Genomic DNA, 71,475 nt, shown 5'->3' with positions numbered 1-71,475 from the left:
TGTATGTAAACATTCAACTAAAATATAGCTAGTTTCTCTCAAACTTTATCTTCCTCACAACTGTTTTGTAGTGATTGACAATGAAACCCATCCTGACGTCGACCCTGGGAAAGCTTCATTTGAAGATCAAAGAGTTTTTGTAAGTGGTCAAAAATCTTTCTCGTTATCACAAATATATGTATTTTGCATCAAATACCATGTGTGTCGTCCTGTTTGCTTTAGCTGAAACACCTGATCGAAGTAATGCTTAGAATGGTTCCTAGTAGCCTGAGCAACTGACTTGATGTTGTGTCATTTGTCTCGTCTAGTTTCTATCATTTGTCAACGTAATATTGCTTGACTATACACACGAACAAATAAGCCTTCATTTAATAATGATTCATTTCTAAATATGTGTCATATTACCCATAAAGATAGCGAAATAGAATGTTATAACTTTCCAATATTTGCATACATGTATGTGTCTGCATTGCAATGACAAGTTAACGTAAAATGGCGTCCCCATTCAAGCAACCCATTGACTTCAACCAATGTAAATAATTTGAAACGCTATCAAACAACATATATACTCTTCAAAAAAGGAAACTTGACACTGACTTTCAAAATGTAATATAATGCGATTGTTTCAAAATAGGACACAGAAACCATAATGGAAACACTGTTTGAAGATCAATGTACACAAAGTAAAAACATTAATCGTGTCACCTAGACAGACACACGTACACGAGACAGTTAATGTCACAGGGGTACAGAAAATGTCAGTATGGGTTGTGCCCACCACGTGCATCAATCACTGCTTGACACCGACGACCCATAGATGCAATCAAGTTGTCAATAAGACGCTGTTGGATGTGCTGCCATTCATGCTGAAGTGCATCAAGAAGCGCCGGAAGTGTTTAGGGCGGTGGATTCCTTCTGCGATCGCGTTGATCCAACTCGTCCCACAGATGCTCAATCGGGGACAAATCTGGTGACTGGGCTGGCCAAGGTAATGTCTGGATGTTGTTGTGCTGTAAGAAGTCCTGACAAACACGTGCAATATGCGGTCGAGCGTTGTCCTGCTGGAACTGTCCGCCATGAACGTTGACAAGAGGAAGAACGTTAGGCTGTAGGATCAAGTCTCTGTAACGCACACCTGTCAATGCACCTGCCACATGCACGAGAGGCGTCCTACCACCGTGATGAATCCCGGCCCATACCATGGCACTCCCGCCGCCAAATGGGACAACCTGCTGCACACAGTTGGGGGCGTAACGTTCACCCCGACGTCTGTAGACAGGTGCGCGCCCATCAGCACGTGTGAGTAGTAACGGGACTCGTCAATAAAACAGTACATTTCTCCACCTTGCACGTGCCCATCTAACCCTCTGTTGGCACCAAAGCAGACGGTCCGCCAGATGACGTGGGGTCAATACATGACGTCGAACAGGTCTTCGTGCAAAAAGTCCAGCCTCCCTCAGTCTGTTGCGTACCGTTTGATCTGATATTCTGCGTACCCCAGGGATCTGTGTTGTTGTAGACGTGGCTGTTGTGGTGCGGTCTCGGAGGTGTTGCAGCTGGATGTATCGATCTTGTGCTTAGGTTGTCACCCTTGGCCTTCCTGACCTTGGTCTGTCGTCAACTCTGTTGGTGTTGTTGTACCGGGTCCACAGTGCGGAGATTGTCTGTCTGGTAACGGCAAAGTGCCTGGCCACTTCTTGCTTAGTTGCTCCAGCTTGTAATCTCCCAATGGCGTTGTTCCGTTGAGCTGCATTCAGTCTTGGCATTCTGTCACCGCCTCTACTGCCGTTATAAGGACTGTATGAACAGCCGTTGATGTGGATTTTTATACCCATTCAGCAGGGGGGCCTGCATGCCTAACGTTTTTTACAGGCGGTTGCGTTTGGATTGACCTGTAAAATTGATACCCAAAAGCTACGTTTATGTGCTTTGCATGACATTGTGTTTTCGCGAATTTTAGACACATCATCTTTCTGTTTGACTTATTTGGTTCTCATTTAATGTAATTATTTTAGATATTTGGCAAAAGGTGGTTTTACATCTATGTCAAGTTTCTTTTTTTGAAGAGTATATATCAACACAGGTCGAATGAAAGACCCCCGTCTAGTATCCAGAATGACATATATCTAGCTATGTTCAATAACAGTTTATTGGATGACTGACTTCTTGTTCAATTATATCAACTGCATCATCACCGATATGATTGTGTGTGATCGACCAGTCTGTCGTGCGTTAGTTGGTTGACTTGGCTTACACAAAAACGTTATTAATAAACCAGTTTTCAATCAGTTAAATGTAATTACCAACGCCACAAACCACTAGCTTTTTCAAGACAGCCAACTAGGTATTATTAAGCATGAGGCACAAAACATGATTCAGTATTTACTATGCCATCAAGTGCCAATAACTACTTTAAAAATATTGTCTAACTTGCCCTTGCATGGGTTTGTGACGGGAACCGCTTAAAACACCTTTAACATCATCATCGTCATTTCGTTTTCTCTACCTTCCATAGCAGTGACTTCAGCAATGTCACTTGCTAGTCATATGAAACATAACCACGGAGATTGGAAGATTGGTGGTACAAAAGACGCCAGTTTTAACCCTGCCTGGCGCTTGCCATTAAGGGAAAAAGGACTGGTTGAATTGGGGTCCGCATAATGCGTCTGAGTGGGGTATCCATGTTAAACTGTGACCAATCCTGACTAGTAGAATGAGCCATTGTAGTACACAGTACTCAGAGAAGTACACACTCACACCACACACAAACATACACAAGCAGAGACACGGATACACTCACGTGCATGCAAGACTCCAAACATGCAAAAATAGTCGTGATGTGACGTTAAACCCAAATTCAGCCCACCTTAGCCTGGGTTTCGGTTTACAACCATACATGTCCACGTGGTCAGAGACAACGAATTGTACCATCCTTGATTACCCAGTGTGCAAAATGCTCATTCCATTATGATAAATACGCTGGACTAAAAAACATTAGCAATGCATGCAGATATTCATTGGTGTGAAGTAACATGATCTCATTTTGGCTCTGGTGAAAGTTGGACTAATCAATAGATTTTGAAACTGTACCTTGTTACAGTTTTACAGTTTTACTGTTATTGTAGTGTTTAATCAGTAAATACGATTGTTAGTGGGTTTATGTAATGTACAATAATTGCCATCTGAGAGGGAATTACGACCACACCAGTCCAAGTAAACGTATTCCTAACATTGTTTTTATCGTAGCATATGTGTTCTCTGAATTTTCGTCCTAACTAGTTGTGTTGCTGTCCGTTGTCGACAGGTTTTATATAGTTTAAATATATTTTTGTTAATGTAAAACTTGCTCTTGGCAGGACATGGCTGAAACACTGTCTTTAGTTCTTGACTGTTATATGAACATGTTCCATAGGATTACAGGTGGCAAGTCACTGTGCTCATAATACTGTTTTAGATGTGACAAATTAGTGCAGCGCCAATTTGGACAAATCCAGTCTCTCATGACACAAGTTTAATGCACAACAAACTACAAGGAAGGGTTTTTACACACACAACCCCCCCCCAAAAAAAAACAAACAAAACAAAACAAAAAAAACACCAAAAAACAACCCCAGAAACAAATGATGGTAACATTGAATTGCTCTGTAGCTTCATGTTCAACAAGTTGTAGTTCATTATCATGAGGGGGCACGGGTGGCCCAGTCGTCTAAGGCGCCGCGATTCGCTGTTCAGAGTTGCGTCCCTTGGGCACGCCAGAAACCTATGATTGTGGGTTCGAATCCCGGTTCGCCCCGATTATGTTTCTAGGTTTGTCAGCACCATACCCGTGTTCGTGGGTTTCATCGAAGTGGTAAACGTCTGAGACCTGCATCACTTCGGGCTTTCCTCCCACATTAAGCTGACACGCCGTGATATAACTGGAATACTGTTAAAAGCGGCGTTAAACCCAACTCACTCACTCACTCATTATGATGAAGCATAGTTTCATGTCCATCATTTTTGTAATTGCTGGTCATTGTCAACTGAGTTAATATCGGGTTCTAGCATGCATTCCCCTGTCAGGCTAGGCAATGCCTGAATAACTTATTCACTGGGATATTTTCTATCAAAACCTCTAATTACTAAACTGCAGTAACCATATACTTGTCCCTTACTTTCTTTTAAGAAATACGAGATCACCGACTTGAAACTTAGTTTCAGCTATGGTAGTGCTACCATGAGCTTTAGATTTCCTGCTATGGGAATGGTTAAATGTTCTGATAATGTTTTGTTCAAAAATGAGTTGCCTGTCTGTGAGTTGCCTGTAGTTGTTCTCCAGTCAATTGATCACGTTGGGTAAATACTTCACAGGCAGACAGACCACCTCTACATAGTCTTGAACTCATTTTGGCTGTGGCTATTGACAGGTTAACCGGATACAACAGGCAACCCCCAAGGCATACCGGGAAGCATTCTGTGCCAAATTCTTCAATGGTTCCTTCTGCAACTGTTTTTTTGTTAACATTCTTTAGCGAGCCAATCTCAAGTTCAATACCATACGTCTTCAGTAGTGAATCCTTGTAGAGAGAAATAAACCCTGGTGCGGGTACCACCCTGATCGTGGTGCCACTATCACCAAGATGGCAAGAGGATGGCACTGCGTAGATCCTCACGTTTCTCACCAATAGACACAGGCGGAGGACTGCTTGACTGTGGATGGAATTGATCAGGCATGGATCTCTAAGACACACAATGATGACATTATGAATCCACAGCTGGGAGGGATTTGTCTAAATCCAAGGCAAAAAAGTACCTGTTGAACGGTTGTTTAGTCTGTTAAATGGTAGGTTGTTTGAACGTGATGTGTTACAGCCCTTGGAACAACAATACGTTCACGAACAGGATGAAATGGTTGACTGACATGAACAATGAGCAAACTATCCTACGCAATAAAGACTTCCTTAAGATATCTCTTGACATATGGGATATGTGTGTGTTTCTTAGATGTGCCGGTTCCTTGAAAGAGGTGAGAATGAGTCCTAAGATCTGAATAATCATGCTGTGTAGCCTGCCAAGCTGCACGGCTTGTGAAAGGCATACAACCACCACCATCCACAACATCTTTGACACACAAGTTTTGGACATCAAATTTACAAACCTGTCAAATGTGGTAGAAGCACTGACTTGTGTGTCGACTGCAATAGTCAGCTGAACATGTGCTACACCTAATGTGTGGCTCACAGTAACATCTTAGCGACTTACGGTCAATAAGAAAATAGTGACTCTTGAACTTGCAGAAAATTCTGCTCGATTGAGCTCATTGTAAGCTAGAATGTACTCCAACTCACGAGGAAGCCAGGTAATCTGGCATTAAAAAAGCAAACCAATGATGATTTTTCTTTGCGGCATGTATACATTGTACCAGCAAAGCTATGAGTTTTTGAAGATGCATCAGTGACAATACCGAACTGTCGCTAAATCTTGGAAATGTGATTGTCTTGTTATCTGATAAGGCACACTTGGCCTTATTGAATGCATTTGTTAGGTCATCAGTCCAGGAAATATTTTCTTTAGATTGTCTTCGTGTAATCAGCATGACTGTTGTCCAAAATAGGTTACATTTCTACCACTGATCAAAATCTGCTCCTCCGCAGGGCGAGTTGCTACATCATTGCAAACCAGGAAAGGGTTTCCTGCTAGCATATAAACATCAAGTTGTCGGACAGCTTAGGCATCTAATTGGAATGTGTCATTATCTCTGGTCAACTGACAATGCAGTTCCCCAATCGCATCCAAGGGGGTTATCCCATCAGCTTGTCCTCCAATCTGAGAGGCAGGGGTTATCGGTAGCATTCTTGCCCGAGCAAAGAATGACCTGACCATGTTTGTCGTGGCACCAGTGTCTAAAGTTAATCTACCTGGGTGTTGCTGGTATAAAAGTGATCAGGAACGGTGACTGAATGACATCACCACTGGCTGGTCAAGGAGTGGGTTAGGATCCTGATCAACGTCACAAACTGGCTCTTCTACATACGGATCATCTTCTCGTACAATATCATCAACTCCACCAACAAGACGAGAGCCATACATCGGTCGCCTATCAGATTCAGGAATATATCTAGAGTCTTTCAGATAGTGAGCATTGCACGCAGGTCTTCATGCTGATTTACACAGAACACACTTTTGATTTTTCTAGCCGGTTTGATGCAATTTTGTCTGTTGAAAAGGAAGCTGTTCATAAAACCTTGGTGTCTTCAATAATGAGTAATTCATCAGTCAGTGAGGAGAGGTCTTGTGAGATATCTGGTTTCAAGGATGCTAATGTCTGATTTCTCAACTCGGCTCCGTATTTCTGTCTAACAAGCCGAGGAAGCTCAGGCTGAATAATATAAAGCCACAATACCACGATAATGTTCTCAAGTGTTGATGTGAGCTCTTCATCTTGATTATATCAGTACCATGATGTATGGTGCCAGTAGGAGTTATAAGCAAATTATCTTGTATGAACGCCTCATAACGCCCATCAGGCTGCACCTGTAGATGGGAATCCATAATTGAGCCAGATCATTTGCAAAATATCTTTAACAGGAGTAGAATTACGTATAATTGAATTCCTGCTGATGACTACAGAAGTGTCCACCTGGCCCAACATCTTTGTTTGTTTGTTGTTTAACGCCGCACTCAGCAATATTCCAGCTATAAGACGGCGGTCTGTAAACAATCGAGTCTGAACCAGACAATCCAGTGATTGACAACATGAGCATCGATCCAACAATTGGGATCCTGTTAGTCGCCTCTTACGACAAGCATAGTCGCCTTTCACGGCAAGCCTGGGTTGCTGAAGACCTATTCTACCCCCGGATCTTCACAACATGAGTTGACCCAAAATGAGTTCAAGATGTATGTTTGTTTTTTCTGCTAAGCTGTTTTCCGCTGATTTGTACGAACATCCTCACTATCATTGGGTAAGCCTCTTAAGCGGATTAACAGCAGTCTTCTTTAACCAGGTGCTACACTCTGCAAGGAACGGGGCGATATCATTGTCAAGACAAAGAATGCACACTAAATTCTGCCTCCAGTTTTTGAAACAAGAGTCATAAGAAAGATAACATATGCCCCCCGCAGCTGTCTGTAAAGTAACCACAAGTAAATGTGCAATTCTGTATGTAATGTTCCTTAAGAAGCATACATTGTTTACCAACAAAAGATCCACCATGGTCGCATCCATATGAAATGGAAAGAAAAACGTGTGTTTCTGTGTGTTTTTTTATGCAAACAAATGACAAATTACAAGAAACAAGCGTATAGTCAACGAAGTCATCTATATCCCCCACCCATTTTAACACGTTATGGTCCCAAACCAGATAACTGACCCAACATTTCCCTTAGCCCATGTCAAAATAGCTGCAATGCAAATTCTAAAATAAACATTTCTAAAACTCCTTAATATCAAAGGGCACCTGTTCAGTATGTACTTTATATATGGACATGCAATGTTTGGCAAGGAAATATTTAACAGTTTATTTGTTATACTCCATAAGTAAAACCCAACCCTATATGAAAACTTAAATCCAACTTGTTGCCATGGAAACGTAAAAAATAAAAAAATAAAAATTCCTAGGTAGCAAAAGGCACCAGTTCAGTATGTGCCTGGTAGAAATGCAAAGTTTTGTAAGAAAGTATTTAACGGTTTTTGAGTTACGCTCCGGAAACGCACACCACCCTTATAGAACCTAAGTCCAACTTGTTGCCATGTAAGCGTTAAAAATAAAAATTTCTAAAATTGCTAAATAGCAAAAGGCACCAGTTTAGCATGAGTCTGATAGACATGCAAAGTTTTGTAAGAAAGTTTTGAATGGGTTTTGAGTTTTGCACCGGAAACGAACTCTACCCTATAGAACCTAAGTCCAACTGGTTGCCATGGAAACGTAAAAACTAAATAAAAATTAAATTCCTAACTGGCAAAAGGAACTAGTTCAGTATGTGCCTGGTAGACATGCAAAGTTTTGTAAGAAAGTATTTAACGGTTTTTGAGTTACGCTCCGGAAACGCACACCACCCTTATAGAACCTAAGTCCAACTTGTTGCCATGTAAGCGTTAAAAATAAAAATTTCTAAAATTGCTAAATAGCAAAAGGCACCAGTTTAGCATGAGTCTGATAGACATGCAAAGTTTTGTAAGAAAGTTTTGAATGGGTTTTGAGTTTTGCACCGGAAACGAACTCTACCCTATAGAACCTAAGTCCAACTGGTTGCCATGGAAACGTAAAAACTAAATAAAAATTAAATTCCTAACTGGCAAAAGGAACTAGTTCAGTATGTGCCTGGTAGACATGCAAAGTTTTGTAAGAAAGTATTTAACGGTTTTTGAGTTACGCTCCGGAAACGAACACCACCCTTATAGAACCTAAGTCCAACTTGTTACCATGGAAACGTAAAAAAATTTTTTTTCTTAAATTGCTAAATAGCAAAAGGCACAACTTCAGTATGTGACTGATAGATATGCCAAGTTTCGATCAAATACACTGAATTATGTTCGAGTTCTGCCCCGGAAAACGATATGATTACGGACGGACGGACAGACGGACAGACGGACGGACGGACGGACGGACGGACAGACAGACTGGCTGATGGCTATATCCCCACGCATTATATGCCGGGGGGGGGGGGGGGGGGGGGGATAAAAACTGATTGTCTCATTGTTCGTAAACTGCCACTGCTTCGGAGCTCTAGTGTTGGTCATATTTTGCGCCCGCTTCCAACTTACACAACCCCGTGCAAATGTCCGGCGAGCGTTTCGGAAGTTCCAGCTCGGAGTTTACACACTTATGTTAAACGTATGAGGGTAACTGGATTCGTAATACGGTTTCTGTGTCCTGAAATCGGTATTAACGTAGATTCAAAGCGCCGCCACCACACCAATGTGGACAAATCCAGTCTCTCGTGGCACAAGTTTTATGCACATCAAACCACAATGCTCAAACCGGAAGGAAGGGGTTTTATTTTGTAAGTACTGTTGACGGATGTATACCATTTGAGGAATTGGATATTGAAGGTACACTTGAACACTTTTGCAAGGACATACACATGCAAATAATAGGAATATTGCTATTAATGGTGTGGATTAGACCAAAGTCTTGTTAAATGACTGAGACATACCAAAGGCAACAAGAGAACACTGTTGACTTGTTTCGTATTCCGACAATACACCAAGGACTTCAACCTTCTTGATTTTCAATATTGATATGTTTACATCAAACGGTACATACCAAAAGAGAATTACTTAAAATATCTTCTTCAAGATTTGCTAGGAGCAATTATCTCTCAATTACCTCGCCAAGCCGTGCGAGGCCGGTGATGTGTACTGGCACCATGAGACTGGTATGCTACCAGAGGCTTATTATTAGTGCTGGGCTCACTAGGTCAGATGGAACGACCTTACTACTTGTGAGTGGAATTGAAAATAAAGCCGACCCACGTCTACACTGTTGAACGACAGCTGTACCGTTATTGTTTGCGTCTGGTGTTCTTTTACAATATGTATTCAATACAATGCATCAAAATATTGCTTAGCTAACCAGGTCCGGTCCAATGGAACTTGGCACCACACAAAATGTTAAAATGTCACAATTGTTAGTTCTGTCCATCACTTCCTGGCACGTCACTCCACCACTGGGTCCAGGTGTAACCGTCCGCTCGTTTCTCCAAAAGCCCCTCCATAGTAAGCCCGGAGTGGATGTGCAACCGCCTGAACTGTTTTGGATGTGCAAATGTCTGCACCGTTCCGGATGTGCAAACGTCTGCACCGTTCCTCCCAACGACTGTAATCTCCCTCACAGTGGACATTCTCGTGCAACTGCTGCACAGTCAACTCTCACTAGTTTGCTCTGACTTGGCCCGGCGTATTCACCATGTCGGCACTGACCATGTACCATCTAGGAGGGATTCTGTGCAACCGCTTCACACCGTCACTTCGCTTGTACAACCGTTGCACAACGTCACTTCGCTTGTGCAACCGTTGCACAACGTCACTTCACTTGTGCAACCACTGCACGCCGTCACCTGACAATGCTTTTTGGCAGTCTTCAGGGAAGATCGTACCCCGCATCAGTCCACCATGTGTCCAAGGTAATTTTAACAACTTATTGACTGGCGGTAATTGATGTTAATTACTAGGGTATAGCCAGTTGCGTACCTCTTCTTCTGAACTACGGTAATCACCTCGTTCTTGGTGCTGACAGTCTGGGATGTGCGAGAGGTACCATGTCAGTACCCGAGGGCCTTGGACCTTTTACCGTAGTTCCTCTAACAAGCACAAAGAGTGATCTTCGTTTAACAGCTTTTATTCCCACTTTGTATTGCCAGTCAACCCACGCTATTTGTCACTTAAGTACGAGACTTCGGCCGCAAAGCTTCAGTCTCAGTCGAAATGCTGAAGTTTAAGTTTGGTTTCTGTTTCGAAAGATCGTGACAACAAGCCGAGAACGGAGCACCAGTCCAGATGTCGTCTCCCCAGCCGCTCTCCCGATCTGGAGGCTTTTTTGCCGAGAGCGAGCACCAGTCCAGATGTAGTCTCCCCAGCCGCTCTCTAGCCCTACCTAGCCGCTCTCTAGCCGTCCCTCGATTTGGGGCTTTTGGCCCTTTTTAAACCGGTACCTACGTCACAGCTCTAGTCATTTTTCCATCTATCATTGGCCAACCACCTTTCCCCCCTACATTAGATCATTCTAACCCATTCTTATCTAATAACCAGCACCTTATTCGGACTTGTTATGATGTAGCTTCTCACCCTTTTGGAATTCGAACTATACCATATATGTCTCAGGTCCCTAACATCGCAGTCCCTCTCATCTCCGTTCCACTTTTTGTCTACTTCCCATCTGGTTAATCGTTTTTCATTAATGTATAACCCTCGACCTACTACCCTCACCCCTGGTTATTCGGGGCCAAGTATGTTCCCTGTAGTCTTCAACTATCGGAGTTGCCCGTCTGATATATCATAATATATATATATATATATATATATATATATATATATATATATATATGTTGTGTTCATATCTTACTGGTTTCAACTCCTCTTCTTGACCTTTTTATACAATCACGTTGGTGTCCTAATGAATTGTTAATTACTTTAATTAGTTGTTAATTACTGTACTTTCATGCCTATAATATATAATCGAGCGTGTTTATTAGCGTAAGAAAGCCTGAGTGAAGAAAATAAGAATGAATTTTGAAAAAAAAGGGCCTGAAAGATTGGAGTTGGTTATGACAGACTGCAATATTTTCCGATGGAGGTGCGACTCCCAGATGGCAAATTGACTGCGGATAAAGGGGCAATGTTGCACACCTGGGAGGAGAATTACAGTAGTCAACTGAACGGGGCCGACATGACCACACCGACGCCCACCCATGTGTTGAATGTGCGGAGGAGAGTCACGAGATACTTATGTGCTCCAGTGGAACAGTCCGTTCACTAACGATGAAGTGGTGCTATACCCTCAGCAAGTAAAGGAAAATACCTGGGATGCGAGAATCTACCCACTGAAATGCTGAAGAATACAATGTGCATGGATACACCTTTTTACACAGCATGTTAAATATTTGTTTTGTAAATTGAAAAATGTCGAGTGAACGAATGAAAGTCATTATCAACCCTATCTCGAAATCCTGTTGACAAATATAACCCTAAATCCTACATTTAGTAGTATATCACTTACTAACGCGAGCCATTAACTGCACTGTTCTGTTTTATATAAGAGACTGTACAAGTACGCAGAGAACAGTAATTGTTTATCTGACGAACAAAACAGTTTCAGGAACAGAAGGTCGACAGTGAAATACATTTCATCGTTAACATCTGTGGAATCGTTGATATCACTCAAGAAATCAACTTTCTAACCCTTAATTGACTGAAAACAATCTAACGATTATACTGACAGGGCTATTTGGTGGAGAAAGTTTAGTTGACCTTGGTACATGTAGACAAATGCAGGACGCTATTGTATCTTTATATACGAGTGTCAGTTGTTGTGTGAGGCTTAATGAGAATTTAACTCTGTGGTTCAATGTTAGATGTGGTTTGAAGCAAGGGTGCTTACTTTCCCCTTTGTTGTTCGATATATACATTACAGAACTCATTGCTACTTTAAATTAATTGGATAAGTGTGTGAGGATCGACGACGAGAAGCTGTGTGTATTAGGCTGTCCAGACGACATCGTACTTCTAGCGGAGGGGCGGTTTGGTAGCCTAGTGGTTAAAGCGTTCGCTCGTCATGCCGAAGACCCGGGTTCGATTCCCGACATGGGTAAAATGTGTGAAGCCCTTTTCTGGTGTCCCCCGCCGTGATATTGCTGGAATATTGCTAAAAGCGGCGTAAAACCATACTCACTCACTCACTCACTTCTAGCGGAATATGAAGCGGACCTAAACCTCTCTAAGAATGTCTTCAAAACTTGTTCGATGTTAACAAAATGACTGTGAACCAGAAGACATCTAACATTCTCCACTACAGAAGTTTGTCAACACAAAGGACAAACTGTAATTTTAAATGTTGAATATACCTCTTGAGATTGCTGACAGTTACTGTTAACTGGGATAATTAATAACACTGCATTGAGATAACACACGCATGACTAAAGCAGTGGCAAGCTCGGCCATTAGGGCGCTGGGATTACTAATGTCCAAATCCATATTCCTCGGTAGTATGCATTTGAACACCTACACAAAGATGTACGACTCAATGGTATGGTAAAAGATTGAACATGATCAGCGACTTGGGTAGTAGTAATTTATCATCAGTGAATGCTGTGCAAAATAAAGCAATGACGTTTTTTTATGGGTCTACGACAATATGCCCCGAATGCTACTATTGAGGGTGATATGGGCTGGACCCCTACTACAGTTTAGTTCTGTGGGAATGTTTCATATATACACAAGACTGAATAGCCTAGTCAAGAATGGACTCACTTACAAGGTGTTCCAATGGGCTAGACGGCAAGCTTTAAATAATAAGAACAACTAGATCAAGCGTATACGGGTCAAATTGAATGCTATAAACCTCCCTGAATTTCAAAGTGTTTGGCGTTTCAAACGGACCCAAGATTAAACATATTGCATCTTCTGTACAGAACTTCATTTTCAAGAAATATAAAGAATATTGGAACGGGACAATAATGTGTCATGATAGTAGAAATGACGGGAAGAAATAATCTCCGAGTGTACCGCACCTACATTACAGACGGTACTCCACCCACCCACAGGAGACAGACACAGGCCGGCATGCAATTAGCCAATTAGCACGACTGTTACAGAGGATGAGATGCAAGTACCTTTACGTGCATGGAAACGTGCTGGCTATTTTCAACAAATCATATCTTGTCAAGATTAGCAAAATGTCATCTAAGGGACTTTGGACGTTTGGGTCAACGCAAAAAAAGGTTTTACGCAACAGAAGTGCGGTCATCTTCAGCACCTTTCGATCGTAAACATATGAAACAAAGATCTCATCATTGCGTATAACAACCAAACTGAATATGCCTTCAACTATCAAATTTAGAACGGAAATTTCTGCCAATTATGAAACGAACTCTTACATTGAAACTTCTATCTTCCAAATTAAGTAATGCTTGTGCGACATTTTTAATATATATATATATATATATATATATATATATATATATATATATATATATATATATCGCTTGTGGTAATTTCATTATATCCTCTATATACGCGTTTGAACTTTGTGCATGGGTTTGGAAAATTACTAATTTTTAAAAATGGATTCCAATTATTGAATGGATTGGCAAGTCATGCAGCAAATTGACATGATACTTTCAGACAGACGGTATGCAATACAAAATGTTTCAGCTTGCTTTGACAACCCGATTGCATCAGTCAGGTACACGACTGAAGCGCACGCAAACACTTTCCAAGGGAGTTAACTCCCTGATCTTTTCAGTATAAATAGCCACAGCTTTAACAATATAAACGCGGAAAATAAATGCTTTCTTCAGATTGCTTGCTCTTTTACAGAAAGTTCTTAAATTTTGTTTTACCAGAAGGTTCGTAGCATTTTACTAGGGGAAATTATGTTTTGGTTTTAATTGGTTCAACAAAACTAAACTATAAATATTCTGGTTCGTAAAACTAGTATCTCATTAGGAAAAGTATGTCTACTCAAAATATTTATGATCTCTATGTTCACAACATGTCTGTACGACTGCAAAACTTTTAACTAACTGTGATACCTGGTTTATCTACCTTAGCAAACCTTTATATCTTCACAGATGTGTAGAGATGAAATTACAATTTTATCAACAAGTAAAGAATTTTTATTATCTTTGATATATCTTTTTAGAAACGATACCCGCACTATGGTGTAGAGTTAACATTTTGGGGAGTAATGTACAATGTAGCGTAGCGCAACTGAGACCGGGAACCAGGTTTGTGTGTAGGAAATTAATAGACCTATCAGCGTTCGCGTCTCACGGCGGAGAAGGGAGTTTTCCAGGCGTGTATATTGCACGGCATTGGTCCACCATTTGCACGATATCGTGTATATAGACGGTCCGCCTTTACATTGCCCCTCATATCAAAACCATTCAAGTTCTTTATTTGCCACATGTTCAGCTTCAAATAACAATTTCTTAAGTTTTACAAATGCTGACAAACCAGCGTTTATATTGCCAAACGCAAATATTATGAGAATTAGTTCCAAAACCTGCACGTAAATATTCCTGGAACGAATTTTTTATTTGTGTGACAATTAAACGTTTTGTTTATATCCTACCCGTTATATCGTATACATTCACACACACACACACACACACACACACACACACACATATCCGTACATGTCGAATAACCATCTACAATAACAACGACGGCGAGTATTATTTGTCAGTGTCCAAATTGAAAAGAAAAAACACATGCTGCTTTGGACTTGGCGCTGTTCTTAGCAACAACCTTGAAACACAGCTTATCTTATCAGTTCCACGCGGTGGGGGCAGGCTAATCAGTCGGGGGTCCGAGCCAAGGGTCAGACTATATCCAGCAGGGTTAACGTATCGACTCCCACAGCTTGTGTAAATGTACGCGCACCTTTCAGCGATTGCATCCGCTCCCGTCCCCGATCGGTATGGATTTCTTGAGGGAACCATATACAGCTAAATCACGTGACTAATAGCAATCGTTAATGCGCAGTTAGGTTATCACTGAAGCACTCTGAATAGGAGATGTTTCCCACATGAACACAAGACACCACGCCACGGCAGTCGTACACAGGGTCCAGCAAGGCGTTCATGTTTCGGAAGCGACGCGTGTTACTGGGTCACGATTTCCTGCAGTTTGAAGGGAATCGTGTTGGCTGGGATTCTACCGTCAGCATCAATATTGTGAGTATAAACCATGTGTTTTCAATACGGTGAAACCTCCTCAATTGCGATATAATCTAGATAATCTCCCACGTACGCCCATGCAATTGTTGCACTGATGTTTAAAGTGGGGCGGAGGTAAGATCTATTACAGTGCATATATTTCATTATACTTTTTATATTTTTCACAAATTAAACTTAAACTAGGAAATTATAAAATTCGAAAGACGCTAGACCAGTATTTCTCGTTTTTTTCGCCACTGGTCGACCATGACGGCTGCTCCTTGGCAAGCTCATTCACGCGAACAGTAAATTACGTAATCATAGATACAGATACAGATATAGTCCGCGCGTTCGTCCGCCCCGGCCCTTGTTCTCTTGATAAATGTTTAGGTACCAGCTGGCGCAGAACCGTGTGCGACATACGCTTGCAGTCGGAAAGCGCACGTTAAATCTCCAATATAAGTAAGTAAGTGGCGCAGGTTTTGACCATCATCTAACCCTGTAATTAAAATAAACTTTTGTTAGGCAATACTGATACTATTCTATCCTGCTTTTGTGTAGTCAACTTTGACAGGCTAGTGCAGATAACAGAGACCGAAATTACAACTTCCAAGTAATTGTTAATGTGATACGGGTAGAGCTGTGGGGGTATATAACTCCTTGGGTGTTGGTCCTCAGCACACTTGCTTGAATAAACCCTAAGGACCTCCCAGCTCTCTTCTCTTGTTTAAGGGTAAGAAACATTTAAATATTCCTTTTTTATGACTAAACTTCTTATTTCATTGTTATTATTGTCTAGAAAATGTTACAGTTAAGTTGAATCAGTACTGCCATATTGTAACTCTCAATCTACTGTGTACAAGTTCTAAATAACTGCTCATTGTATATAATTTACCGTTTAATACTCAGGCGTTTTGTCATTAATATGCGGCACCAATAGCTCTCTCCTATATTTCGACATCCATGATTATATTCCCCTACTATGTCTAACATCATCTGTTCAAAATGCCAGATGCATATACAGTTTATATATTCCGTGCAGTAGCGTAGCGTACATGTAGCCTAGTCACAAAACGGTTCCTAGAGTTAACACAACTGTTTCAAGCAAGATTTATTTTATACGTAGGTCGGTTATTCCTTAATTTCCGACAGTCCACCGATCAAAGGTTATATGAGCAGCTTTACCTTCCGTGTGCGCTTACAGAATAGCCTATAACAACGCATTCCATATTTCTTAGGTTTTATCCTCATTAAGTAAGTATTTGAATATTTTGTAAAGAGTCCCATCCCTCATATAGTTGCATACGCTGCATCACAGCCTATACCACAATTTCATTACCGTAGTCATTTAAATACTGTTATAGTCATCCTTTATACTTCATAACAACGTACATTCAAACGCGCATCGTATAAGTATACAATTACCGTATTTACTCCATTAGCTGTTATCGTCTAGCTCCGTATATATTTAGGAAATGCGCGTAGTCAATAGCAACACAGCCGCCGTGATTCATTACCGTAGTCACCAAATTAATCACTACTAAAACTAATAATTACACTAACTAAAACCGAGCTATATCTTCTACCGCGTACATTCGTATCTTTATTTGGATCAAGTATTTACTTTCCGAATTTGCCGAAATTATTATGTTGTGATATTTTTTACTGAAACTACAAATATTAATGTTTACCGTCTTTTCATAAGTAAATGTCATGTTTTTTCATCTAAGCAGTTTGCGCAGTCTACCGTACATGCTCTATTAAAATGTTACGACTACTCAATTTAGCTGTTAAGAAATGTTATTTGTCATTACCGTTATCATTCTAGTAAATACTGCATCTGTTGTATAATGTTACCGTACATACTCCAATATTAAATACATTGCCTTTATTGTTATGCCTTTATTGGATGGACACCGTGTTAGCATATTATTATCATTATTATCATTGTACGTCACTGTTATATATTAATTGATGTAACTTGAATGATACACACTTGCTTGAATAAACCCTAAGGACCCCACAGCCTTCTCCTCTCTTGTTTCAAGGCTAGCTCCCAATAGCCAATTCCCCGTATCGAGGCCGGACAGGGTATTTATTTGTTGGCGGATACTTTTCAAACTAAACCTTTTTAACCATATCGTCTTTTCGACTCTTATTGTGATCACTAGAAGTGATACACATGTTACCTTGCATTGACCGGGGAGGTCCGGGGTAGAAAAGGTCTTCCAACAACCCATACTTGCCTTAAAAGGCGACTATGCTTGTCGTAAGAGGCGACTAACAGGACTGGGTGGTCAGGCTCGCTGACGCTTTGATTCGTTTCAAGTGGTGCAAGTGTTTCTACCTAATATTCAAATGTTCGAGGGTATCGTAATGGTGGCATAATGTAAATAATTTTTATTTTATCAACTTAAAACAGGTCGTTGGCATTTCATTGGCATTTTAATTAATTTGTCCGTGTGCTAACTTCCTTATTTCAATGTTGCGATGGTTCGGTGCAGATACTAACTATTGTATCTTTCATTACATACATTTTATCTTTTTTAACAAACAAACCTTGCATTCAGATACAGTTTTCTGATTGGTTATTGAATATGCAATTATTTCCCATGTTTCCCGCTGACAGATAAGGAACAAATTCTATATACCCCGATGAGAAATGCCGAACGTCTTTCAAATGTGAGTGAGTGAGTATGGTTTTACGCCGCGTTTAGCAATATTCTAGCAATATCACGCCGGGAGACACCAGAAATGGGCTTCACACATTATACCCATGTCAGGAATCAAACCCGGTTCTTCGGCGTGACGAGCGAACGCTTTAACCACAAGGCTACCCAACCACCCCCTTTTAATAATAACATAATGATATGACAATATTGTCTCGATACTGGTTGCCACTTTCATGCAGTTCAGCGAATTCAACCGGGCATGTCTGATTGTAATGCAAGGGCGACTACTCTGGATGTGTTTACGTCGTCTGCTAGAGATGTCCATGAGACGGTTAGCTTGTCATACTGAAGAAGACAGTTATGGATCTATAGTGCGTGTCTGTACACACGCTCGCAAGCAGTGAGCTTGAACACCTGAGCCACCACCTCGCACCAGAACAACAACAGCAACTTCTATTTAACCTTGACAATAAATGTTAGAAGAGGTCTAGGGGCGGTCGGGTAGCCTAGTGGTTAAAGCCTTCGCTCGTCACGCCGAAGATCCGGGTTCGATTCCCGACATGGGTACAATGTGTGAAGCCCATTTCCGGTGTCCCCCTCCGTGATTTTGCTGGAATATTGCATCAAGCGGCGTAAAACCAAACTCACTCACTCACTCACTAGAAGAAGTCTTCAGGAACCCACGCTTGTCGTAAGAGGTGACTAACGGAATCGGGAGGTCAGATTCGCTGAATTGGTTGATGCATGTCATCGTATCCCAATTGCGTCATTCGTTGCTCATGATGCCAATCACTGGGTTGTCTGGTTCAGACTCGATCTTTTTACAGTCCGCCGTCATATAACTGGAATAATACTGATTGCCAACAGCCAACTAATGTCTAACTTATTGAAATGAAGTCATGGCTGGAAAAGCTTGTATTCAATTACTGTATGAACCTTTTACAGATTGAGTGGTTTGTGGAGTTCTTCACGAATGCGGGGGCACGGGTGGCCCAGTCGTCTAAGGCGCCGCGATTCGTTGTGCAGAGTTGCGTCCCTTGGCACGCCAGAAACCTATGATTGTGGGTTCGAATCCCAGTTCGCCCCGATTATGTTTCTAGGTTTGTCAGCACCATACCCGTGCTCATGGGTTTCACCGAAGTGGTAAACGTCTGAGACCTGCATCACTTCGGGCTTTCCTCCCAGATTAAGCTGTCACGCCGCGATATGACTGGAATACTGTTAAAAGCGGCGTAAAACCCAACTCACTCATTCACTCACTCTTCACGAATGAGCCCACGAAATAATGACAAACTGGCATCAAGGTCAAACAACGCGTGCCTTTGGTATGTGTAATATCTGTAATTGAAACAGTAGTTTTAAACTAGCTATTGTATAATATTATGACAGGCCAACAGATGTCCGCTCTTGTAATGTGATTAGTAGCAGGTAAGCGCAATCATGTGCTGTTATGTAACATGCGACAGTCTTGAATAAACGGCCAGTCAAGTGGCAGCCTCGTCTCCCAACTCCCGCGTCTGTCGTTCCTCCCTGAGAACCCAACAGTATGCAAACCGCTTGATGCGTCCCGATCAATAGGAAACTATGTCAGTTTGGCCGACTACGTTAGCGTTGCGTTTTCGCGATCTGATCGTTAGCTATTTTCGCCATATTTTTGAAAGAGGTTCCTCGTGAAGTAGGGTGTTTCAAAGAGGAACTGTGTTTGGGCGATTACTCGTGTATTGTACAGTCAACATTTATGAATCTTTGGGTTGCATACGGTTCCATTTGTTGCTTCACTTTTTGTTGCATATTAGCTTGCAACCTGTGATAACATTCAAGGCCTCACATAAGCTTTAAGACAGGTTTATGGTAGAAGAAGTTTCTGGTTCGGTGGGGAACATAGGCAACCAATGTACTGTAATGTCATGTTAATGTTAATGCTCTTAGTGAAGCCAATATATATGCGTATATAATGTTAATGCCCTTAATGAAACCGATGCATATGCGTATATCATGTTAATATTGGTGCTCTTAGTGAGACAATTTATATATGTATGTCATGGTAATATTGATGCTCTTAGTGAAGCCAATATATATGCGTATATCATGTTAATGCTCTTAATGAAACCGATGCATATGCGTATATCATGTTAATGCTCTAAGTGAAGCCAATGTATCTGCGTATGTCAGGTTAATGCTGATGCTCTTAGTGAAGCAAATATAAATGCGTATGTCCTGTTAATGCTCTTAGTGAAGCCAATGTATATATGTATGTCATGTTAATATTTGATGCTCTCAGTGAAGCCGATGCATATCCGTATATTTTATGTTAATGCTCTTAGTGAAGCCGATGCATATGCGTATGTCATGCTGATGCTGATGCTCTTAGTAAAGCCAATGTATATGCGTATGTCATGTTATGTTCTTACTGAAGCCAGTGTATATGCGTGGATTATGTTACTGCTCTTAGTGACGCCGATGCATATGCGTATATCATGTTAATGCTCTTCGTGAAGCCAATGTATATTACGTATGTCACATAAATGCTGATGCTCTTGGTAAAGCCGATGTATATGCGTATATCATGATATTCTTAATGCTCGTAGTGAAGCCGATGCATATGCGTATGTCATGTTAATGTTAATGCTCTAATAAAGCCAATGTATATGCGTATGTCATGTTTATGCTCTTAGTGAAACCAATGTATATCCGTATGTCATGTTAATGGTAATTCTCTTAGTGAAGCCGATGCATATGCATATATCATGTTTATGCTCTTAGTGAAGCCCAAGAATATCCTAATATCATGTTTATGCTCTTAGTGAAGCCAATGTATATGCGTATGTCATGTTAATGCTCTTAGTGAAGCCAATGTATATACGTATATAATGGTAATGTTAATTCCCTTAGTGAAGTCGATACATATGCGTATGTCACGTTAATGTTACTGCTCTTAGTGACGCCGATGCATATCCGTATATCATGTTTATGCTCTGAGTGTTGCTCTTAATGCTCTTAGTGAAGCCGATGCATATGTGTATGTCATGTTAATGCTCTTAGTGAAGCAAATATATATGTGTAGATCATGTTAATGCTGATGCTCTTAGTAAAGCCAATATATATGCGTTTGTCATGCTAATGCTCTTAGTGAAGCCGATCCATATGCATATGTCATATAAATGTTAATGCTCTAAGTGAAGCCAATGTATGTGCGTATATCATGTTAATGTTAATGCTCTTAGTGAAGCCTATGCATATGCATATATAATGTTAATGCCCTTAGTGAAGCCAATGTATATGGGGGTGTCATGATAATATTGATGCTCTTAGTGAAGCTAATGTATATGCGTATGTCATGTTAATGTTGATGCTCTTAGTGAAGCCAGTGTATCTGATGTATGTCATGTTAATGTTGATGCTCTTAGTGAAGCCGATGTACCTGCTGTATGTCATGTTAATGTTGATGCTCTTAGTGAAGCCAATGTATCTGCTGTATGTCATGGTAATGTTGATGCTCGTAGTGAAGCCAATGTATCTGCTGTATGTCATGGTAATGTTGATGCTCGTAGTGAAGCGGAATGAATGAAGGAAGGAAGGAAGGAAGGAAGGAAGTTCTTTATTTCCTCCAGAGTTGAATCCGAAGAGGTTACATAGGAAAATACATTATTTACAATACATCAATGAAATTACCTGACTATATACAATGACATCATGTTATACAGTGCTATGAATAAACAATTTACAATGTACATTTTGTGAACAGTAAGGTATCTGGTAGATATACATAAGGTAGTTCTTCAAATTATAAAGTGACATAAAGACAGTATGATGCTTTTCCAAGTATCGGAATCGATTTCGTTTGTCAAGTCATGGACATCTGCACCGAGAAAGAGTGAAAGCACTTCATCATCGTCAAGCATATCTATTTTCACAAGTACATCAACATCAAGTTTATCAATCAGGCATGAGACGAAATGATTTTGGCAGGCATAAACAATCCACAGTGCAAATATATCACGTGTACCATATAATAGACCACGTACATTTCATGTAAGAAGACTAAGCGTCACAACTGAAGACACAAGGGACATGATTGAGTCATGTTTAAGTTGATGCTCTTAGAGAAACCGATGTATCTGCATATGTCATAATGCTCTTAGAGAAGCCGATGTATCTGCATATGTCATGCTGCTCTTAATGAAGCCGATGTGTATGTCATATTAAAGTTGATGCTCTTAGTGAAACCGGTGTATATGCGTATGTGATGTTAATGCTGATGCTCTAGGTGAAGCCGGTGTATATGCGTATTCCATGTTTATGTTGATGCTCTTAGTGAAGCCAATGTATCTGTCACGTTAATGTTGATGCTCTTAGTGAAGCCAATGTATCTGTCACGTTAATGTTGATGCTCTTAGTGAAGCCAATGTATCTGTCACGTTAATGTTGATGCTCTTAGTGAAGCCAATGTATCTGTCACGTTAATGTTGATGCTCTTAGTGAAGCCAGTGTATCTGTCACGTTAATGTTGATGCTCTTAGTGAAGCCGATGTATATGTCACGTTAATGTTGATGCTCTTAGTGAAGCCAATGTGTATGTCACGTTAATGTTGATGCTCTTAGTGAAGCCGATGTGTATGTCACGTTAATGTTGATGCTCCTAGTGAAGCCGATGTATATGTCACGTTAATGTTGATGCTCCTAGTGAAGCCGATGTGTATGTCACGTTAATGTTGATGCTCCTAGTGAAGCCGATGTGTAGGTCACGTTAATGTTGATGCGCTTAGTGAAGCCGATGTGTATGTCACGTTAATGTTGATGCTCCTAGTGAAGCCGATGTGTATGTCACGTTAATGTTGATGCTCCTGGTGAAGCCGATGTGTATGTCACGTTAATGTTGATGCTCCTAGTGAAGCCGATGTGTATGTCACGTAAATGTTGATGCTCCTAGTGAAGCTGATGCATATGTGTATGTCATGTTAATGGTGATGCTGTGTAATCCATTATTTTGAACTTTCATTTCTTTTCAGAGGTAATAATTCGAGACACAAGAATGCATCTCAGCTTCCAACGCTGCTGGCAACGTACTGTAGTTTTCATTTTCTCGTTGGTTCTTATAGCCCTCGTCTACTCATATATAATCAAGGGAACTCTAAGTGAAAATACATTTCAAGTCTTGACCGGAAAAGTACAAGTTTCTTATGGGTATAATGACAGTGCTTCAGTAACACAAACCCCTCCTGAGGAATATTTCGTCAGGCCTCGGTGGGAAAAAAAATATTTCATCTATGACTGTGCCAACGGTAACTGTGGTGGTCTAGGGGACAGACAGGAAGGAATTGTCGGTGCTTTCATTATTTCACAAATGTTAAGCCGGAAGTTCAAAGTGAACATGCTGGTTCCATGTGATATCGGAAATTTCCTCCAATCAAACCAAGTTGATTGGATTCTACAAAGTTCTGAAATTAGTGGCATCAAAAGTAGCAAATACACCCGAATTGACGCTGATGCATTTCAGCTACGAGATAAAATTGCAAAATCTCTTGATTTAGAGAAAGAATTTCCTTCCGATGTCACACATTTTACTGTTAATCAAGAAATGGTTAACTATCTAAAGTTACATCCACTATTTAAGTCTCTTCGGTGGGCACATAATCAGACAACAACTGACATATACAATATTGTTTTACGACGGTTGTTTAGAATGAAACCTGAAATCCAGAAAAGGTTTGATCTTTATCAATCTTCAGCCCGTAGCAACGGGAGGAAACTCGTGTGTGCTCATGTGCGTGTGAGGGGGAATCCTACAATTCCAAATGATTGGTATACTCCCACACCCTTGAACGTTAGTGTGGTGTGGAACTTCCTCCGCCAGTATAACAACAGCGCCCTCTATCGGATGTTCGTAGCTACAGACTCCCAGAAAGTGCGACAGGACGCCAAGAGGCTGTTTCCAGATGTCATCCAAGATTTGGAAGGGAATATAGTTCATGTTGATCGTGACAATCATGCAAAAGATTACGCATGCGCGGGGTTTGGTAAAGTGATCCTTGATCAACAAACGATGTCATCATGTGACGTATTCCTTATGACAGACAGCGGACTTGGCCGAATCGCATCCATGATGCGAGGAACAGATAAAGACCTGTACTGTATGGCTAGCAATTCCGCCTACAAAAAGTGCTCTTTTAGCGATAAAGGTTTCTTTCCACAGTTCTGGTAGGTGTGCGATAGGTGCCAGTATGTACATAAGCCTGGTGTCTGCTGTAGGACACTGTGTGGAAGCCCGCACTGAATCCTGTTCAGAATAGGTCCCAAATCACACATGTCTGTCGTAAGAGCCTGATGATTGTAATATCAATATCTGGCCCAGACTATATTGCTTACAGGCCGTCGTACGTGATATTGGTAGAATACTAGTATTATTGCCAGTGAAGTTAAACACTTAATAAACAACAAACTGTATCTACATCCAAGAGCAACTACCGGAGATCGGAAGGTCGGTGGTTCGATGATCTGGCCGTGCCATACTAACAGACGTTAATAGATGGTACATGTTGTTACCCTGCCTGACTTCGGAAATTGGGGATTAAAACAAGGACTGATCCGCGCGGACTAGCCTGTCTGAGTAGGGTGTCATGTTAAACTGTGGCATGGTATCACAACGGACTAGCACCATCAACCTGGCCAAATTCCTGACTTGTACAAGCATCCACATACATTGCCCTTTATAAGTGCAATGATCTTGAACACAATGAAACCATACTGATGTATAAATATAAAGTATCAGTGCAGTATCTGAGAATTTAAGCCAATACTGCAGTATCTGCAGAGTATGCCAAAACGGAAGCAGCCCTGTCACCATCTTTCTCCCGTTATTTGACAATCAATCCTTCACAGTTCTGCAGGATAATGATTTGGCCGGATCTACTCCTCAACCCCTCAAAAGCCTACGTCTCAGCCATATTCTAAACAATAGAGGACCCCTTCAACAGTCTTTAGGTTTTATTCGCGTTGAAATGGATATAAAAAATAATAGCACATTTTTCAGTAAAGGATATGGAAATGTATTGATGAAACGGGCCATTACATATGATATAAAATTCTAATATCTAATTACAGCACCAAGGTTTATTGAAAAACTGGCTTCGAGGGAGACTGAAAACTCATTATTCCTGAACAATATACGTATAAGCGATAATGTTAGTCAGGAAAAGAGAAATCAATCATTGTCAGTAGACTTTGAAAAGGCTTTCAACACATTCTATACGGAATTTATGAGCAGATTTTAAAAAAAAGAAAAGCATTTTGACCATATAACATAAAAAGGATATCGGATAGTGCAACCTCATGCATTGCACAGAAGGGCAATTTGTCTTCGTGTTTTCATCATTAAAGAGGATGTAGACAAGGAGACCCGGTAACTCCATATTTATTGCTGCTTGCGATCTTCATTTTCGGAAGTATGCTCAGAAACAAAATATATATTAAAGCATGAAGCTAGACAATTTAGCCCATACGTTGAAAAAGAAGAAAGTTAACCTTAATTCGCTGAATAACTGGCATCAAATCTATATAAAATGTGAACTCCAAGAGAATAACCATTCTCGAGTATCCAACGAAACAGATTCCATTGGGCGTGAAAGGCAATATAGTTGTGAGTGAGTATGGTTTTACGCCGCTTTTAGCAATATTCCAGCAATGTCACGGCAGGGGAAACCAGAAATGGGCTTCACACATTTTACCCATGTGGGGAATGGAACCAGGGTCTTAGAAGTGAAGAGTGAACTCTTTAAGCATTAGGCTACTCCACCGCCATTAAATAACGGTGACAAACCCTTGCATTGTTCAGTGCCCATTCCCCTGAAAGGACAACCAAAATATCTAATATTAGAAAAAAATGCATTTACTGGAACAAAAGACACAATTTAATTATCATTTGCTTTACCAGACATGGGAAGACAAAATAGCTGCCACGTTAACTACACTTGCTTATGATAACGAGAGAATTTGTCCAAGACGTTGAACTTTAAGTTTCAGATGTATCGATGGTCTGATAACGTTCAATAACAGCCAACTAGCAAATTCCCTTCTACTGATTTACACATGGAAGACTATAAGAGGTCAGTGAAAGTGACCCAACTGTTTTGTGCTCAGGTCTATGAATAAGGATTATCCAAGTTTCAAAGGATGCATAAAAGTGTCAAAAATCTATCCACAAGACCGTGCGACAAGAGGGATGACATCAGGTTTCCGGTAGTCATCTTTGCCTTGATGTTGAACTCTATTTCAGCAACATCAGCCTTTGATGTCCACATGTCCCAACTTTTCAGGTATAATCGAAGATGCCCTTGCTATGAGGTGAGGTGAAATTGGGTTTAACGTCGCGTCCAAGATTATTGCACTTATATAGCGACGTGCATGCACGTGTTTGCGTGGCTGCTTGAAATAGTCCGGACTGATGCCGATTAATAGTGCTAGCTCACTGAGATACCATGCCGCAGTTAAACATGAATACCCCACTCAGACACAATATACTGACTCCGAGCCGACCAGTCCATGTTTTAGCCCCTTTATGCCGAGAGCCAGACAGGGTAACAACAAGTACCATCTTTTAACTTCTTTTGGTATGACGCGGCCGGGGATCAAACCCCGGACCTTCCACTCTCCGGGTGGACGCTCTACCACAAAACCACGAAGGCGGCCCCTTTCTATGAGGATTAAAAAGAGCGTCAAACGACTCTTGATCAGAAGCTGATTGATTTGGGGGACAACATTTAAGGCCTCAGTAAAGCTTTCAAAAAGTGTTATGGAAGTCCCCGTATTCCCGTGTTCTTTCAGGTGAACATTTGACTTGCTATACTTGTGTTTGTGACGGGTGTGTTTGTGACGGTGGGGCAGGATACGCTCACCTTTTCGCGGACACTTGGTATCATGGCTATCTGATGGTGATAATTTCAAAACATTAGGTACCATTGGGATTAAATGACTGAAATAGATTTATGACGATACAGTACATTAATATTGTGTAACGGCGTAACGATAGAAGTATTTCGCCACATTGGCGATAGAACATATAGACATCAAACTTTTTGTTGGGATCTGAAGTCATCAAGAAGGCTAGGTTTCATAACGAATCAAACATTTATATTAACTAAGGAAGAGAACATATGGATGGCAACTTCTTTATTATGAGGAACACAACGTTTCGGAGTATATGCTTACTCCTTCATCATTAACCCGATGAAGATATAAGCATATACTCCGAAAGGTTGTGTCCCTCATAATAAAGAAGTTGACATCCATATATTCTCTTCCTTATGTGTATCACTTCTAAATGCCTTTCAAAAACCTGATTAATATTAAGTGTTTTTATAACGAAATATACCGAAAATCAACAGAGTGCTATTATTTCAGCACGAGTACAGGAAATAAGCAGAGAAGTTTTACACCTTACATATTTGCAATTTGCAATCCCAGATACCCTTTAGCAAATACACGTGTACCTATACGTTCTGTAGTTCCCCCGTTGGTGTACGTACCCATGTGAGCCTCACTCACAATGAACACGTTGCTCAAGGCAGGGAGGTATAGAACATCAGGCCTAGATAAAACTTTCAACATAACAACCATTTGCATTTTGAGAAATACATCAAGACCAACTTTGATACTCTTTTCTGGGTCAGGTCCACACTATATAGATTTCGAATACACCAAAATTCAGAGGCCCGGTGTGGCAAGGGGCTGTTATAATCCTAGGGGAGTTGTTTGATCATAGGATGAAATTTGATCCTGGGGAGTGACCGAATCCTCCGACACCGAGACCGCTTTCAGGTTTCAGTCACTGCTTCCCTTGTTGTTATTCCATACTTTTCTTGTTTACCATTTGGTCAATTGATGTCTTTGGTTTCTGACTTAACATGATTCTGAACGTTACATTGATCTGTGGATACGCATCCAATAACTGTCATTTGACTGCTTATTACCTGAGACACTTATGCCAGGAAAGCGGAAGGTATCGGGTTCGATACTCGGCAATGCCATACCAATAGACGTTAAAATACGGAACTTGTTACCCACCCCTACAGATACCCACCCCCACATACCCCTGTGAAGATCCGGGTCAGATTTCGTCTTCAACAACCCATGCTTTCGCAAGAGGCGAATAACGAAATCGGGTGGTCAGGCTCGTTGACTTGGGTGATGCATGTCATCGTAACCCAATTGCTTAGGTCGAGGCTTACGATTATCAATACTAAACTAGTGTCCAAAAGAAACGATACCACCTGTTTGCAACGACATAAAAGAAAAACTAAACAATGCAGAAGTTTAGGATTGGTGTTATGCTTTTGAGAAATTCTTTCACAACATCTGTACAAAAATTTCATTTCAATAAAATCTGTACAACCAATATGACAAGCCTTTAAAGATGGGTGGGGTCGAAAAATGAACATCGTTAGAGCACTGATCACAGAAACAACGGGAAATGTCACACCACACGTCTCAAAGTCAAGTCAGTAGCGGGTATGTCCACCGTGAGCATCAATACATGCCAGAACACGCCTACGGACTGATGACGTCAAACGTCTGATGACGTTGGGAGTGATGCGTTGCCATTCCTCGAGGAGACATCGTTCCAAGTCCTGGACGTTGACTGGAGGCACACGGCGACGTCGGATTTGCCGATCGAGGTGGTCCCATAAGTGCGCGATGGGATTCATGTCCGGTGAACATGCGGGCCATGACAAAACCTGTACGTTGCGTTGGCAAGGAAGTTCTGTGTCAATCTTGCTGTGTGTGGCCTTGCATTGTCATGTTGGAAAAGGAGTCCACGAGGCTGTTGCTGAATAAAGGGCACCACACCAGGCCGTAGGATGTCATCAAGATAACGCTGTGCATTCAGGTTTCCACGAATTACGACAAGCATCGTTTTGACGTCACCACATATGCCACCCCAAACCATTAACCCTCCACCTCCAAACGGCCGGACCTGTTGGATACAGTTAGGCGCCAAACGTTCACCAAATCGTCGGTATACAAGCTGCCGTCCATCGTTTCTGAAGATGAGGAATCTGCTCTCATCAGAGAACCTAACACGTGCCCAGTCCCGCCGTTGCCAACGTCGAACTCACCTGGCCCAGATCAGTCTGTTGTTCCGGTGTCGAGGCGTCAGGAGCGGTCCGCGGTAGGGATGACGTGGCCGGATACCATACTGCCGTAGTCTCCTGTAGACGGTCTGTCGACTGATCCTGTGTCCCAGTGCTGTAGCCGCCGTGGACGTCGCTGTTACGGTGCGGTTCCTCAGGTGTAATACCCGGATGTAACGATCTTCACGGGGCGTGGTTACTCGTGGTCTTCCACTCCTGGGCCTGTCTGACGTCTGACCTGTCTGACGTAACCGCTGCATCAACCTGGTGATAGTGATGCGTGCGCAGCCCAACCTTCTGGCGACGTCGACGTGTGACGCTCCTTGTTGGACCATTCCAACGGCTCTCTCTCTCTCGATAGCTGTTAAACGTGGCATATCTTGTGTTCTTTTTGTTGCTGTGATATCAACGTGTCTGATCAGCCGTTTTATACAGTTTTTCTGCACGTGCAGAACATGCTAGAGAGGGAAATGTCACTTTCACGAAATTTACGTTTTTTCCCGGAAGTGATCACGTGTTCCCGGTATTTTTTATCGACTATGCTGTGTTTGGGATGTGCAATACGAATTGGCATGTTTTCATACTTGACAATTCACTTAGTAAAAAACAATTTTGAAAATAAGTTGGTATCGTTTCTTTTGGACACTAGTTTATAACTGTATTGTCGGGTCCACCGCCATAAATCTGGGATATTGATAAGTGCGGCTATAAACAAACAAAACATTATTTGTAGCTTGTACAAACACATCTGTTGAGACATGCCACGGATGCCTTAATTGTGCAGCGTTTTATCAATGATCACCAGAGCACTTTTTCTTTGGAACAATACATTTCCACGTAAGTTCGGCTCCGAAGTGGCAAACCTCGGATGACCACTGTCACCAAGGATCGGTACATCCAGGTACTTCATTTATGATACCGGACCGTGTATAGTTATATGTATATGAAATGATATGATGTGACATGACATGATATGATATGATATGATGCAATTTGTTATGTGTATTATAGAAATTGTGTAAACACTGTTTTTTAGTGTACATATTATATGGCTTGCGGTCTTCCAGTGTTGAATAAAGATTGATTGATTGATATGAAATAAATTGACATGGAATGACATGGCATTATATGGTATAATATGATAAGATATGATGGGACAAGCTATGAAATTGCTAATGTGTTGTGTGATATGACAGGTTGAAATGTGATATAATATAGGTGTGATATATGGTACGATGGTATGTATGGTATATTATGATATGATAATGGTATATGAAATAATACTATATAGTATGATCTTATAATTATGATACAATATGATATGATGTTATAGAATATGTTGTATGATATGGTAATATAGAAATTATGAAATTACAGGGTATGGTATTGTACTGTATGTGTGAAATTTTGTGACTGCGTTGGGATGCGAGGTGGAATGACGTGAGGTTATCTGGTGAGATATGTACATAAATTGTATAAAATTGTATATTCTTCAAATTGTACTATAGGCCTGTGGCTTCTTCAGTATGTGAAATAAAGATGAGATTAGATACCGGACTCCTGCAGCAACTGAAGCTGAAGGTTGATCGGAGTGCCTGGTTTGGGAAGGGCGTCGGCACAAAGGAGCTTCTATCGGACCAGTTCTGATACGGCTACATCAACGTCGACTTCAATTTTGTCGTAAAAAATAAAGGGTCCCCGAAAGATGTGAAAAAATTATTTATAGTGTATATTGTTTGAAAAAAAAATTCTAGTCTCAATATATATCGAAGCCCCTGGGTACTGAGAACAAGAACACTTGTAAACTGGCGTCATGAGTGATTGAGCTATATTGTGACTTTTTCACGATTACTGACATTTTGACACTCCTATTGTGCAGTTTGGCTGCAAGTGACATTGTATTAAATGAGTTATCCTACTTTGAACACAGCAGATAAAATATGGGAGAACATGTATTAACATTTAAGGATTGACTGTATATTTTGTTCGGTTCATTGATTCATACAGTTTGCACATCGGTTTTTCGATTCATACCTCAATGAACCGAACAAAATATACAGTCAATGCTTATAATTAAATTCGACAACGTAAAACATGTTTTATCTACAATAGTTTAACCCAAAACAGTTGCATATATCAAAACAGACAAAAATGACGACATTGATAAACATTCCAGTGTAGGAATACATACAGTGGCGTGACATGAATCAGGTGATCGTTTAATTTTTGCACATAACTTGACACGCCTACACAGTCAGTAGCCAATCAACGGAGAGTGGGATTAAAACAATGTTCATTGGACCTGTCAATTAAGGCAAGAGGCGAAAAGAACTGCAACAGTCAGACTGTAACGAACCGGAAGAAATATGTCCGAGAGAAGGCGGCTGTTTCAAATAACATGGTCATTTACTGCATGATTCAAACATTACTTCCCTGATTACGGTAAAACACAGTTGGAGAAATGCTAGTTAGAAATGAAACCCGAAGACATGAAAGTTGCACCGAGGCGAGCGGGAAAAAATCAGGCGAGCGAACCTGCACGTTTGCTGTTTCATTCATTATCGGCCTTCGGTTTCAAAGGTTAGTTTGGACAATGAATATGCAAGTCGCTAAATGTCCTGTGCATGACGATACACCTCAGCAGAAAGGGAATTCCCTCGACTGTAACATTGGGATTCCCCGACATTCCGCGGTAATAAAAGTAGTGCGCCTCGGTGGGCGTGGCTTAATTCTTTACATTCATTGGGAAATGAATGCAATAACACGTGACCAATTCAGCTGATCAGAATGCAGGAATTTCCATGAACACAACGAAAATTTGATTATTCTCAGTTATTGTAAACGTTGCTCATTGAGGGATAAAACTTGGCCTGAACTTTTCTTTCTACATTGTGTTAGGACAGGTGAGTATTGCAGCGACCTTGGGTTTGTGTTGGTTGGTTTGTTGTTTAACGCCGCACTCAGCAATATTCCAGCTTATTGACGGCGGTCTGTAAATGATCGAGTCTGGACCAGACAATCCAGTGATTGATATCATGAGCATCGATCCACGCAATTGGGATCGATGACATGCATCAACCAAGTCAGCGAGCCTGACCACCCGATCCCGTTAGTCGCCTTTTACGACAAGCATAGTCACCTTTTACGGCAAGCATGGGTTGCTGAAGACCTATTCTACCCCGGAATCTTCACGGGTCCTTGGGTTTGTGCTTGGCAATACTAGTTCACCCCACGCCACTTACAGACTAATACGTGCAATAAAATAATAAATATACGTGTCATCTGTATGTGCAGCGTGCGACAACATCACGACATAGGGACGTACATGATTACTGGGATCCCCGCCTTAAGTATATCTATTGTCCGAACTGGGAACATGGCCACCGCAGGGACTCCTGTGAATGAGTTTGATTTTACGCTGCTTTTGGCAATTTTCCAGCAATATAACGGCGGAGGACACCAGAAATAGGCTTGGACTCTTGTCAAATGTTCTTAAATGATTCGCTCACTTTCACGCGATTTGATAGTGGTTCATAAACACATGCTAATGACATGATCGGAAACGGAAATGGATCCTGTTGAATGAGAGATTTTTTGTGATTATACCGCCGTTATATTGCTGGAATATTTCTAAAAGTGGCGTAACTCACTCACTCTCTTGTGATTATACCGCCGTTATATTGCTGGAATATTGCTAAAAGCGGCGTAACTCACTAACACTCTTGTGATTATACCGCCGTTATATTGCTGGAATATTGCTAAAAGCGGCGTAACTCACTAACACTCTCGTGATTATACCGCCGTTATATTGCTGGAACATTGCTAAAAGTGGCGTAACTCACTCACACTCTTGTGATTATACCGCCGTTATATTGCTGGAATATTGCTAAAAGCGGCGTAACTCACTAACACTCTCGTGATTATACCGCCGTTATATTGCTGGAACATTGCTAAAAGTGGCGTAACTCACTAACACTCTTGTGATTATACCGCCGTTATATTGCTGGAATATTGCTAAAAGCGGCGTAACTCACTAACACTCTCGTGATTATACCGCCGTTATATTGCTGGAACATTGCTAAAAGTGGCGTAACTCACTCACACTCTTGTGATTATACCGCCGTTATATTGCTGGAATATTGCTAAAAGCGGCGTAACTCACTCACACTCTTGTGATTATACCGCCGTTATATTGCTGGAATATTGCTAAAAGCGGCGTAACTCACTCACACTCAATCACACTCAATCATTTCGAACAAATGAATTTTGATCGGTATTTGCCAAAAGAAAGAGCTCTTTCTGTGTATCATGTGACGTCACTGCAATGAACATTGACCCAGTTTTGACAAATTACCACGCTTGGCTTGCACGTGAAAGCTGTCGCCTCGATGTCGACGCGATGCCCGTGGGGGTTATCACACAGATCATGTTGTGTTGAAACGACGTTGAAACAGTCCCGGGACCTATCTGTCTTGAAGAGGTAAGAGATTCTGTCCTATCGGAGTTGCGCGACGTGACATCGGAGTTAAGTCCGCAAATTACAGCTCTATAAACTGAAGTGAACGCAATCAGTTCTAAATGTGGTGAGGTTGAGGTGACAGTAACTCTAATCAAATCTGATATTCACGACTTGAAACATAATCATGACATTATGTACACTGACATTGATGCTGTTACTGATAAGATTGAAACTGTCGTAGAACGTCTATCTAAGATTGATGACGATATGGTGAGGTGAGGTGAAATTGGGTTTAACGTCGCGACCAAGATTATTGCACTTATATAGCGACGTGCATGTACGTGTCTGTGTTTGTGTGGCTGCTTGTACTAGTACGGACTGATGCCAATTTATAGTGCTAGCTCACTGAGATACCATGCCGCAGTTTAACATTAATACCCCACTCAGACACAGTATACTGACTTCGAGCCGACCAGTCCCTTTTTTAGCCTCTTAATGCCGAGCGCCAGACAGGGTAACAACAAGTACCATATTTTAACGTCTTTTGGTATGACGCGGCCGGGGATCGAACCCCGGACCTTCCGCTCTCCGGGCGGACGCTCAACCACTAGACCACGCAGGCGGTCCAGTGACGATATGGACAAACTGGAGTCATTTTGCAGACGTGATAATGTCATTCTCCATGGTGTACCCGAGGCAGAAGGTGAGAAATCGATGGCTTGTAAGGAAACGGTGATGTCATTTTTTAACTAACACTTAACCTTTAAAATGTGGCAACCATCTGACATTATCCGTGCCCATCGCCTTGGAATGTAATGTCTGTCTTGCAGAAAGTAGAAGATTTTACCGAATAATATTTATAAATTATTTGCTGCCCAAATTCAACCAATCTTGTTATATGTATCAGAAGTGTGGGGATTTCAGCGATACGATTGTCTTGAACAGCTACACCTTTTAGCCTGTAAAAAATTCTTATCCGTTGGTCCATCAACACCCAATTGTATGGTCTATGGCGAGTGTGGCAGATACCCGTTATATATCAACTCCCAAACTAGATGCTTGAAATACTGGTTTAATATTCTTGGAATGCATGAAAGCCGAATCCCCAAACATGCTTGTAATATGCTTGTACATTTAGACGACATGGGCAAAGTAACATGGGCATCACATATTAGAAACCTTTTGTTTTCTCATGGCTATGGTTTGTATGGTTAAAGCAAACAGTGGGTGATGTTAAACTCTTTTTGAAACAATTTCGTGAACAATCTATAAATATGTTTTATCAGGAACGGCATTCCACTCTAGAAAACAGGTTAGACTTGTACAGAACGTTTAAGAGTCTTATTGAACCAGAAAAATACTTATCTACATTAACATCAAGAAACTTTCGCGTCTATTTATTCAATTAACATCAAGAAACCTTCGCGTCTATTTATTCAATTTAGGCTCGGATTGTTAGATACCGTGATAAATAAAGGAAGAAAAAATGTCCAATGAAAAGTCGAAGAGGCTGTGCCCATTATGTCATTCAGCTATAGAAAATGAAATTCATTTTACTTTTGTCTGTCCTTGTTATTGTGACCTAAGAAGAAAGTTTATACAAGATGACAAATTATGTCAAACTATCCTGTATCTGCTTTTATTTCTCTTCTTTCTTCAAAGGATGATGCTTTCATATTAAAACTGGCTTTATATGTTAAAAATGCAATTTCCATTAGAAACAAATAGTTAAACATGAGTATATATCCAAATATGTAAACTGCTAATTTGTAACTTTCTTGTATATGGCCCGGAGGCCTTACATGCAATAAATATCTTTGACTTTGACTGGCTCTTCATCAATTGTTTTCCGGATGCTTTCCCCCAAAATAAGTTGATCCCCCTTTCCTTGCCGATATAACTCTAACTACCCCAATGTATGAAATGGACTGTTCCAAATAAACTCTTACAAGCAAAACTACCTTCTTCGCTTAGTCACGTCAACTGAAATGCAAACAATACATTGTTGATCACGCACCGAAATGACCTTTACCTTTTGTCACATGCCGCGGATTAATAGAATATACTCGGAATATGGCCCCTGGTGACATGCGGCGATACATTAGTGTGTGAGCTACATCGGCACTATGTCAGCCATGACTTGCATATCACTAGGTATACATTAACAATACAGCAGCTATTAATAATATCCGTTGCAAACATTTATGAGTCACTGAACGTGAATATAATAAACACAACTCACAACAAAACCCTTTCCACAATTCATCAGAGATCTCTGCTAAAACCAGTGTCGTTTGTACGATTCTGACTACATCATGATCATGTATTTACGTATCACGATTAAATAGTGATGTTATCATGTGTTTGCTAAAGTATAAGCGTGTCCTGCTCTGTCGGTGGCCATCGTGACTTGCATATCACTAGGTATACATTAACAATACAGCAGCTATTAATAATATCCGTTGCAAACATTTATGAGTCACTGAACGGGAATATAATAAACACAACTCACAACAAAACCCTTTCCATAATTCATAAGAAATCTCTGCTAAAACCAGTGTCGTTTGTACGATTCCGACTACATCATGATCATGTGTTTACATATCACTATTAAATAGTGATGTTATTATGTGTTTGCTAAAGTATAAGCGTGTCCTGCTCTGTCGGTGGCCATCGTGACTTGCATATCACTAGGTATACATTAACAATACAGCAGCTATTAATAATATCCGTTGCAAACATTTATGAGTCACTGAACGTGAATATAATAAACACAACTCACAACAAAACCCTTTCCATAATTCATAAGAAATCTCTGCTAAAACCAGTGTCGTTTGTACGATTCCGACTACATCATGATCATGTGTTTACATATCACTATTAAATAGTGATGTTATCATGTGTTGCTAAAGTATAAGCGTGTCCTGCTCGGTCGGTGGCCATCGTGACTTGCATATCACTAGGTATACATTAACAATACAGCAGCTATTAATAATATCCGTTGCAAACATTTATGAGTCACTGAACGTGAATATAATAAACACAACTCACAACAAAACCCTTTCCATAATTCATAAGAAATCTCTGCTAAAACCAGTGTCGTTTGTACGATTCCGACTACATCATGATCATGTGTTTACATATCACTATTAAATAGTGATGTTATCATGTGTTGCTAAAGTATAAGCGTGTCCTGCTCTGTCGGTGGCCGTGCTACAAAGACTTGCACAACAAGTCCATTGTTCACCAGACATCAGACACGGGAACATGGCACTTGTCCGGGTCAGGCAGGGAAGCAATTTGTTATTTTTCTTTGTAAGTGATTATCAGGCAAAAACTATTAACTGGAATTGTTTCCAATATCCCTGACTTATAAGGTCCAAGGTAAACAAGAAAAGGTAAATAATAAAAGGCCCATCTACCAATTGAACGAGATGGCCGTAACGTATCGATGTTCTACATTAAGAATCATAAGCTGACTGACTAGTTACGTAAGTTCCGAAAGTTTCGTAAGTCATATTTGGGCATCCATTCACGAATCCATTCATATAACTGCTGAAGCTTTCCAGACCCTTGGGTTTTACTTCACAAAATATTCCTCTCGTTCAGCATAATGAAACGTGTGGTTCTTATACTATTACAAATTAACTAATTACAGTTACTAAAGATTTTCGTAATCTTTATTGAACATCAGGATTCATTTTAGGTGAGGGGATTCAAAATTAAACTTAGAGCACGATATAAATATTAGAATGATGAATACATATATAGGAAAAGTAGTTCCTGAGTTATACGCAGCAACAATAATAACAAGAAATTCAGGGTATTCAAACCCTCACACGAAGAATGATCCCACCATCCCCACGCGAAGAATCATGTCAGACAATAGATCCCACCACCCTCGCTCTTCCCCCAATCGCTTATATTTACCAATCATAACGAGAGGGCGTGCTTTGATTAACGTGGAGAGGTTTCATGATAGAACTGTTTTGTGCACTTTTGAACACATATATTTGTCTGATGATCCTCTTGTGAAGCATGCAAGTCTCATGATGAAAACAAGGCATTCCAACGTTATTTTTAAACGAGTCAAGGATGTCGGACATAATATCAATGTCAATGTTGATTTTGTTAATGTTTCTGTACTGCTTGACGGTACAGAAATGCTTGTCAACTAAGCGAAGTACCATCTCAAATCGGCCTAGGAGAGGCTATCTGAACGACCACTGTATCGTGTTTGTCAACAAATTGTCAGTGGATGCCCAGGTTTTAGCACAAACGCAGTATTTTAAGCGACATGACGGAGTAGCTCGTTAATTTTATTTCCGATTTTGCCATGCTTGAGGTTTTGACTGAGGTAGATCCATGGAACGAGCCAGAATATGTAGACGGCGTCATGGAAAATGATAAATACACAATTCTTGATACCAGGTGTTAGCGGAAAGGCGAGCCTATCCCACAGGTGGCACCCGTCACAAACACCAAGTCTGAGGCCTCGTATGTGGTAACCGTGATCAAACAAGTTCGGATCAAGAGTTGTATGGTGCTCTTTGAAATCTTGGGAGAAATAGCGTGCCCGATTACCTCAAAAGTTGTGAATGTGGACACTGGAGGGCTGGAGTTACAGGAATATTCCCCGATATAAAGAGAACGTTGATAATTGGAAAGTTGAAGTCACCCCTCTTGCCATACAGTCTTGTGGAGAGTGTTTTGAATCTGTAGGCATAGATCTAAAAATGAAACAGATGAAGCGGTCTCACTGGTCGCCTATATTTCTGGTTCAGGTGGGTAAATTAGTGGAAGGGAAATGGCTATTTGATGGTTATTGAACGATAACTATAACAACAACTATAGTCATACCTATGCCTACCACAACAGCCACAGCTTAAACATCAACTATGTTTGCCGTTAGAAGAAACATGATACGTTACACCGTTCACCTGCGCGAGGTTTCATGTGTTTGCGTTGGGGATTGCTCTACCATGCAGCGGTAGTCTCCCTTTGTATTAACGCGTCTCACAAGGTGCAAAGCTTATCCAGACTAACCTCAGCATGACCTGGCTGTATGTCGATCAAGGTTGGATGTCCGCATGCAATACAGGTAGGCACAGCGAGAACGTATAGCTATACAGAATGTGTCCGATTATTTTCGTGCATCATGATTTATAACAGCTGATTTCTACCATGTTCCTTGTCAGGTTATTTGGTTATTTGGTCTTATTTGGCTCAGTTCTATTCGACGTCAGTACGATCGCTGTTATATATATATAATAACATGTTCTGTTACATGTTATGGCTGTTAGTGTTTAATACATAATCCGACCCGTGAAGGTCCGGGGTAGAATAGGTCTTCGGCAACCCATGATTCCCGAACAGGCCACTATGCGTGTCGTAAGATGCGACTAACGGGATCGGGTGGTCAGGCTCGCTGACTTTTGTTGATGCATGTCATCAATCCCATTTGCGTGGATCGATGCTCATGATGTCAATCACTGGATTGTCTGGCCCTGACTCGATAATTCATAGACCGCCGCCATAAAGCTGTCATATTGCTGAGTGCGGCGTTAAACAACAAACAAACAAAATATCGTATCGTCACGGTATGGCTGGAATATTGCCGCTGTGACGTTAAACTTTAACTCACTCACTGGATGTGTTATTGTGGTTAATGCAAATTGTTACGTGTTATTGATGTGTTATTGTGTTTTATATATGTCTTGTCCCATGTTATGGTTGTGTTCTTGTGTTTTATACGTGTCTTGTGCCATGTTATGGTTGTGTTATTGTGTTATATACATGTTCTGTCGCGTGATACCGTTATGTTATTGTATTATACATGTGTTATAAGGGGGAAAGGCTTTCGACAAACAACATTCAACACGTTGTGTCGTGGTTGCCTTTTGATAATCTTATTCATGACATGCAGAGTACATAATGCATGACATACAGGGTACATAAGCAAGATATACAGAGTACATACAGCATGACATACAGAGTACATAATGCATGACATACAGAGTACATAAAGCATGATATACAGAGTACATACAACATGACATACAGAGTACATAAAGCATGACATACATGGTACATAAAGCATGACATACAGGGTACATAAGCAAGATATACAGAGTACATACAACATGACATACAGTGTACATACACCATGACATACAGAATACAAACAGCATGACATACAGAGTACATAAGCATGACATACAGGGTACATAAAGCATGACATACAGAGTACATAAAGCATGACATACAGGGTACATAAAGCATGACATACAGAGTACATAAAGCATGATATACAGGGTACAAACATCATGATATACAGAGTAAATACAGCATGTCATACAGAGTACAAACAACATGACATACAGAGTACATAAAGCATGATATACAGGGTACATAAAGCATGACATACAGAGTACATAAAGCATGATATACAGAGTACATAAAGCATGACATACAGAGTACATAAAGCATGACATACAGGGTACATAAAGTATGACATACAGAGTACAAACAGGATAACATACAGAGTACATAAAGCATGATATACAGGGTACATAAAGCATGACATACAGGATACATAAAGCATGATATACACAACACATAAAGCATGTGATATATAGAGAATACTACACTCATTCTCGTTGGATACCATGTTTACGAGTTGACTATGTAAGGTATCACATCGAAAGCGAGGTCAGACACCATAGAATGTTCATCAGTTTCGTAAAAATGGCATATAACGAGAAATGAGTGTGGTATGTTATATTCATTGCGTTGAATGTGTATTAAAGTGTTAATACAAAACAACTTTCGTTCGTTCCTGCTATTGCATGTGCAAACATGGCAGCACCAGCCCTCAAGATTTTTAAACTTATGGTCATTCTAGCGCATTGTTGTTAGTACGCAGGATAACTGAAAGAAAACTTGAAAAGTCAGTTAGCGCCGCACTGGAGTCGCTAGAGATCAACAGGTAATGGTATTGTTCACATTTCGGATGTTTTGGGCCACAAAAACAGAAATCAGGCAAACTTCCACGTAGTTTTCGAATGATTGGCATCGGAACTGTTCACTCTGAGTGAGTGATCTGGTCGTGCAGTCGTGTATGTTCATTCATGAACAAACATCTTCAATGTCACAAAATGTCTCAAAATACGATTCGAAGGGGACAGTGATGGCACAACCGGAGCATTCAACGTAAGTCTAGATATCTGTCCAGAAAGTTCAAACTGACTTCATTTCACCATGCCTAACGTTTTACGTTACGGCCTCGATCTATCGGCAGTCGTACATTGCAATTGGCTACGGCTCGATTATATGTCTGTAGAAGCTTTATCCATAACTAATATAGAATGCACAGCGAAGTTGATGAGTGTGACTATCGTGTTTGGTTACATAAAGTGTTGTAGGTGTCTCTCGCTTTCATGAGATCCTCCAGCACTGCCTTGTAGCTGTAAAAGTGAATGACGTCTCGTGATAGTTTTACAAATGAAAAAAGTAGTTCCGGTATGACAGAGGTCACGGTTATCTAATCAAAAAGAATAACAAAAGGTCAACCTTGTACGACACGTGTGACGCATTGATTTAGTATCCTACCACCTGTGTCTTCACCACGTGAGTACTAAAGAGTGTACCAATCATGAGATGTAGAATCCATAAATCATGAGATATAGAATACATACGAACACAAAGGGAATCAATAAACGGAGAATAACAAGTAAGCAACTCTCATAAATTGTCCATCACGATACAGACGTGTGTGCCTGGTTTGATATAGTGCATTAGTGGAGTGTGAGAAAGGTTTGAAAGGTTTGAAAACTTTTTAAAGATGGTTTCATCGTTATGAGAGCTGGGCGGGCTTTACGGTCGAGTCGAACCTCGGTGCTGCCAGTTACCTTTTCTGGGATGAGCCTGTCTTGTCCAGTTAGTTGTGTATTCTGAGATAAACTGTAGCTTAGTACAGTTAATTTGAGTCTAAACCTTGCGTTAATACCTGTATGAATGTGCGACGGTACATGTTTATGTAGGTAATTAGAACAACGGTCGTCGAATCCAGCGCTTCTTGAAGGGCAATACGAGATGCAGAGTAATGTCTTTGACTGACCATGGTGACATGGAACGACAATAGGAGTTGCAGAGTAATGCCATGGACTGACCATGGCGACATGGAAGGACAATAGGAGTTGCAGAGTAATGCCATGGACTGACCATGGCGACATGGAAAGACAATAGGAGTTGCAGAGTAATGTCTTGAACTGACCCCGCTCTTTTTTAAACGGGTTGGAATACATTTGCGGAAAGAACGTATTGTTAAAGGGGAGCACCCATCTCAGCTTCAGCGACGATGTACAGTTGCCTTACTCTGTCTATAAGTATATCAACTGCACTTACAGATTTACATTGTGTTATTGTGTTTCGTACATCCTCTGTTACATGTTCTGGTGTGTTTTTGTGTTGCATACACGTTCTGTTACATGTTATCATTGAGTTATTGTGATTCATAAATGTTTGGGCACGCCAGAAACCTATGATTGTGGGTTCGAATCCCGGTTCGCCCCGATTATGTTTCTAGGATTGTCAGCACCATACCCGTGCTCGTGGGTTTCACCGAAGTGGTAAACGTCTGAGACCTGCACCACTTCGGGCTTTCCTCCCACATTAAGCTGACACGCCGCGATATAACTGGATATAAAAGCGGCGTTAAACCCGACTCACTCACTCATAAGTGTTCTGTTACATGTTCTGGTGTGTTATTGTGATTCATAAATGTTCTGTTACATGTTCTGGTGTGTTATTGGGTTTCATATATGTTGTTTTACATGTTATCGTTCTGTTATGCTGTGCCATAAATGTTCTGGTGTGTAATTGTGGTTTAACATGTTCTGTTACAATTTATGGTCTTTTTGTATTTCGTACATGTTTTGGATTGTTGAGTTCATTCATTCTATGTCACAGGTGTGCTACTGTGTTCACAGCTTTATTTACAATCCGAGATATGGCTGTGAGGGCAAGGCAGACAGTGGACGGTGGCTTTGCTTGGGTCGTGTTGTTCGCCATCTTCTGTGTCATGGTATTGTTGGGGATCATGCAGTACTCGGCGGGGGTTCTGAACACGGCCATTCTAGAGGAAATAGACAACGACCTCTCGAAGACATCATGGGTTGGGTCGACCATGCTTGGCACCCTGACTTTGACAGGTAAGTGTGGGTTTGTTTCTCAATATATACCGTAATAACAGGAACTTATATATTGATCACCTTTTCACCCTCAGATTGTATTAAATGAGTGACCTGGGTTTTACTCCGCGTTTAGTAATCTTTCAGCAATACCATGGCGGGGGCCACTAGAAATTGGCTATACACATTGTAGAGTTATCGAATTCGGGCCTTAGGCGTGATGAGCATATGATGTAACCACTAGGCAACCCACCAATGTACATGCCTTTGGAAATGACACATCGCTTTCTTCTTGTCAACAACAAGATCATTATCAAGCGAACATCTTTTGACGTGATCGCCATTGTATTGCATAGTCTCTGCAATAACTTGTTTGTGACATATAATGTCTGTAAAATATTCTGTTTGGCAAAAGAAAATATACACCCATGAATGAATAAATGGGTTTAGTTCCTCAAGATACATCCGAAGATTCTCAAAACATCAAGATTATGTAACTAAATAATTAAATAACAAAATAATCAAACATGAGTTGAAAATCCCACCCAGTTTACGAACTTCTTGCCTGGAACGATCATATTGCCTCCAATGTCGAGACAAGGATAGCTCACTTGGTTTCTGATGGCGTTGTTGCACATAAAGAGAACTTCAGTTTTATCACAGTTTAATTTGAGCTGGGTACACGTGACCATATCTACGGCTGTATCTACAGATGCACCTGCAATAATGTTACGTGTACCCAGCTGCATCTACAGATGCACCTGCAATATGGTCACGTGTATACAGTTGTATCTATAGATGCACCTGCAATATGGCCACGTATACCCAGATGCATCTACAGAGGCACCTGCAATATGGTCACGTGTACCCAGCTGTATCTACAGATGCACCTGCAATATGGTCACGTGTATACAGTTGTATCTATAGATGCACCTGCAATATGGCCACGTGTACCCAGATGCATCTACAGAGGCACCTGCAATATAGTCACGTGTATACAGTTGTATCTATAGATGCACCTGCAATATGGTCACGTGTACCCAGATGCATCTACAGAGGCACCTGCAATATGGTCACGTGTACCCAGCTGTATCTACAGATGCACCTGCAATATGGTCACGTGTATACAGTTGTATCTATAGATGCACCTGCAATATGGCCACGTGTACCCAGATGCATCTACAGAGGCACCTGCAATATAGTCACGTGTACCCAGCTGTATCTACAGATGCACATGCAATATGGTCACGTGTACCCAGCTGTATCTACAGATGCACCTGCAATATGGTCACGTGTATCCAGCAGTATTTACAGATGCACCTGCAATATGGTCACGTGTATCCAGCTGTATTAACAGATGCACCTGCAATATGGTCAGGTGTACCAAGATGCATCTACAGATGCACCTGCAATATGGTCACGTGTATACAGTTGTATCTATAGATGCACCTGCAATATGGTCACGTGTATACAGATGTATCTACAGATGCACGTGCAATATGGTCACGTGTACCCAGATGCATCTACAGAGGCACCTGCAATATGGTCAGGTGTACCCAGCTGCATCTATAGTTGCACCTGCAATATGGTCACGTGTATCCATCTGTATCTACAGGGGCACAAGCAATATGGTCACGTGTACCAAGATGCTTCTACAGATGCACCTGCAATATGGTCAGGTGTACCCAGCTGTATCTACAGATGCACCTGCAATATGGTCACGTGTATCCAGCTGTATTTACAGATGCACCTGCAACATGGTCAGGTGTACCCAGATGCATCTACAGATGCACCTGCAATATGGTCACGTGTATCCATCTGTATCTACAGGGGCACAAGCAATATGGTCACGTGTACCAAGATGCATCTACAGATGCACCTGCAATATGGTCACGTGTACCCAGCTGTATCTACAGAGGCACCTGCAATATGGTCACGTGTATCCAGCTGTATTTACAGATGCACCTGCAATATGGTCACGTGTACCCAGCTGTATCTACAGAGGCACCTGCAATATGGTCACGTGTATCCAGCTGTATTTACAGATGCACCTGCAATATGGTCACGTGTATCCAGCTGTATTTACAGATGCACCTGCAATATGGTCAGGTGTACCCAGATGCATCTACAGATGCACCTGCAATATGGTCACGCGTATACAGTTGTATCTACAGATGCACCTGCAATATGGTCACGTGTATCCATCTGTATCTACAGGGGCACAAGCAATATGGTCACGTGTACCAAGATGCTTCTACAGATGCACCTGCAATATGGTCTCGTGTACCCAGCTGTATCTACAGATGCACCTGCAATATGGTCACGTGTATCCAGCTGTATTTACAGATGCACCTGCAATATGGTCAGGTGTACCCAGCTGCATCTATAGTTGCACCTGCAATATGGTCACGTGTATCCATCTGTATCTACAGGGGCACAAGCAATATGGTCACGTGTACCAAGATGCTTCTACAGATGCACCTGCAATATGGTCTCGTGTACCCAGCTGTATCTACAGATGCACCTGCAATTTGGTCACGTGTATCCAGCTGTATTTACAGATGCACCTGCAACATGGTCACGTGTATCCAGCTGTATTTACAGATGCACCTGCAATATGGTCACGTGTACCCAGATGCATCTACAGATGCACCTGCAATATGGTCACGCGTATACAGTTGTATCTACAGATGCACCTGCAATATGGTCACGTGTATCCAGCTGTATTTACAGATGCACCTGCAATATGGTCAGGTGTACCCAGATGCATGTACAGATGCACCTGCAATATGGTCACGTGTATACAGTTGTATCTATAGATGCACCTGCAATATGGTCACGTGTACCCAGCTGTATTTACAGATGCACCTGCAATATGGTCACGTGTATACAGCTGTATCTACAGATGCACCTGCAATATGGTCTCGTGTACCAAGATGCATCTACAGAGGCACCTGCAATATGGTCACGTGTACCCAGCTGTATCTATAGATGCCCCTGCAATATGGTCACGTGTATCCATCTGTATCTACAGGGGCACAAGCAATATGGTCACGTGTACCAAGATGCATCTACAGATGCACCTGCAATATGGTCACGTGTACCCAGCTGTATCTACAGAGGCACCTGCAATATGGTCACGTGTATCCAGCTGTATTTACAGATGCACCTGCAATATGGTCACGTGTATCCAGCTGTATTTACAGATGCACCTGCAATATGGTCAGGTGTACCCAGATGCATCTACAGATGCACCTGCAATATGGTCTCGTGTACCCAGCTGTATCTACAGATGCACCTGCAATTTGGTCACGTGTATCCAGCTGTATTTACAGATGCACCTGCAACATGGTCACGTGTATCCAGCTGTATTTACAGATGCACCTGCAATATGGTCACGTGTACCCAGATGCATCTACAGATGCACCTGCAATATGGTCACGCGTATACAGTTGTATCTACAGATGCACCTGCAATATGGTCACGTGTATCCAGCTGTATTTACAGATGCACCTGCAATATGGTCAGGTGTACCCAGATGCATGTACAGATGCACCTGCAATATGGTCACGTGTATACAGTTGTATCTATAGATGCACCTGCAATATGGTCACGTGTACCCAGCTGTATTTACAGATGCACCTGCAATATGGTCACGTGTATACAGCTGTATCTACAGATGCACCTGCAATATGGTCTCGTGTACCAAGATGCATCTACAGAGGCACCTGCAATATGGTCACGTGTACCCAGCTGTATCTATAGATGCCCCTGCAATATGGTCACGTGTATCCATCTGTATCTACAGGGGCACAAGCAATATGGTCACGTGTACCAAGATGCATCTACAGATGCACCTGCAATATGGTCACGTGTACCCAGCTGTATCTACAGAGGCACCTGCAATATGGTCACGTGTATCCAGCTGTATTTACAGATGCACCTGCAATATGGTCACGTGTATCCAGCTGTATTTACAGATGCACCTGCAATATGGTCAGGTGTACCCAGATGCATCTACAGATGCACCTGCAATATGGTCACGTGTATACAGATGTATCTACAGATTCACCTGCAATATGGTCACGTGTACCCAGATGCATCTACAGAGGCACCTGCAATATGGTCACGTGTACCCAGCTGTATCTATAGATGCACCTGCAATATGGTCACGTGTATCCATCTGTATCTACAGGGGCACAAGCAATATGGTCACGTGTACCAAGATGCATCTACAGATGCACCTGCAATATGGTCACGTGTACCCAGCTGTATCTACAGATGCACCTGCAATATGGTCACGTGTACCCAGCTGTATCTACAGATGCACCTGCAATATGGTCACGTGTATCCATCTGTATCTACAGGGGCACAAGCAATATGGTCACGTGTACCCAGCTGTATCTACAGATGCACCTGCAATATGGTCTCGTGTACCCAGCTGTATCTACAGATGCACCTGCAATATGGTCACGTGTATACAGATGTATCTACAGATGCACCTGCAATATGGTCACGTGTATCCAGCTGTATTTACAGATGCACCTGCAATATGGTCACGTGTACCCAGCTGTATTTACAGATGCACCTGCAATATGGTCACGTGTACCCAGCTGTATCTACAGATGCACCTGCAATATGGTCACGTGTATACAGATGTATCTACAGAGGCACCTGCAATATGGTCACGTTTACCCAGCTGTATCTACAGATGCACCTGCAATATGGTCACGTGTATCCAGCTGTATTTACAGATGCACCTGCAATATGGTCACGTGTACCCAGCTGTATCTGCAGAGGCACCTGCAATATGGTCAGGTGTACCCAGCTGTGTCTACAGATGCACCTGTAATATGGTCACGTGTACCCAGCTGTATCTACAGATGCATATGGGCACATGTATACAGATGTATCTACAGATGCACCTGCAATATGGTCACGTGTATACAGATGTATCTACAGATGCAGCTGCAATGAGGTCACGTATACCCAGCTGTATTTACAGATGCACCTGCAATATGGTCACGTGTACCCACCTGTATCTACAGAGGCACCTGCAATGATGTCACGTGTACCCTGCTGTATCTACAGATGCACCTGCAATATGGTCACGTGTATCCAGCTGTATTTACAGATGCACCTGCAATATGGTCACGTGTACCCAGCTGTATTTACAGATGCACCTGCAATATGGTCACGTGTACCCAGCTGTATCTACAGATGCACCTGCAATATGGTCACGTGTATACAGATGTATCTACAGAGGCACCTGCAATATGGTCACGTTTACCCAGCTGTATCTACAGATGCACCTGCAATATGGTCACGTGTATCCAGCTGTATTTACAGATGCACCTGCAATATGGTCACGTGTACCCAGCTGTATCTGCAGAGGCACCTGCAATATGGTCAGGTGTACCCAGCTGTGTCTACAGATGCACCTGTAATATGGTCACGTGTACCCAGCTGTATCTACAGATGCATATGGGCACATGTATACAGATGTATCTACAGATGCACCTGCAATATGGTCACGTGTATACAGATGTATCTACAGATGCAGCTGCAATGAGGTCACGTATACCCAGCTGTATTTACAGATGCACCTGCAATATGGTCACGTGTACCCACCTGTATCTACAGAGGCACCTGCAATGATGTCACGTGTACCCTGCTGTATCTACAGATGCACCTGCAATTTGGTCACGTGTACCCAGCTGTATCTACAGATGCATCTGCAATATGGTCACGTGTAACCAGTTGTATCTACAGATGCATCTGCAATATGGTCACGTGTATACAGATGTATCTACAGAGGCACCTGCAATATGGTCACGTGTACCCAGCTGTATCTACAGATGCACGTGCAATATGGTCACGTGTATCCAGCTGTATTTACAGATGCACCTTCAATATGGTCAGGTGTACCAAGATACATCTACAGATGCACCTGCAATATGGTCACGTGTACCCAGATGCATCTAGGTGGAACCTGCAATATGGTCACGTATACCCAGCTGTATCTACAGATGCACCTGCAATATGGTCACGTGTACCCAGCTGTATCTACAGATGCACCTGCAATATGGTCACGTGTACCCCGCTGTAGCTACAGATGCACCTGCAATATGGACACGTGTACCCAGCTGTATCTACAGATGCACCTGCAATATGGTCACGTGTATACAGATGTATCTACAGAGGCACAAGCAATATGGTCACGTGAACCCAGCTGCATCTACAGATGCCCCTGCAATATGGTCACGTGTATACAGCTGTAGCTACAGATGCACCTACAATATGGTCACGTGTATACAGATGTATCTACAGAGGCAGCTGCAATATGGTCAGGTGTACCCAGCTGCATCTACAGATGCACCTGCAATATGGTCACGTGTATCCAGCTGCATCTACAGATGCACCTGCAATATGGTCACGTGTACCCAGCTGTAGCTACAGAGGCACCTGCAATATGGTCACGTGTATACAGATGTATCTACAGATGCACATGCAATATGGTGATCCATATATTTACTGATCATGTAAATTTTCATACATGTGTAATACGGGGATAATCTCTGACGTTTCTCAGCTTATATGAAATACTCCTATACTGTATTCTCAATGATTGTATTGGCTCAAAGTTAGAAGACATCTGGTCATTCTGACATGTCTCAACATAGTTTAAACTAACACCTACGTCCAATTTGCAGTAGGGGCAGATATGATCATTTTCAAAAATAAAACTCATTTAATATGGTCACCTTATGCACCATTGTTACAGCCACATGGCATGTTCTGAAGCTATATAGCATGAGGTACTTGAGTCATTGTTGATTCTAGGTCCCGTGGCTGGCCTGATCACCAAAGCATTGGGATATAGAGCGTCTTGCTTTGCTGGAGGGATATTGATGCTCATAGGATTCACTGCTGCATCCTTTGTTAATGACGTCACTGGACTCATTCTCACATTTGGTGTTATAGCAGGTAAGTGTAGATATTCAAGAGAGCACTGAAGCATTATTTGAACAGGTTCCAATTTAAATAGCAACTTATCCAATGTGTAAAGGATCACTGCGCCTACTGATCAAATCAAGGACATCATATTTGATTTTCTTGGACCATAAAAGACTGACTGTTTTACTCCGTTATATTGTTCTGCAATATCAGTCGAATGAAGGGAGGATTTTGTCAACGCCACCATATTAAAGATTCTGGAATCAAGACAGAAAAGATCTAACTTCACAGAATCCGCATCATTGAAATTGCCCCATTCAACTCGTATTTTTCAATCCTCTACCGTTTGGTGTTCAATTACTTACCAATGGAAGTGCAGTAGTAGTATAGGTAATGATGGTTCTGTACCAATTCCACTGGAGCCAGATTTATATACCTACACTGCTACTACAGAGGGATTTTTTTTATGCAAAAACGATGATATGATTCAATGATCGTCATGATTCGTATTGAAAGAAACATCAATATTAATTAATAATGGATAAAATTTACTATAGCCCACGAGGCTATTGGAAAGGTATAGGAGCAATACAAAAATTAGCAACTGCGGCTAAGGTATCTAAAGATGTGGCCAAGGATTGGTTAAAGAAAAAAGTGATGTGGCAAATATACTTACCAGCACCGCGTTATGTACCGAGGAAGAAGTTTGATATTTTTACAATTTTTTGCTGACCTCTTGTTTCTCCCCCATGATAAGGTAAGATGCAAAACGTTTAAATATGCTTTAACCGTAGTGGATGTGGCTAGTCAATACAAAGAGGCTGAACCATTAACCTCGAAAAATTCAACAGAAGTAGCTAATGCATTGAGCCGCCTATATAAACGCGGACCACTAAAATGGCCAAAGCTATTTCAAGTTGATCCTGGTCGCGAGTTTATGGGATCAGTAACTGAACTGTTAACAAAGCACTATGTTGAAATCAGGCGTGGTGAAAAAGAGGCCCACTATAGTCAAGCTACCGTTGAAAGATTTAACCAAACATTAGCGGAACGTTTGTTTGGCTATCAGTATGGGATTGAAATGAAATCAGAACGATTAAGATCTACCGAATGGGTGACACGATTATCAGCTGTTGTATCAGCGCTAAGTAATGAAGTAAAGAGATTAATAGGGAAGAAACCATCCGATACAATTAAAATGAAATCTGTGACTTCCGAATCTTCAGCACTGCGGAGAGGCAAAGAACAAAAACTTCTGCATAGAGTAAGTGTAAGATATTTATACCAGCCCGTTGAACTCGAAGGATGTCTATGTCGCACAACCCATCCGATTTGGTCCCTGAAGATATATAACATTAGCGGTTTGTTACGAAAGAAGGCGAGACGATTCTTTATTATCTTAAAGATGGACCGGGCAAGGGATTTGTACGAGAAGAGTTGCTCACAGTTCCCAACAATACAGTATTACCACCATAATCATAAGCATAGGTAGTTACACCATCATTATCAATCCATCTCTTTGTATCTAAGGGGGATAATGATGTCTTGTTCATTCTTAATCCATATATGCTGTGATTGTCACTTCTGAAAGTGTTCATCTTGTGTTTGAATGTTCTGCCATTGAAATATGCTTCTTTATACTGTTCGGGTTTGATATGCTTTTTCACCACATATATCTTAACACCCATAGCTTTTCTTATCTCCCCATTAACAGGCTTCTTTATAGAATATATCTTAGGTCTTAATCCGACATACTCCCAGCACATTCATCCTTCATCTTACATAATACCCTTTCATTTACCACGCTGTTCAGTGGATTACTGCTTCTTAAATTTGTTGTAATAAAAGTCATACATTAAGTGTTTTGGCAAGGCAAGAATACTCATACCAACGTACACCTGTATGTTGAATTTTATATTACTTTTCTGCATATGCAGTGCTGCTAAGTCGTTATCGAATATCTTGCTTCTGTTAAAAGCCGGACTGGCTATAAGTTTCCAGAGTCCTTCTTCCTCTTAGACCTGACTAATTTAACATCAACACGCTTCCTCAGATTCTCCATAGTTTTTTCCAAATACTGAGTTATTCATGAGCTTATAAAGATTCTTTTTGAAATCGCTGGTAGCCCTCTTTCTTAAATCTGTGCTCAGCCTTATATAGGGCTCCATCCAAGGGCTTTTATCGAACTTAAGAACTCTGTATATTTTCTTTAGTTTCATGCCTAACAATAGATGTAACTGAAGATTTCTGTAGTTAACTATATATTTTGTCTTATCCATCAAATTTGGTACGAGTTTTTCTACGTTAGCTTATCTAGTATTACCCATCAAGGAGTGTTGATATTCTGACATCCAATCTTTATTAACCATTAATCTTTCGGGAGCTAGCGGATAACTATTATGGTCTTTATGTAACTCTGTTGAATATTCTAAGTCAACTTCTAGTATGTACCCTTGATCGGAATGTGCAGGGATATCATTCACATTGATATTATGAAAATTATTCCCATCAATATTGTGGATATGATTCACATCGACCCACTCAAAACCACCAGTTGGTAAAGGTTGACTCTTAGACCATCCGTACAAATTGTTGGCGTCGAGATATTATATGTGCGTATCAGGTTTACTTGGATCATATCCTTCTGATAATTTATTATTAGCTTAAGAATACGTTTTCGGCGACATCGACATAACACCTCTTAATCATTTCTCAACAAACAAGTGCATATCATAATTGGTGAGTAATTTTAGTTCTACACCTGTCTTCTTCAACAATACATACCACGATAGCATGGGACTGAAATAGTACCATGCCGGGTCCAAGACGTATTGTTTTAAACATGTCTTTCTAAATATCTCGAATATATCTGTGAGTAACAATACATCGGTTTTTAAGTACAGATCATGATAATCACCTAAATTCTTACAACCTATATTATCCCACACGGTCACAGTGTGTTCATAATAGGCATCGGTTATTTTAGATTCTGTTAAGTTACTATAGAATGTTTCAATGGGTGGTAATTTAGTTTCATCAAATCTAGACCAATTATCCATATATTCATAAGGATATACACCTTTTCGTAGCAACAAATGCCGTGTTATCTGATCAGTATATTGATTTGTTATTGTAAAGTCACTGGGATTGCTCGCATTAGCTAAATTGTCCAGGGAAGATAACAGAAACTGTACGGAGTCTATGAATCTAAGTCCGTTACTATGTTTTGTTCTGGCTTTCCCATCCTTGTCTGTATAATGTATAGTTTTAGTCAGCGAGAATGATATATGTTTTTCCATATTATTAGGAATGCATGTTAAACCACCGTTTGTCTTTGAGATGATGAGCTTGCATGATGAGATGAGAATCATATCCCCTAAGGTTATGAAACACAATGGGGATGGGTGTTGTTTGAGAATTCGTTTTTATTTTTTCAAGTTACACTTGTCATGCACGGCTCCCCGATAATTACCCTTGATGTGACAATGATCTCTAAGGGAATCCCCATTGAGGGGTTTACAAACATGACAAATCGCTGACTTCTTATAGGCCCTCCAATCATCCCTCATCATACACATCGGTTTCTTATGCGATGAATTTTCCCTGATTATTCTCTCTTCATTTTGTAGATATTCTAGGAACTTTCCCACTGAATCAGGACCTCTGTAAATCACGAGCGGGTTTGTTTTCCCATCATACTTTACAACTATATATCCAAACCCACAAGGAATATGTTCTTGAGTTTTGTATGTAAAACTACATTCATTATTATGTTCGGTATTTTCTATCGGTTTGATAAGCACTTCGAAGTCAGAGTAAATTATGTACGGCACTGGCATTTGATTGGAAAAAATGTTCAAATTATAATATATTTTTCCCTCTGTAGGCATATCGATCCTGATAGCAGTCTGTCCAACACCTCTGCAGTCTTCTTTATGCGCTTCTAATAGATCTTGTCTGCTCTACCCATGCAGGCATCTTCGCAGAAATATTTCTTTCTCTCATGTTTTGTTTGATCATATAATAGCCTGCTTAAACTCTTTATCCACGTATAATAATATTTACCATCTTTTTTTTATCAGAAAAGAATTGATTCTGTGAATATGTTCTAGGGCGGAGCTTATCCTGTGTACAACAATTCCTTTAGGAGAATGTCCTAAAACATTTATAGCTAAATTATTTGCTTTTCCGCCTTATGAATTTGCGAGATTGGTGTAGGTTTGTCTATAACATAAAGGTTGAGTCCGTCAATGGGCTTAACATCATTAACATCCATGTTGGAATTAATATCCAACTTCCAACCTCTTACGTATTTACCAACGCTGGCTGTGGGTACAAATCTTAACTCAACAGGTTGATTTTTATCAACATCAATTGGTTGATTTTTATCAACAACAGCGGGTTTATTATTCATTCAGTAAAGCGATCAATTCAGCTTTTCTCATTCGAAAATAACCTCTCAGCCCACTTTTTTCGCTTGAGCTTTGAGTTCTCTAACAGTCTGGGTTTTGTCTTATTTCAAACTGATTAAATCAATAAATTCAGCTTTTCTCATTCAAGAATAACCATGTAGACCACGATGATTTGCCAAAGCCTTGAACTCTCTGACAATAACCATTGTGATGTAATGGAATATGCAAAATGAGTCAAATGTCTAAATGGTTATATTTTCATATATCTAAACACGTATTCTCCCCAACCTATTCCTCTCGTTGATGTAATCGCTTTTCCTAGTGTAAATAATCGGGTTCCTGACCCTATCAGCGCCGTGTTTCTTGCATAAACAATAACGACCTTTGACCCCTATCCTGCATACAAAACAGGAATAATTTACATTTCCTTGTCTGATGTAATAAGCATGAATACCACAATATATACCGACAAATCGTCTGTTGCATTGAATTGATTTTCCCATGAGTGTGAATCTTCACAGATTCATGGTTATACACCTATCATATCATTTGTCTAAATGCAAATCACACCTCCACTCAGCCTCATGGTGCGTCATGGCTATTTATGTTGCCAGATGATACATAATAGATCATAGCTTATGCATAATTGTGTAGCTAAAAACAGACACACCAGGTCATAGCTGATACGTAATAGATCATAGCCTATGCATAATTGTGTAGCTAAAATCAGACACACCAGGTCATAGCTGATACGTAATAGATCATAGCTTACGCATAATTGTGTAGCTAAAAACAGACACACCAGGTCATAGCTGATACGTAATAGATCATAGCTTATGCATAATTGTGTAGCTAAAAACAGACACACCAGGTCATAGCTGATACGTAATAGATCATAGCTTATGCATAATTGTGTAGCTAAAAACAAACACACCCGGTCATAGCTGATACGTAATAGATCATAGCTTATGCATAATTGTGTAGCTAAACATAGACACACCAGGTCATAGCTGATACGTAATAGATCATAGCTTACGCATAATTGTGTAGCTAAACATAGACACACCAGGTCATAGCTGATACGTAATAGATCATAGCTTATGCATAATTGTGTAGCTAAAAACAGACACACCAGGTCATAGCTGATACGTAATAGATCATAGCTTATGCATAATTGTGTAGCTAAACATAGACACACCAGGTCATAGCTGATACGTAATAGATCATAGCTTAAGCATAATTGTGTAGCTAAAAACAGACACACCAGGTCATAGCTGATACGTAATAGATCATAGCTTAAGCATAATTGTGTAGCTAAAAACAGACACACCAGGTCAAAGCTGATACGTAATAGATCATAGCTTATGCATAATTGTGTAGCTAAAATCAGACACACCAGGTCAAAGCTGATACGTAATAGATCATAGCTTACGCATAATTGTGTAGCTAAAAACAGACACACCAGGTCATAGCTGATACGTAATAGATCATAGCTTATGCATAATTGTGTAGCTAAAAACAGACACACCAGGTCATAGCTGATATGTAATAGATCATAGCTTATGCATAATTGTGTAGCTAAAAACAGACACACCCGGTCATAGCTGATACGTAATAGATCATAGCTTACGCATAATTGTGTAGCTAAACATAGACACACCAGGTCATAGCTGATACGTAATAGATCATAGCTTATGCATAATTGTGTAGCTAAACATAGACACACCAGGTCATAGCTGATACGTAATAGATCATAGCTTATGCATAATTGTGTAGCTAAAAACAGACACACCCGGTCATAGCTGATACGTAATAGATCATAGCTTATGCATAATTGTGTAGCTAAACATAGACACACCAGGTCATAGCTGATACGTAATAGATCATAGCTTAAGCATAATTGTGTAGCTAAAAACAGACACACCAGGTCATAGCTGATACGTAATAGATCATAGCTTACGCATAATTGTGTAGCTAAAAACAGACACACCAGGTCAAAGCTGATACGTAATAGATCATAGCTTACGCATAATTGTGTAGCTAAAAACAGACACACCAGGTCATAGCTGATACGTAATAGATCATAGCTTATGCATAATTGTGTAGCTAAAAACAGACACACCAGGTCATAGCTGATACGTAATAGATCATAGCTTACGCATAATTGTGTAGCTAAAAACAGACACACCAGGTCATAGCTGATACGTAATAGATCATAGCTTACGCATAATTGTGAAGCTAAACATAGACACACCAGGTCATAGCTGATAGGTAATAGATCATAGCTTATGCATAATTGTGTAGCTAAAAACAGACACACCAGGTCATAGCTGATACGTAATAGATCATAGCTTACGCATAATTGTGTAGCTAAAAACAGACACACCAGGTCATAGCTGATACGTAATAGATCATAGCTTACGCATAATTGTGTAGCTAAACATAGACACACCAGGTCATAGCTGATACGTAATAGATCATAGCTTACGCATAATTGTGTAGCTAAACATAGACACACCAGGTCATAGCTGATACGTAATAGATCATAGCTTATGCATAATTGTGTAGCTAAAAGCAGACACACCCGGTCATAGCTGATACGTAATAGATCATAGCTTATGCATAATTGTGTAGCTAAACATAGACACACCAGGTCATAGCTGATACGTAATAGATCATAGCTTAAGCATAATTGTGTAGCTAAAAACAGACACACTAGGTCATAGCTGATACGTAATAGATCATAGCTTATGCATAATTGTGTAGCTAAAAACAGACACACCAGGTCAAAGCTGATACGTAATAGATCATAGCTTATGCATAATTGTGTAGCTAAAAACAGACACACCAGGTCATAGCTGATACGTAATAGATCATAGCTTATGCATAATTGTGTAGCTAAAAACAGACACACCAGGTCATAGCTGATACGTAATAGATCATAGCTTATGCATAATTGTGTAGCTAAAAACAGACACACCAGGTCATAGCTGATATGTAATAGATCATAGCTTATGCATAATTGTGTAGCTAAACATAGACACACCAGGTCATAGCTGATACGTAATAGATCATAGCTTACGCATAATTGTGTAGCTAAAAACAGACACACCAGGTCATAGCTGATACGTAATAGATCATAGCTTATGCATAATTGTGTAGCTAAACATAGACACACCAGGTCATAGCTGATACGTAATAGATCATAGCTTATGCATAATTGTGTAGCTAAAAACAGACACACCAGGTCATAGCTGATACGTAATAGATCATAGCTTACGCATAATTGTGTAGCTGAAAATCACAACTACTGACAACCCAAACATTATAAATACTATCTCGCGGGCTTTGTTAGCCTCTGACGGTGTATAAAACTGACTTATTGTTGGCCTTGGCATTGGGTCAAGTGTCTTTCCATAAACAAGGAAGTATTCGTGCATGGCAGATTCAACATCCTTAAACGTTTGAATTGAATGTCCTTGTTTACGCAGTTCATCATTATGAAAATCTAATCTCAACATCCTCTGTCTGGCCCATTGTGACTGGGTTGTTTCGAGTTGTTCTAATGCTTTATTATGTCATTTACGCTCCTCTTTGATTTCTTTAGCATTTTATTCCCCAATAGTAGAATTTTAAAAATTACTTTACCCAAAAAGCTAAAGGATTAACAATAGCTCCATCGACCATCATCACAATTGATGCCATACTATATGTGTTTGTAAAATATTCAAATGCTCAATAATACTATGTTTATAAAACATTCAAATGTTTTATTACTTCATTATGTGTTCTGGGATAAGCTCTTGTTTGATTAGCATATCTTTTGTAGCCATTGCTAGGCCTACATCTAGAACCATGATACCGATATCAAAACCATTAGAATCTAACTTGTGGTGTGGCTTTAGTAATCATTTTAGCTATATGGACATAGCCAATGGCCAAGCTGCTGACCACCGCTGAATGATGCGTTGCGTTTACCAACATTTTACCATTGGATTACCATTGTATTTTAACCACATTGGGATTTATTAATTCGACTTTGACTCTCAGGTTAAACGATGGTGGTGGACTGCCCACACCACCCACATCGCCTAGTGATAAAACTGGTGTAAAAGAGTGGATAAAAAAGCATTTAAAAGCATTAGGAGAAGCACTAGGGAAGCTGCATCTGCACTTCCCGGCATAATAGGGAGTTTTGTTTCCTGGCTCTTGAATCTATTAGAAAAGACTACCATTTGGCTTTGTAAGAACTTGTGGGCACTGATCATAGCAAATGCCGGGCTGTTTTACTTATCAGTTAAAGACTTGTACTGTGACCAGTTGTTCCATAAACCAAAAAAAACAGCCAGCCATAACCGACATCACTTTTATTCTGTTGGTGGCATGATAACCATGATTTAGTGGTGATGGTAGAGTGGTAAACAGGCTGAAAAATACAAATAAAGCCTAATTAAGTCTAACTTGAAAGTTACATATCTACGGGAGAGCTTCCAGAGGAAGTAACTCGTGACTGCCCAATACTGAAGAGTTGTACAATACCCATGAGTGACAGAACACTCCCCCCTATGATATCCCAATGATATCATAACAATCAACTGTTAATGATACTTATAAAGAATTCTGTAAAAGGACATCAAGTGCAATAATCTCGGAAAGAGATACTCTGAGCATTATTATAATTATGACATGCCATGAAGCACCATGAAACACACGTACAATCTTTGTATTGATGCTACCTGTTTAAACGATAAAAAAGGCACATTTTCTTTGGAAGTAAATCAACTTCAATATCTGAGTCAATATCAACTGTATGAAAAACACTATGACTAGATGCTATCCACTTTGAGTATTGGAATTAAGTCTGTAACTGGACGTGAATACACCGATGACTTTCCATCCCTTGCAGTTTGAACAGTCACTTTTCTCACTTGGCCATCAACACTTGGCATGGTGTCTGCCACAACGGCCATTGGCCAATTGTTCCGATGAAGGTCTTTGTCTTTCAGTAACACAATATCTCCAGTTTGCAGACTTATTGAATCTGTCTGCCACTTTCTTCTGACTTGCAGAGTATGCAAATATTCTGATCTCCAACGGGCACAGAACATATCGGCCAATTGCTGCACTCTCATCCACTGAGCCTTATACAGACTCTTCATGTCATTTGTATTGATCTGTCTACTGATATTTGACACAGGCTTAGATTTTTGAGTTAATAGCACTGCTGAAGATAGTATGCAGGGGCTGTCTGGATCCTTCGATACAGGAACTATTGGACGATTGTTAACTATCGCACAAACCTCTGCCATCAGGGTCACGAGGACATCATGGAACATGATCAAACCAAACCAAACCAAACATGTGAACATGATCGCTCATCTCTTTGAGTTGGGGTAGCCTCCTCTTGTTTTGAGAGACACCACATTCCAGTGTCCAAAGGTATCAAGACCGACATATATGAAGGGTGGACTCTCCCCGAGTCGGTCACGTGGAAGATCAACCATCTTTGGAGGTTCTGTTCTGCCTCTCAGCTTGCGGCATGTAATACAACGCTGTATGAGAGACAAGATCAGTCTCCTTCCGCCTATGATCCAATAACCTCCAGAACGCACAGCTCCCTTCGTGAGCTGTCTCCCTTGATGTCTGACCTGCTCATGGAAATGCAGGATAATGAGTTTTGGTAAAATGAGAGGATTCTTATATTCCCTATCAAGTTCAGTCTCTTTCAGACGTCCGCCTACTCTTAGCAGTTCATTACCGTCAAGGACAGCATTTACCGAGAGTAGTGAACTTTCTTTAGGAATGGGCAAATTGTCTTTGAGGTACTGAATTTCTTTCGAGAAATTCTCAGGCTGAACTTCACGAAGGATGAAGTCCTCACTGTCAATATATGTTGATGTTGAGACCACAAATCTGTTCCGACTTTAGGGTCTGAATGTTCCTGCAAGGTGCTTAAGCTGAGCTATTCCGTTAAACAGATTTTTCCAGGAGGAAAATCTTTGAAACTGTCCGTTCCTATTCTGCCAGAATCCACAAGGTGAGTGGCTTTTGATGAGACAGCATCTGTTTCATCTATCTTTGTGTTGATCCTATCAAATTCTGTCTCTTCTGCATCTTTTTCATTCTCGTCCAATCTGGATGCATTTTGTGGTCCCTTCAGCCATTTACTATCTGTAAGGTCTTTAGCATCAAGCGATCTTGTTCCATCATCAGCTAGATTACGTTTGGTAACATATGCCCACAGATCTGAATTTAAGAAACTCAGTATTCTTGTGATTCTATTTGAAACATATATTTTGAATTTCTTTGTTTTGTTTCTGATATAACCCAGCACGATTTTGCTATCCGAGTGAAAGCAGGTTTCTGATGGGGGTATGCTGAGACGCTCACATACTGTTTCAGCCAGTTCTGTCATGAGGACTGCAGAACATAACTCAAGGCAAGGGATTGCGTGGCCATGACTTGGTGCTATTTTCACTTTGCCCATTACAAAGCCTATCTGTGCGTCGCCATCTGGAGGGGTGACTTTCAAATAGGCTATTGAACTTACAAACCCTGTAAAAGGTGGAAAGCTGGCGTAATGGGTTTCCTTGTACTTAAAGGCTCTGCCTTCCCACTTATCCCGGAGACCAACTGGTAATTTGGCTGCTTCTGGGTGAGTCAAATTATGCCAGGTGGGTTGCATACTTGGGATCAAGTTTTATACACTCGACTTCCGAAAGCAGATCATAGAGGTCATATAGTCTATTATAGTCACTGGAAGTGATACTTGGGAATGCATCAATTCCTCTGTCAAGAGAAAATAGGATACTCTCAGGGCTTCCGAACTTCTTATCTAGTCTTTCCCATGTAAGCGAGAGACACAACTTTGGGTTTGTAAGGTTGGATCGCCTGATATTCTTTGCAGGTTGCAGAGATTCTTTTCCGAGCCAGTTTAGAAGCAGGTCCAGTTCCTCAGTGTCACTGAGCTGTAGTTCGTTTGTCACCTCTATGAAAGAGACTTTCCACACAGAATATGACTCCGGAGAATCATCAGACTTGGTCAGCAATAGTCCAACATCCAAGAAATATCATTTGGGGGCATATATGGAAGAGCATGAGAGTTAAGATAAGTACTGGTTCTTTAATAGATAAAAGTATCTGGATCTTGTACCCCCTGGTGACGGGGCTGAGGCAATGGTGGTTCGTAGCTTCCGTCGTTCTTATCCTTATGTGCATTTAACTGAGCAACATAGATTTCGGTTCTTTCCTTAGGGTCCTCAACAGGAACTCCAACTGACTTCACAGCAGAGCCATCCTCTTCTTCAAGTACCTTTACTTCAGCTTTCAATACAGCGTAAAGTCTCCGATGTTCCACTATGGTTCTTTCTGCTTTGATTGAGGCTTGTTTCTTGAGAAGTTCAGTTTCTTCAGTCACATATTCCAAGAGCCACCTTTGCAGCTTCCGATTTCGCACGCTTCTCTGCTATCTTTACAGACATTCTCTCACTTGCAGCTTTACTGCTTCTGCTGTGTTTTGAAGACATAGAATGTTCTTCTACCGCATGCACAAAGAATTGTCAGTTTTAGCATTGATCTTATCGAACACCCTTTGCACATGCTCTCTGTTTTTAATGTTCAGTTCTAATTCTTCATCAGATTCTACTGTTCCTGTTCTTGACAGAAATACCACATAATCTGATGCCACTTGATTATACTGATGATAGCATGTGTTCAAACTTTCTCTACTTTTCCCCAATTGTTTCAGATCTTTAGGACATATTTCAACGTCATCCTTTACCTGGACTAGCTCATTCGCAAGTCTCTGAAGTTTAACACAATATTCTTTTTTTTGTGAACTAAACAGTTATTTTCCCTTAGGAGTTAAAGTTCTCTTTCTTTTAGATTCATCTTCTTCATCTTGTGGAGATCCCACATAATCTTCTTGGTCTTTAGTAGCCATTCTATTTCTCTACAGTGAAGCACCAGTCCTTTTTACTGTACTGTGACCAGTTGTTCCATAAACAAAAAAAAACACAGCCAGCTATAACCCACATCACTTTTATTCTGTTGGTGGCATGATAATCATGATTTAGTGGTGATGGTAGAGTGGTAAAAAGGCTGAAAAATACAAATAAAGCCCAATTAAGTCTATTATTATAAATTGAAAGTTCCATATCTTTATAATTATTATTTTGGAACAAAGCCATCTTAAGCAAGTGTTCTTTGATATTTTACGACACTTCACTCACTTAAACTTCGATAAGGCAAAAACGAAACTTTGAGAAAACTAAACAAATTTGGCGTTAACAGTATTTTCCATGCTAACAAATATGATCAGGGAACACAAATGAGTGTATTTACACTGTGGGGACTGTATAAAACGTGTTGAATTCTGTCATAGCTAACGAAATAGCAGTCAAACACAACGTGCTTTCAGCGTGAAAACGCAAATCGTATCTATCTCTAAGGGTGAGCTTCCAAAGGGAAGTAACTAGTGACTGCCCAATACTGAGGCGTCGTACAATACCCATGAGTAACAGAACAAGACTATTTATCCAAATCATGAGTAAACCAGCCGCGACTCCACCTACTACAAGCGCTGTTTTATAATCGATATATTGTTGATTTTGAATGGCAATATGAGGTGGAACTTTGGTTGTGCGTCAGTAGATGGCTATTTTGGTGACTGTGACTTGACTATTCCCGTTTCGCCTATGCTTGTTTGCTGGGTGTTAATATCTGAATTTATACCTGTTTTTTGTTGATCGGAAACAACCACAAATTTATTATTAAGTCCGGGGGCATAAAGAGATACACCAAATCCTGTTGTGGTACACCATATGGCAAAGTTTAACTGATTCTGCCAAAATTGCATTTGATTGTGGAACCAATCATGCCCCATTTTATCGCTTGTTGCCGTGACCCTGCATTTTTCAAAGATATCAGGGAATTTAACAAAAAACCTAGCACCAGAGGCTTTTACTAAAATTGACTGATTCGTAATGTAAGTTGATTTCATATTTAAGTTATGATATAGTATCTTTGTATATTTGATATGTATGTATCAGCGATGTAATGTATTACCCGCGGTGGACCAATATAAATGCTGCGAGAATGAATAAGGAGGTATTTATAATTGAAACCAATAGTGGAATCAAATCCATTTTTTATACCGGATAGGTATTACAGTGAATGCTCACTCAATAATGAAAGTTTCAAGCCTTTGGGAGCTAATCTCACACAAAATTAGTCAAATGGGATGCTGATTTTAAACACTGGAGAAAAGGATGTAATTCTTATCCCGAACATAGCAGCTACACTTGGATTTAGAAGAGGAAAAGTATCACCCAACGAAAAATTGCATAGAGTTAAATTACCCGATTTAGTTCCCTATAAAGAGTTGTGCATCCATCTTGATCAGATCAGTACAACGGATAATATTCATTTGATAACTCAAAAGTCCTTCAACTCCGCTAAGAGCTATTCCAGTCAAAGATGAAAAATACAATAGCAGTAGAACAGAATCTTTCTCATTACAATATAAAAAGTTAAACCGGGGTATTATTACAGACCTAAAAATTTCTGTATTATATGTAAAACACCAACCTGTACAGATAGGATGCTTGAGTGTAACGCTTCATATTATAAATAATGGTTGATTCATCAGGCCCTGGAACGCATAACCTTAGACAATGTAATACAATTGCGCTTTCCGATCTTGTAGACACACAAACACTTCATACAATCTTACTCGCAATGATGATAATAAATGGACTATGGTCGAAGCAAAAATCAAGTGGCTACTGAATATCGTCATTGCCCCACCATATGCGATGACGTGTAAGGGACATCATTTAACTAAGATAATAAATAGTAGGATCGTACTCAGGGCTTATATCCCCTCAAAACGAAAAAGGTGTGTTAGTCGCTGCCCTGCCAGAAAACCCAGGTCATATGTTATTGAGTTGTCCATCATTAAAAAATGTCAGTTTAAATTTGGTTACTGAATTCAATGATATAAAAAATAACTTGAATGCTATACCTGATCTTTCTACACTCATTATTAAAGTCTTGTTTGAAGATGCACCAGAAGATGCCTTTGAAATATTACCATGTCCATCAATTAAATGGCTTAAGAAACACGAGCGTCAACGTTGCAGTATTATCTATATGGGAATATCACCTGTTGCAATCCTTGAGGGAGTCCAAGTTAATAAAGGTGAAAGCATTTCTCTTACTAAGATATTTATGCCGTATAATATACATTTAATAAGGTTGATGTATACTCTCAAAACATTGAAGCAAGACCAATTAAAGACTATTATATGATATATTAATATACATTATGGGTTTATATCCAGTGCTCGATGAAGCATCTGAAAAGATGGACACCGTTGATGGATTTCGATTACATCAAATAAACCGAAACATCGAATAGAGAAGGAGAGGGAGTTGAGACTTGGATTGTATTAAAAAGTATCGCAAAGCTGTGAATGCTCTCGACGGAGTTGACACTATGCTTGTAACAGCTGGCATGGGACTTGGTGGAGTCGATGTTGGTTTATTATCAACTATAATCGCTGCACCTATCGTACTTGGCATTGAAATAGCGGCCCGAGTCTCAGGACTGGCAGGAATAGCGATAAAATTTATTTCTTGTAAGTTGGAAAAGAAACCATCAAAACATGACAAAATTCGGATACTCGCTGAAGCAAGTGTTGTCAGAACTAACCAAATCACTGCAATGAAGCAGGAGATTCGATCCAATTCTCGTAAGAGCAGTGATATTAGTGTAGACAAGAAAAAAAGTTCATAGAACAGGGGAGACAACAAGCGCAACAATTATTCCGGGCCAAAAACGAAGAACTGGTTGGAGATCAAAAATAGATTGTTTCCTATTGTTGGATCACATTTAAACGAATGCTTACATAAGAATATAATAATGTCAACAAAGGAAGAACTCAAAAACACATTAATGCTCCGGGACAAACCAATCAAATGGAGAGAATTACCACAGGGTATATATTATATCAGTGATGTCAAACCAACCAATACGGTCATCAATTGTTTCTTTCCAATTTCGAAAAAGAGCATATAGTCTGGACTCCTAGTAAAATGAACGAAGAACTTAGTAAAAATGTTGAATATCACTTTGTTCTAAAAAATGGTATGTCTATGAGTAAAAATAATAGAGAATATTTTCATTACAATTTAGTTTAGTCTCATGATGATCGTTGAATGGCATAATCGTTTTTGCAAAAAAAAATCCCTCTGTATTATAGGTATATAAATCTGGCTCCAGTGGAAGTGGTCCAGAACCATCATTACCTTTACTACTGCAGTATTCAATATGAGGAAGTTCGTTGTAAAACATTGAAATAAAATAATAGACATTACCTTGAAGCTACAGCTTTACAAAGCCGCACTCTGTAGTATATGCAGGACAATAGAACTGTACACTATTTTAGTGTCAATGGATACAGTTATGATAAGCAATTCGATTATGTGGGTATCACGATCCGATGAACATGGAACTGAAATCACCTAACAGGAACTAATTTCAATAAGACACATATAGAAAATGTTTGAGCCTATCGATGTATTTCAATGCGTAAAAAGTTAGTGAGTGAAATGCTTCTAAGTTTATTATTATTTCGGTTACTATCATATGATCGTGAGTGAGATAAAATTTTACATTTCATCAGCAATATTGGAGCCATATCTCGATCACAGATTCATCCTGTTTCACCTCTTGATGAACATAATATATGAGGAAGGAAACTACATCTGTGTACGACTTGGAAACACATGTGTAGCTAATATTCTCTATATTTCAAATGTTTTATGATCAACAGGTTTTGGCAATGGTTTAGCATTCAACGCCTGCTATGTGGTCCCAGGATACTATTTCATAAAACGACGAGGATTGGCTTATGGTGTTACTGTGTCTGGAATTGCGGTCGGCATGTTTATCACAGGACCTCTGTGTCAGCTCCTCATGGACACATACAACCTACATGGTTGTCTGCTGGTTATGGGTGCTCTGTTATCAAACATATGTGTTGCTGCAAGTCTTCTGAAGCCAATGTCGGCGATGGACAACAATAGTCAAAATGAAAATGTTGAATTTGAATCATTTACATGCACGGAGGGATGTGCCACCATCAACGATCCAATGTGCGGGGGTGTTCATGAGAATACATCCAATATAAAGACGGTCCAACCCAATGAATATACAGTGAAGAGAATGCTCATACCACCAGCGGGCTCATCTTTTGGCCACGATCATTGTGTTATAAGAGATCATAATTCTCCTGACATTGGGTGTGTACTCAATGACACAATCCACGATGAAACAGAATTACAGGTCAGACATGGATCCCATAAACATGGTGATGTGAAGATGGACGCACTGATCCCATTATGTCGAACAGAAGAACACCAGTCAAGCACTGACACCGTTGTGAGTAAATACAGCAGGCTCTCAAGATGCTTTGGGCGGATGAAGATAAGAAATATTCCAAACAAGTACGGTTTAATTTGTTTCTGCTTCAGCTATTTTTTCTGGTTCTTAGGGGAAGGCACCGGTTTGTTTCATTTACCTAATTATGCCAAGTACAAAGGAAGTACTCAAAACGAGGCTAGTAGTCTCTTTACAGCGATGGGGTTCACGAGTGTAGCGTCAAGACTCCTTGTGGGGTTTGCTGCCAGTGATCTTTCAGTTGGATATCTGACTCTTCACATGGGGCTTCTTGGAATAGCAGGGCTCCTTGCATTGTTTTTCCCTCTGTTTTCAAACTCATATGCTCTGCAGATGGTGTTTAGTGGGGCATATGGTATGTATACTGGAGGTCTTAACTCCCTTGTGAGCCCCTTAACCATACAGCTAGTTGGACTGGAACACTTGGCTGTTGCCTTCGGTATCGAGAACTTCTGCTGTGGTGTGGCGTTATTCATAGGCCCTCCTCTTGCAAGTAAGTGAGCCACTGAGCGAGCGAGCGAGTGAGCGAGTTGGATTTTACGCCCCCTTTAGCAATCTTCAAGCAGCAATATTACCACGGGGGACACCAGACATGGGGTTCATGTATTGTACCCATGTGGGGATCGATCCCGGGTCTTCGGCATGACGGGCGAATGCTATAACCATCAGGACACCGCACCGCCCCTCAAATATATCAGCATATCTCAGTAGATTATATGTCATGGTGCTTTTTGAAAAAAACCTGAAACGTCTTTAACCCCTGGCTGACATTTTTTGATAAATCAGCCAATAGGATCTTGTGTACTGGCCCCAAACGCATGCATCGTAGATATCCACACTGAGCAGATATTGTGTGTTCGAATCCCAACTTCACCAAGATTAAAGTTCTGGGTTTGTCAGCTCCATATTACTTACCATGTAAGGCAGCCGTCACTCTGGGGTTTTCTCCCACACGCTGTGATATAACTGAAATAATGTTGAAAGTTTGCATAACACAAAGTCATTTGCTCGCTCATTCAACAAATATCCATTTGATACCCATTACTGCCAAATAATGTACATTGGAATTTGTATTGCTATAACCTATAACATTGCATTTCAGGTTTCATCTTTTCACAAACAGGGAGATATGAACTGACATATGTGTTTTCAGGTACTGTACACTAGTTTTACTATGACTCGACCTCAACAGATTCTCAGTACACTATGAAGCATTCCCTTGTAATCCTGGAAGGGGCGGTGGGATAGCCTAATGGATAAAGTGTTTGCTCGTCATGCCAAAGGCCTGAGTTCGAGTCCCCACATGGGTACAGTGCGTGAAGACCATTTCTGGCGTCCCCCGCCATGATATTGCTGGAATATTGCTGAAACCCAAACTCACTCACTCACTTGCAACCCAGGAAGGAGCTGATGTGTTTGCTCCCATTTGAGCTCTGCTGCCGCGGCATTTGGTTTTACTCAACCCCAGGTTTATGACAGATGTTAGAGACTTCATACCGTATGCAACCTCCTACATACCCCAGGGGAAAGTTTCGGACGTATGGTTGGATGACCTTGAAGGTCAAGGTGACTCAGTACAAACTAGGCGTAAAACCAGCTTGTGTACATGATGGTTTGAGTATTAATAAATTGGATTCAATGAAATTCGACCTTCATATAAGGTCCAGGTCACTAAAGGTCAAAGTAAGAAACATGATTTACATTTCATGAAATTTCAGATACATTTATGAAATATCAATGGTTTATGCAATTAGGTAAGATTAAAGTAACTCAACACCTATCATATGTCATGCTTGTATTAAATGTCAAGGCCGCATTTCAGGTTTTTACTCATGAAATCACTTGTAAATAGTATTGTTGGTATGTGTGGAGACTTCTTTTTTATAACACAACTATAGTTCGCAATAAGTAATGTTCTCGCATGTAGTTGGATGCCATTCAAGGGCATGGTCGCTCGGTGGTACGTCCCAAAATACTTGTGTAAAAAACAATAACTTATCATTGGAATTTGAGGAAACTCCATATACATTATCGCATGGCTGATGTTGAAGGTAATAACTGTGGTATTAGCTAAACCCTAAATGGGCCCCATCCTTAAATGGGCCTCTGCCAAAGATAGGATAGGGGAGATAACTCTCACGAGCATGCTGCTACTTACAGTGATTAAACACAGTTAAAGAACGAAGACATCTTTGTCATATCGCCACAATAACCCGGAAGTAGCTGGAGGTATGACAGCTCTTTCTGTTTTAAAGTTGTACTGTAATGGGCATATATTTTTCTCAAACCGTAAGTCATGTTATCAAACAGAAAGTGCTACGGTCTTTGTTATTAAGGACTGCATTTGGCATGTGTGAGATCAAATGTCGCCCAAAATGGTTCATGTCAAAGTCAAAATGGTTCATGACACTTGTTTCTTGTGATACGTTGTGGGGGCATTCGGTAGACAGTGAGGTGGGGAGGCTACTGTTTGTGCTTGTAACAACTTTCTTGTTCTACAAATATAGTTGATGCTTGTATGTCCACTTTCTGTTGACCCTTTTATAACTTGAAGGCCTACTACTTTTAAATAAATTGCACAAGAAAAACTTCTTTCTACACTTACGATCTCCCTAGGCAAAAACGTCGACACTGTTTCTGTACATTTCAGGAACTAGTCTCTTGACGGCCGCAATATGTGGAGGTCTCGTTGGAATGTGTACAAACAAAACATGTACCAGATCGCAGCAATCAACCGGTCCTATACATCTACAACCTGTTACTCCTCCACAAGAACAACACCTGACTGATGTTTAGCACCGTGGACTGAAACTTCACACAAAAATATACTTATTCAATTGTTTTGATTTTTCGTTCTTTAATACTGATAGGCATGCAATGTTGCTTTTTTAATCTCACTCACTGATATTTCACGTATCTAGAATATATTCTATTCTCGATTTGAGTTAGACTTTACATAAATTAAAATTAAGTTCGACTGGAAACTGAAGTATATATATAATGTAGGTTGTGGAAACTGAAGGAAAATGGTTAATACCTTAAATATTTACTCTGAAAGGGGTGAATTAAAGGAAACGACCATGCATATTCTGGATGGGATGGGATGGGAGATCTGTTGTTGAGACCGAATGTTGCTTCGGTCAGCGCTTCAAAAACGGTTCATTTATATTCTCTGAAAAGATGAGTCAAATATATGCTGTACTCTAAATCGTGTAAGCTATTCATTCAAGACCTGGTCAGCGTGTACCTGGACTCCTTATTACATTAAGTTCCTGTAGATTCAGTGTATATCTTGTAAAGAGAATAGTTATTTCCTTTTGTTTATTATGAGTTCTGAATTCAAATATTTCAGTTATATTTCAGCAAAGTCTGAATCAAGAAGTGCGATATGGCATAACGCTGTATTGTAAGGTCCCCGCTGCCTGTACGGTGATAGAAGCTTTGCAGTCACATTACCATCTCATCCTACCGGGTACCCATACACTAAGGAGGCATCAGGTGCCACAAGTGTTTCAGCCCAAGAAACTCTCAGGAGTGAAGCTCCCGAACACTGTCACATCCAACCACTCTACACTTAACTTCGACTGATTTAAGACAGGACCACGTATCACCACATTTCAATGTTTGCGATTCTGTATGAGCATTAAAGTACATACAATCGTCATACTACAGACTCTAAACTGAATGTATGCAATGAGCTCGATATGTTGCCATGGTAATTAGTTGTTTGAACATGCATCGAACAATGTATATACCTAGGAAAAGGTTGCTATATGTTGTTTTTTTGTTATGAGAAGGAAGCTGATTATCTGAAGATATGTTTTGTAACTGCCATGTTAAAAGGTTTTTGAGTGCATTTCAATTTTTTCCTCTTGTTCTTTGTCTCATATGACATGTAGTTGTACTTGTGACTATTGGTCGCAGCATGGTCCTGCCCATGACAATATAGATCGTACAGTTGCATCCATCGTGATGATGATGACACGCTCATCCTTTACAAACTGAACAATAATATGCTGTGCAATCAACCTGTCCATTGGTTTAACTGCGTACACAAACCTTTATAACAAACTTTTTCTCATGAATCCATTTGCATTGATCCTGTGAATGGTGGTGATCGAACGTGTAAACATCAATTTTCCGTAAATATATATTAACAGTCGAGTGTGTGTGCTTATCTTGTGTATCCTTTATTAGGAATACAGAAAATATCATGCAACCCTTATGATGTGAGAGGTGACTGAAAAGTTCTGAGCCTAGCTATGATGGACAGTTAATATAGTTTCATACGCACATTAATTTTCACAATCCCCTCCGAGGTCAACACACTTCTGCCAACAATGATTGAGTGCCCGGATCCTACTGGTGTAGAATGCTTCCCCCTGGTGGTGTAAAAAGTCTTCCAAAGGTGAAATGACGTCACCATGCCAGCTGATTGAACTTTGTTTTCTTCGTAAGAGACGTTAGATGTTTCCACTATTTTAAATGTTGAATCTCTGGCTGATATTGGTGAACCCACGCATGGTAACAATTTTCTCAACAATAGCAACTTGGTCTGCTTCGAAACGACGAAATGATGAACCTGCAGCGTTTCGGAGTCAGAAGCCTTAGAACCCAGCATGCTGAAACCTTTGTCATGCCCAGTTCATACTTCCGAACGTTCTCAACTCTCCTGTGAGAAATGTCTTTGCTGGCTGTGTGTCTGGTAGTGAGTTGTCAATCACTCGTGATCGTTTCATGCATCTTATCACCATTTTACTTGGTGGAAGCTGCCCACGTCTCATTCCTTAAAGTTGATCACTGATTGGGTGGTCAGGCTGGCTGGTTTGGTTGAT

At 40.5% G+C, this 71,475-nt stretch overlaps 2 protein-coding genes across 5 annotated transcripts; both read left to right on the top strand.

Moving 5' to 3' along the window:
• Nucleotides 1-15,053: 15,053 nt before the first annotated feature.
• LOC124145140 lies at nt 15,054-26,493 on the top strand. The gene is made up of 2 exons (XM_048391499.1): nt 15,054-15,378; nt 23,042-26,493. Exon 2 carries the CDS (start codon nt 23,065-23,067, stop codon nt 24,232-24,234), a length of 1,170 nt encoding a protein of 389 aa, XP_048247456.1. The 5' UTR covers nt 15,054-15,378; nt 23,042-23,064; the 3' UTR covers nt 24,235-26,493.
• Nucleotides 26,494-33,404: 6,911 nt separating this feature from the next.
• LOC124145141 (monocarboxylate transporter 14-like) lies at nt 33,405-70,963 on the top strand. 4 transcript variants are annotated; one of them, XM_046514822.2, is made up of 6 exons: nt 33,405-33,638; nt 42,608-42,829; nt 49,652-49,795; nt 66,015-67,133; nt 67,743-67,793; nt 69,291-70,961. In XM_046514822.2, exons 2-6 carry the CDS (start codon nt 42,628-42,630, stop codon nt 69,434-69,436), a joined length of 1,662 nt encoding a protein of 553 aa, XP_046370778.1. In that variant the 5' UTR covers nt 33,405-33,638; nt 42,608-42,627; the 3' UTR covers nt 69,437-70,961. The 4 variants fall into 4 exon arrangements, with proteins under 4 accessions (XP_046370778.1, XP_046370777.2, XP_046370779.2 ...); XM_046514821.2 differs by lacking the exon at nt 33,405-33,638 and adding an exon at nt 38,654-38,718 and having other exon boundaries at nt 69,291-70,963; XM_046514823.2 differs by lacking the exon at nt 33,405-33,638 and adding an exon at nt 38,654-38,718 and having other exon boundaries at nt 66,015-66,687; nt 69,291-69,420.
• The last annotated feature ends 512 nt before the right edge of the window (nt 70,964-71,475 follow it).

Source organism: Haliotis rufescens, unplaced genomic scaffold, assembly GCF_023055435.1.
Source record: "Haliotis rufescens isolate VD_foot unplaced genomic scaffold, xgHalRufe1.0.p SCAF_9, whole genome shotgun sequence".
Taxonomy (NCBI): Eukaryota; Metazoa; Mollusca; class Gastropoda; order Lepetellida; family Haliotidae; genus Haliotis; species Haliotis rufescens.
This window is presented reverse-complemented; position numbering and strand designations above follow the sequence as displayed.

Excerpts from the sequence above, each read along its gene's own strand:
- LOC124145140 (XM_048391499.1), top strand. The coding sequence starts at position 23,065 with ATGCATCTCAGCTTCCAACGCTGCTGGCAACGTACTGTAGTTTTCATT.
- LOC124145141 (XM_046514821.2), top strand. The coding sequence starts at position 38,670 with ATGACCTGGCTGTATGTCGATCAAGGTTGGATGTCCGCATGCAATACA. Across the intron at positions 38,719-42,607 it reads GATGTCCGCATGCAATACAG|CTTTATTTACAATCCGAGAT; the intron begins GTAGGCACAGCG and ends CTGTGTTCACAG. Across the intron at positions 67,794-69,290 it reads ACTGACATATGTGTTTTCAG|GAACTAGTCTCTTGACGGCC; the intron begins GTACTGTACACT and ends TGTACATTTCAG.